Source organism: Equus asinus, chromosome 19, assembly GCF_041296235.1.
Source record: "Equus asinus isolate D_3611 breed Donkey chromosome 19, EquAss-T2T_v2, whole genome shotgun sequence".
Taxonomy (NCBI): domain Eukaryota; kingdom Metazoa; phylum Chordata; class Mammalia; order Perissodactyla; family Equidae; genus Equus; species Equus asinus.
The window spans coordinates 6,947,785-7,019,873 of NC_091808.1; the positions used below are offsets into that span (position 1 = coordinate 6,947,785).

The 72,089-nt window shown below is 45.3% G+C and overlaps 1 long non-coding RNA gene across 4 annotated transcripts; it reads left to right on the top strand.

Moving 5' to 3' along the window:
* The first annotated feature begins 7,871 nt into the window (after positions 1 to 7,871).
* LOC123278517 (uncharacterized) lies at positions 7,872 to 41,915 on the top strand. 4 transcript variants are annotated; one of them, XR_011495496.1, is made up of 3 exons: positions 7,872 to 8,183; positions 9,077 to 9,201; positions 41,438 to 41,915. It is a non-coding gene; the product is annotated as an uncharacterized lncRNA (long non-coding RNA). The 4 variants fall into 4 exon arrangements; XR_006515933.2 differs by lacking the exon at positions 41,438 to 41,915 and adding an exon at positions 26,145 to 26,885; XR_011495498.1 differs by lacking the exon at positions 41,438 to 41,915 and adding an exon at positions 10,179 to 11,231.
* Positions 41,916 to 72,089: the final 30,174 nt, after the last annotated feature.

The window sequence follows — 72,089 nt, forward strand, 5'->3', positions numbered from 1 at the left end:
GACATGAGACAGATGTTTGGCATATTCAGAATACGGTTGTTTTAATCCAAAGTTTAAGAAATACGGGAAGTACAGAGGAGACTGGACTGAGAAGTCGGGGAGTCAGAGTGTAGACCCACCTCTGCCACTGACTGGGTACCATTTCTGTCTCACAATTTTCATCTGCAAAATAAGGACATCGGACAAAATAACTTACAAGCTCCTTCTAGCTCTTACATAATTTGTAAAGGTTTTGGGGTGGGGGTAAGTTGGGGGGAGTTCAGAGGTCTGCATAGCTGGGAATCCATGAAGAGGTTCTGATGGGCTTAAGTTGCCAAGGAACAAGAGGGCTGGGCTTGTCCTTGTTCCCGACCCCAGGGTGGACGTGCTACCTCTCCCAGGCCTCCATCCTTGCCTCTTTCCTCTGAGACTCTTTTGAGGGTCACCTACTCTCTCCCTATTTTTTTTTTTACCTTCTGTCCCTGTGAAATGCACCTGCTCTTGTGGCTTCAGCGAAAACTTTCTCAATCCTGTCTTCTCTCTTTTCTTGCTCTGTATCTCTTGCTGGGCTGTTTCTGGTGGCTGTCCATTACATTGGCAGAGATCCGTGTAACCCCAGAGAGTTCCTCGCATTTCTGCAGAACGCCCTCCCTACTGCCACCACTATGCTTAGTGAGAATGTTAGTTGATCCAACCTCTTCATTTTCCAAGTCCTACTGCTTCGCTTGTCAATGTCTCCTACACAAGTTGCGTGCACTCAATAGTTTTTGACATAGGCCAGGTACTCTACTGGACAACGGGATAAAATAAAGAAGAAGGAAGGTAGACCCCTGAAGCTTGAGGTGGAAAAGAAGCCAGTAGATAGGATCATGATGGTTGATGCTATGTTTTAAGTGCTCTGGAAGAAAATGAGTAGGGAGATGAGGTAGTGAATGATGGGGTGGATGATTTGGGTCAGGTTACTCAGGGGGCCTCTCTGAGAAAGCTGAGGTCTGAGAGATGGGAAGGAGGCAGCTTTGTCAAGAGCCTGTGCGAGGGAGTTCCAGTAGCAAGTGAAGACCTGAGGAGGGAGAATCTGGTGTGTCGTGGGACCTATGAGTGCCCCATCCCCCGACTATGTGGCGGGGCCAGGAGGAGGCATGTGGGAGAGCGGCCAAGGGGAGTCCATGCCAGACAGCCCCTCTCCAACCCACTAAAGTCACCTCTACCTAGTCTCTAATCAGCATCTGTTCTAGAATCATCCAATGAATGTCTCTGACCTCAATTCTCCATTCGAGAATTGAGAAATTCTCAATTTCTCCATTTCAATTCATCTTCCACAGCTCTGCCAATTTATCTTCTTTAAAGACTACTTTTTAATGTTGCTTTCTCTTTTTTTATTGAGATATAATTGGCATAGAACATTATGTTAGTTTCAGGTGTACGACATAAAGATTCGGTATTTGTATATATCGTGAAATGATCACCACAATAAGTCTAATTTAACATCCATCACCACACATAGTTATAATTTTTTTTATTGTTCCATAGGTCTTAATTTTTCCTCTTCAATTTAAATTTTAAGGACACTTGGAGTAGGCCCCATATCTCAAACTTTCTCTGGACTCTTAACATCTATCCCAGTGCCAAAGAGTTTTATTCAAAGTATATTTTTTTCAAGAAAATGTGGTACATCCATACAATGGAATATTATTCAGCAATAAAAAAGAATGACACATACTACAACTTGGATGAACCTCAAAAACATTATGCTGAGTGAAAGAAGACACACCAAAAAACCACTGCAGATTCTATGATTCCATTCATGTGAAATGTCTGGAAAAGATAAATCTATAGGGACAGAGAGCAGATTAGTGGTTGCCTGGGGATGGGGTTGAAAATGAGAATTGACTGAAAGAGGGTAAAAGGAATCTTTTTGAGTGATGGAAATGTTCTAACATTGGGTTGTGATGATGGTTGCACAATTCTGTAAATTTACCCAATACCTTTAAATTGTTTTCTTGTATATATGTAAAATATCAAATGCTATGTAAATTATACATCAATAAAGCTATGTACACAAACACATTTGCTGACTTATGAACTGAAATAAGCGAGAGTTAACATTAAGTCTAAAGCAAAAGAAAAGTAATTGTCAGTCTTTGCAACCTACTTTGCCAAAGGGCAGGAACGTTCTGATTCAGGTGATGGAGCAGAGTAGACTGTAGGTGTAGGAAAGTCCCCCAAGGAGAATCAGAGCACTTGATCCATTATAGGGCATTAAAGTGCCTCTTAGGAATGTTAAGGACTGCAAGCCTGGATTCTATAATCACCCACAAGCTTCAATCTTAATTAAATGTTTGCGTGACAGCTAGCCGAGGGGCTAGTTCAGTTCTCATGCAAATTCCATCAACCACAACAGATAAATTCATCCTCATCCTCATACAAAGAATTTTCTTGTGAATTTGGGTTTGAAGAGCTAGTTTTCTTAAGGCCTATCTGTCCTTGTATGCTGGGTTTGAATTTTAAACCCTTTAATTAAATTTCCCAGTCTGTCCCTTTGGAACAGACACTTGTGTCCCCAGGCAACTTAAAAACAGAGCACATCACTTCACAGGCTGTTCTGTCCTTGGTTCCCACCCTTGCTCTGCTCCTGCCTCTGTTTACCTGGGAACAGAAAGAGAACTCAGCAAGAAGTAGTCAGACTTTTCTTCTGGGCTCCTGGTCTAAGATTTTGAGTCAGGTCCCAGCAAGGAACTCGACACCTGGGATGTCTAACCCAAACTCCTGCAAGGGGCTCAATTAAGTAAAAGGGAAACCAGACACAAGACAGGGACCCCATTCTCCAGGAGGTTACCAGAACACAGGCTATTTCATGAAAATAGCATGAACTTATTCAAAGATTTCAACCCCACCTTCCCTGTAAGCTCTAAGCAGGTTGGCCCACTACAGGGACAACCAGGGCTCCGCCATCTTGCTTTTGACTGCACCGTTGTCACCTCATAAGAACTAATTAGATTCAGCTTCCCCTGTGGTTGGTATTATCTATGGGAAGCGAACAGGCCATTGAGGCCAGTTCAGTTCAGCCCACCACAAGTTCCCTGGTTTGGCCATGAACATGGGTGGCTAAAATGACACAAAGGTGAAGAAACTAGTGTCGATGAAAATAATCTATAACCAATCCATAAATGAAAATTTAGGAGAGTTTACTCTGAGCTAAAATGTGAGGACCATGGCCCGGGAGAGTCCTTCCACAAAGGAACGGAGCACTCCAAAGAAGCGGGGGTATCCAGGGTGGTTATATACCCTCAAAGAGCGTGTTTCACATATGATTGAAATGTCCCTCCCACAATAGTCACGAGATTGCTCTGTCGGCACAGCGCTTGATGGACACAGCAGGTAGTGGGTCTGCTATCTCAGTGGGCATAGCAGGAGGCAAGTCTATTGTCTCGAGCTGGGTGGTCACAGGTGAGCCAGCAATCAGTTCCTAGCCTAAGGAAAGATGCTTAATCTTTAAGGAAATTCCAACGTTGGGAGGGGGAGGGAAGTTGCATCTTTATCTCAAGGGCCTTTGTTCTTGCCATAGGGAATGTCTAAAGCAGGTATACAATGCATGCTCAAGGTCATGGTCAGGCCCTTTTCGAAAGATAAGGTCAGGCCGAATTAGGTTTACACCAAATGGCTTCCTCATATACTCCAATATATCCTATTGCTTGCCATGTCTATTTGTCAGTAGAATCAGAAGGCTGAGGCCCCACGAGACTGTGTTCTGCTGGGTCACCCACAGGACGGCTACCTGGGGAGACTTGTTCAGGAAAGGAAAGCTGGATGTCAGGGGGCCATAAGGCGCCCAGGTCTTAGACAATGTGAAGAAACAAGCACATTTTGGCAGACAACAGTGCCACTGAAGTAGACCAGCCAGTCTGCCATATTGCAGTAAAGCTGGACATCATACAGGACACTTCAACCCGTACAGAGAGAAGACCCATGTCCTGCTTTATTTACATCCCAAAGAAGAATCTATGTAACTAAGAGACTGGGAATCTCTCTAGAGACCTTCTGTACCATCACGTTTGTGAGATGTTTTTGCTCCAAAACCAATTAACATAATAAATCAGATGAGAAGAAACAGTCTGTCCAAATGTCTTTATGTTTGTCAGAGAGAAGCATGGAGAGATCAGACACAATGTGGCCTTTTAGCTTCCAATTCTTTTCAGATCTTGGGGAAGTAAAAAGTCAACAAGAGAAATTTCTTAAACACACGTATACATGCATTAGAAAAAAAAAAGTGTAAATCCTGTGAAATACTTTTTATCCTCCTATTTCAATAATTACACTTATCAAATATAAAACCAAGTGTTTGTTTTTTATTTTTATTTTTAAAACACAAGCAAACATTAGGATATGAAGAAAGAACTTCCCCAGAACGCTTTTCCATTCCTCCACCCAAAAGTGTATCAGCTTTTCCCCAAGCCCATCCCCCTCTTGGCCCAGCACTGAAAAGAAGGGAATTAGGCCATTACATGGTCTCTGGGGATATTTGAAATGCCTGCCCAGCACCCTTCCTGTGGCTTATAAATCATTCATCCTCACCTGAGCTTGAGTGGGTACATCCATTTCAACCCACCCTTCTCAGCTGCCCTCCTGTGCGCCCTCCCTCCTTCTGCATTTAAGACTGAACCGACCACATCCTTCAAGGCCCTGTCATTCAAGCCCGCAGTGGTTCTGGGTAAAGGCTCATTCTGAGGCATGAAGATGTTTATCTCTACTTACACAGCCTGCTGGTTGTTGTTGAGGAAGAGGTCAAGCCAACAAAATGATCTTTATTGTAAAACTCCACATTTCCTCTTTGTTCTTTATTGTTAAAGAGCTTATTTCATGGATTTTAAGCTGCTTAAAAGGGAGAGTGTAGGATCCCAACTGGGATGCACAGGGAAGCAGATGGGACGATGCTGGAGTGTCTGTGCCTGCCGCTGGGCCCTCTAGGCACAGGTGCATGTTTGTGAGAAGAAAAGGCCATTGCAGTGCCCAGACATGAGTCCCCAACATACTCTTGCTATAACCCATCAATTAAATGGGGTTCTCACAGGTGGACTGTGGGTTCCAAGCTTTGCCCCATTTTTCTGTTGGGCACTCTGTCCTGTGCAGCTATTCAACTCCTTACACCCTTGCTCAGCTGGGTCTGCTGAGGAGTGATTCCCTGAGCTGTTCATTGGTATTAGGCCAACATTAAAAAAGGAGGAAGAGGGGCCAGCCCAGTGGTGTAGTGGTTGAGTTCGCACCCTCCACTTTAGTGGCCTGGGGTTCATGGGTTTGGATCCCAGAAGCAGACCTACACACCACTCATCAAGCCACGCTGTGGCAGCATCCCACATACAAAATAAAGGAAGATGGGCGCAGATGTTAGCTCAGCAACAATCTTCCTCAAGCAAAAAGAGGAAGATTGGCAACAGATGTTAGTTCACGGCCAATCTTCCTCACCCCAAAAAAAGCAAAAAGATAAAAGGAAGAGTGGGCAGGAGTCAGGCGGGCACACATTTCTGAAATGCCGTGTTAACTTCACTGCTAGACTTCAGGAGCCTTTTTTTTCCTCACCTCTTTTCAAAGCCAAGTTGAACTCTGCTGCAGTTTTTCCCCAGCGTGCTTGACCCCGACCCCTCTTGTTTCGTGTGGCGTCTCATGGGGATTTGCATTCGTTGCTGTCCTTTGGGAGACCAGCTTCTAAGGAGTCACAAGTCAGATAATCAAAAAAACCACAGACACAAATGCCTAGCACACCAGGTAGTATTCCGTTCGAAGATATTATTAATGAGATATTTTAATTTTGTTTGTACCAAGACTTTGAAACCCCGTCTCGACTTTATATTTAGAGAACACGTTGGTTCACAGCAGCCACTTTTCAGGGGCTCAGGGGCCACATGGTTCAGACCCTCGGGAGGGAGAGAGCACACAGGGCTTTGTGACCTTTTAATGCAGCAAAAAAAGGATTCCAGAGGCTTTCTTCCCCCAACCCCCTTCTCCACTAATCCTCTTCAATTACACTTATTTCCTCGGTGAGCTGAGGGTGAAAGTATTTACCACTCCTTGCCTCAAAGGGATTTTGAAAAGATTAAAAAAAAAATGTTTCAGCTCAGTCTTCTGAGCCCATTGGCCCATCCCGGTGGTCATGATTATAAATAAAAGCCATCGCTGTTATTTGCCTTCTTGAGTCCGTAATATGTCATCGATTTGAGCAGCTGCAGAGTTTGCTTTGGAGAATTAAGCTGAAAAAAACAAACACAGGAGTGAAAAGAAAAAGAATGTGGAACTTTGAGTCAGGCTTTTCTTCAGAACACACTCAATTGTCTGAGGGGTGAAGCTTCCTCTATTTTAACAAAGGAAAGTCAATTGTGAAGCATCTTGTGAAATGTGGAAACTAACATGATAAGCAGTGACGTTTTAATGGGTCAAAAACTGGCTTGCATAGACACTACAGGCCAAAAAGAAAAAAGAAAGAAAGAAAAGAAAAAACGAATGCTCCTTTCATCCATCTAAAGAGAAAAAAACCCACCTCATTATCAGCCCTCAATAGAGAATTAACAAGCTCTGAGCAGTTGAGCAGAGAAGCTTTTGGAAGGCTGGCATGCCAGGGAAGTTTATCAGGTTTTTGAAAGGAAGCATGTCAACCCCACTGAACTCCCACCCTCTCGTCTACACAATGGGGAGAGCTACACACACAGGTCTGACTGGCCAGTCTACGTTTGCAAAGAGATGAGTTAGAAAAGACCAGAGGTTGGGGCAGGCTGGACACGGGAGGGGGAGCTGACTAAAAGGCTTCTGTTAGTTGCAGGTACCTCCCCTCGTCCCGTCACTGTTCTTGCCCTTGCAGACAGCTGAAGGACATGTCTGAGATACAACTGGGGGCGGGGGCAGCTAGCTGCTCCCCTGAATGAGCAGGCCCACCACTGGTCCTCGTAGGGTTTTCTCTTTCTCTTCCACTCAGCAGATGGAGACCGGGACATTCTAACGTTGGCAAAGTTAAACATTCAAGCTACCACTTAAATTTTCTGCTGCAAAACAATTTTCAACCACCAAATGGTTGGAATTAAGGGAAAAAGATCACCACTCCCCTGTAATGCCCTTACGAAAACTGCTTGCTGTTTCTTATTTCAGGCTGGAAGATTCTTTAGGATGTCCAATTTGGGTAGATGATGCTGTCTTCAGCGTTGCGTTACGGATGCTCAGGAATGAGCGTCATTGCGGTGGACCCTTTCTGTGGCCGTGGGCCTTGGGAGACCAGGTAACGGAAGAAATCATCCAGTGTGCTGTGGGATGTCACCCAAGCGTCTGACTACTCTGTGTATTAACTTCTCAGGGCTGCCATGACAAATGACCACAAACGGGATGTCCTAAAACAACAGAAATTGTTCTCTCCTGGTTCCGGAGGCCTGAAGTCTGCAATCAAGGTGTCGGCAGGCTTGGTTCCTCCCGGAGCTCTGAGGGAGAATCTGTTCCAGGCGTCTCCCAGCTCCTGGGGGTTGCCCAATCATTGGCATGCCTTGGCCTGTAGACGCATCTCTCCAGCCTCCATCTCTGTCGTCACATGTCACTCTCCTCTCTGTGTATCTCTGTGTCTTCACACGGCCTCTTATAAGGCCACCAGTCATTGGATTGAGAGCCCACCCTCATGTTTACTGGTTACATCTGCAAAGACCCCGTTTCCACATAAGGTCACATTCTGAGGCCCCAGGTGGACAGGTATTTTGGGGGGAACACTATTCAGCCCAGTATGTTATGATTCTTCTACTCCAAGAGGGAATTTCCCCAAACTTCTAATTACTGTTTTTATCCCTGAAAACGTTGTCACCTTGACAACAAAAGGGCTCTGCTAAACTCCTCGCTGCATTTAAAAGGTATTTCAAAGCCTGTGGCTCAGAGATGAACCGAGGAGAGAGAGTGAAGCAACTGTTGTGCGACATGTCTGCAGTACAGTGTTGAGCACTGAGCAAGGGCCTCAGAGACCAGGAGGAGAGAGATAGTTGACCTCTGCTTATTCCCTGTGGGAGCAAGAGGAGGAGAAGGAAGGGGAAGAGTGGGAGGAGGAGAAAGAGAGAGCAAGCTGGAGCACTGAGGAACCAGGTGGACCTGGGCTCTGAGGTCCTTGGGGATGTGAGGACACAGAGATGACCAGAAGGCCTCTCAGAGATAGGACTGTGACGGAACCACCCAGGACCCACCCCAGGAGGGTAAGTTCTGCTATGCAGCGCTTTTGGTTTACTGAGGAGGTCCTAGTGGAGAGAGGGTGGACAGAGGAAGCCCTCAGGTGAGAGTGAACACTCCAAGCCACTAACTGTGCTCCACCACCATCCCCCAGTGGGACAAGTCTCGCCTCCTCATTCCTCCAGCTCAGTCTGAACAGTGTCAGATGTTAGCTGTTCTGGGCCACCCGTGTGTCTTGCTCTGGCTTTGCAGCTCCACAAAGCACACTGGAAGCCTCAGTCAATGGTAACTTCAATACAAGGAGGGAGGGAAGGAGGTGGGCAAGGAAGATGCGAGAACCCCTCCCCCAGCTCCACCCCCTGCAAGGGGTCATTTTAGCACAGAACTTAGAGCTCCCTTTTGGACAAGGCTTCATTACAGTAAGTTCCTGTCCTTGGCCACATTCTGGCATGTTCTGTGCCTCCTGCCCCCTGGCCTGGACCCCCAGCTTGCCGTGGAAAGCCCCTACTTGGAGGCTGTCACATCAGAAGCCACAAAGGAAGGAAGTCTGTCAGGCCCATCAGCACATGGTCGACTGAAGTCTTGCTTTTTTAAAATTTTCTTTCTAGTGCTCATTTCAAAATTCTCCCTCTCTCCTTTAGAGAGCAGCTTCTTTTTTTAACCCTCAGGCTAACGTGGAAAGAATTTGTTTAGTTTGCAGTGGTGCAGCGGGGCAAGCCATCGGTGGGGTGATTCATACACCCAGGGCTGCTGACTTGCACGGGGCGGGACGAGGAATGCCAGCTGGGGGAACTCGTTCGAAGTTCTAATTGTGATGAAAGAAGTTGCAGGCTGATACATCAGAAAATAAATGCTCGAGAGTAGCCTTTCATTTCGTAGTTTGCTTTTCTGTAAGAATGCTTTTTATGTTTGTTGACAGCGGGAGGAGATGGCAAAACTGGAATGCACATGCGGGTACGAGATGAACTATAGGTCAGGTACGGCCCCTAACCCCCTCAGGGATACTTGAGGGAGCCCTGACCCTGCAAAAAGGCAAAGGCCCAGGTAAGGTATTAAATGAATGACTCATGCGATACCAGAAGCTTCTAAGCTTTAGATTATCTTTCACGGTTCAGGAACATCTTAATAAGGAAAACTGAGCTTTAAGAAATTCCGTGAAATCTTGGCTCTCTGTTCTCTCTGTCTCTAAGCTCAGTGTTCAACAGATCTTCGTGCTTCTAAAAGGAGGCAGGTTGATGCAATGGAAAAAGATCTGATGTGGTAAAAATCAGAGTCCTAGCATTTCTTCAGCCACTAACTATGTTACCTTAGATGGCCAGCTTGGCCAGGCTGTCTTAGGTTTTTGGTGAGGATTGAAAGGTATGGAAAGGTCTTTGCCTAGTGCCTGGTCCACAGAACATGCTTGACAAGAACATATTGCTGGAGCTTTATCACTGCAGTGTAGACCCCCGCCAACACGTCAACGAGATCCGCTCGGATGCTTAGACTTGCCCTTCTTCATGTCCTTGATTCTTAGAGCTCTCCAATAGATCTCCTGTGAGTTGCTTTCTGAGTAGAGTTAACCATGTGGAATTTCCCTTGCTTGCAACCCTGCCCAAGACAGTCAGTGGTTGTATTTCTTTCCTGCGGCTGCTGTCACAAATTACCACTAATTTAGTGTCTTAAAACAACAGCAATTTATTCCTTCTTGGTTCTGGAGGCCAGAAGTCCAAAATCAGTTTCACTGGGGGCAAATCAAGGTGTGGCCAGGGCCACGCTCCCTCCTGAAGCTCGAGAGGAGAATCTGTGCCTTCGCTCCTCCAGCTTCTGGTGGCTGCCAGTGTCACTTGGCTTGTGACCACGTAGCTCCAATCTCTGTCTCTGTGGTCACATGGCCTTCTTCTCAGCTAGGTGAGTAAAATCTCCCTCTGTCTCTCTCTTATAAAGATCCTTGGGATTGCATTTAAGGCCCACCTGGATAATCCAGGATAATCTCCCCGTCTCAAGATCCTTAACTTAATCATATTTTTTTTGTTTTTGAGGAAGATTAGTGCTGAGCTAACATCTGCTGCCAATCATCTTCTTTCTGCTGAGGAAGACTGGCCCTGAGCTAACATCTGTGCCCATCTCCCTCTACTTTATATATGGGATGCCTACCACAGCATGGCTTGCCAAGTGGTGTCATGCCCACACCTGGGATCCGAACTGGCGAAGCCTGGGCCACCAAAGCAGAACGTGCAAACTTAATTGCTGCGCCACCAGGCTGGCCCCCACCTTTGGTGTTTTTTTGATGGTGAACCTTAAAGTGCTCATTGTATCAATTTATCGGGACCTGCGTATACCAATGACTACTATTTGTAGACAGGAAACAAACAACAACCAGAGATTGCCAGGATCCTGGAGTTATTGGCATCCACTTGCCTTTCCCTCGCCTTTTGCTGTTTTGGGGTTCCTGCCTCATGAGAGCTATAGCTGGAGGTCCAAGAAAGCAACTTGCACGCTTTGGGTGGGAAAAGCTTTCGGCCTTCACAAGGGGAAACGCCCCAGCGAACGTGAGGTTTTCCTCCATAGCTAAGTTGAGCACAACATGTTAAGAAATATTGCCCAAAACCTTTCCTATCAGAAGCATTTAAGTTATTCTTAAACAGTTTTGACAACAGCATATTTTACCTCGAAGCCATAACCATGCATTATTTAGATAACAGATTTCTGCTGAATTCCATCCCCTTTCTTGTCCTAAGTGTTGTAATGTATTGGGTATTTAAGAACACACGCAAGAACGTTAGCCACAGGACTATGTGTCCAACCTACTCTGTAAAATGCTCCTATTATCAAAATGTATGCTTCCGAGTTACAAAATAGTTTTTCCCTTTTAGATGGTATGCAGATTGCCAGGGAATAATGCCTTTTATTGTTAACCTTTGTTAAGTAATAGTAGCATTTGTTTCCGTTAAAACATGACTATTTCTGTGTAACATTTATTACATAAAAATAGAACAACGTTGACAATTTGCAGCCCCTCTTCTTGCCAGCTCTTCCCCTAGATGTCTGGAAGACAAACGTACTTTTTCAGTGGAATCTAGAATTTGTTTTTCAAAGAACAAAACAAAAAAAAATAAGAGTTGTTTATTGTTTTGTTTGAATTCGATTAATCCTCCAAAGCTATGGGCCCAACAGCAAATTTGAGGGGAAAGGGGGAAGATTCCACGCCAATAGCCAAACTCCTACTGGGAGCTCAGTGGAAACCGAAACATTGTAGGCACGTGATGGTGTGTGTTATCAGTGGAAACCAAATTGGAGCTAGAGATAAGGAGAATTTTTAATCACAAAGTGTAACATGTATACTCAGTAATCAGGCAGCCTTTTCCATCACAGCAGGGATGGTGGGCTAAGGACATCTGATGGATTCATTCATTCATTCATTTAACTGATATTTAATGAGCACCTAGCATATAGTAGGTGTTAAAGGTAAAATGGTGATCTATCATTCGGGTCCCTATCTTTGTTAGGAGACATCTTTGTGGAGGAAATAGACATTGAGAACTTTCAGCTTCTTCTAATTTTACCCTAAGGGCAGAGAGGACTCTTGGAAGGATCTTGAAAACAGTGAAGTAGAAACTGTCATTATCAGATTTGCATCTGAAATGATCACTTGGCTGGACACCAGTATGAGTGTGGGTGGACCTCAGCCTAGGGGAGACATGATGGTAACTGGGGCCTGGGGGGGTGGGGGGAGGCAGGGCGAGGGTCTTAGAGGAAGGGGATAGATTTGAAAGAGGTTTACAAGGTAAAGTCCACAGAACCAGGTGGTGGGTTGGCTGGGTTGGGTGGTCATAAGTCTCAATTTGCTGGGACAGTCATGATTTATGCCTGTTGGTTCAGCACGATCATGAATGGTCCCTCCTTTTACTCTCCTAAGGGACCTAGTTTGATCCATAAACTATGCCATCATCCTAGCTGTGAGGCATTAGGGAGAGGGTGGTGTCAAGAATGACTTCTGAGTCTCCGGCTTGTGCAGCTGAAAGGATGGCAGGGCCACAGCCTCAGATAGTGAGCGAGAGAAAATCACGATGGTTGCGACGTCGTGAGCAATTCCATCGGAAATTAAGTCGGACAAGTTTGCAGACTTAATGGCATTGGCATTTGTCTGGTCAGTCAACTGAGTAAACGCTAGCCACCGGTGTTGGCAAAGAAAGGTACCATCCACCACCTCGGGCTGGTCCTCCTGGCCCCACTGTGTCCCACGTTCACTGAGGCTCCCTGGTGACTGTGGCCACAGTTCCTGGGCCGATTAATCATGTGGGAAACACACACTGGTCTCATGTGGATCACACAGCCCCCGCTGCCACCATTTACCTTTTGGCTTACCTGGACCACCACACACATCCCTCCAGGGCCTGCTGATGGTGGAGAGTATGCTAATGAGGGTAGTCTCAGAGTGAGAAAGTGAGTGAGCCTGAGGTGGGCACAAAGCTGTGGAGGCCAAGGCTCCAAAAAGGTGAACAGAAGAAAGAGATAGTTATTGCTGTAGGCAAGGGACGAAGGACACAGAGTTCTGTTTCCTTATATTACACTCCAGAAGATGCATGTGCTTTCTCTTCAGCCACATTCTCCTAACAGACACCTGCTCCCTGGGTGACTTATTGCTGTAAATCTCTTTCTCATGCTCTAACTCCCAGCAGAGCAGGGAGCTCAGCCCATATCGCCTTTGCCCGTCTCTACCTGCTTCCAAGAGTCTTCTCATCCTTCGAGGCCCCCACTCCCACTGCCCCCCCTCTCCGCCATGTTACTAACAAGGGTCTGAAGTGTTTCTACGAGGTCCAGTCCTTCCTATGGACGGGATGCTTTTTCACCAATCATCATACTACGTGACGAGTCCGCTGTTTTCCCCTTGACCAGGATGCCAATGGATTATGTCTTTTTCTTATGGATTTTTGGAATTTCTTTGTACAATAGGCACATTCACTTTTTGTCTGATGTGTGTGCTAAAAATATTTTTCCAATCTATCATTTTTTTTTTTGGATTAGGTTTATGGTATCTTCATATCTATATTTATATATATGTAGTATTTATGGCCTTTCTCCACTCAGTGCTTATCTTACTAATGGATGGGCTATTGGCCTATGTTTTACCATGTATAATATATATATACCCTACTATATCTATATCATAATATATACCATTTTATATACGCCGTAATATATATACCACAATATCTATCCCATAATATATCTATATCATAATATATCTATACCATAATGTAGCTATCTCATAATAGATTTACCATAATATATATACCATAATGTATCTAAAGCATAATATATACCATAATATATAGACACTGTAATATATAGATACCATAATATATATTATGATACCTTTATATACATATATGTATAAGATTGCACATATACCTATTGCTAGCCAATGATTTCCTATCAAGAGTAATATGGTCACCTCCTGCACAGTGTCATATTTTCTTTAATTTTGTTATATTTTCTTTGCATTTAAATCTCAAATTATTCAAAACACAGTGCCATTTTTATAATTATTCCTAAAGACAATTTGTAAAACACTAACACAATCTGATATTTTTTAAACAAATCACTCCAAATCAGTATCTTCTGTGAAAATGTTGTGTTATAGGAAAATAAGATTCTGAACAGGCTTGAAATTTCCTGGTTTTTAAAGACCTATTGTTAGCAATGTTGTGCTTCCCTGCGCCTAGCGATTTCTATATAAACAGATGAGCTCACATTTCCTCCACTGGCCCTTGAGGGGGGCGCCGTCCCACAGCAGCCTCCAGCTTCCCCCATCCTGACCCCTTCCAGGCAGGAGCCGGCTTCTCTGGAGCACCCCCTCATTTCTTCCCCCCCAAGAGAAGTCAGTGTTTCTTCTATCCCTAAATCAGCCCTCGGTGGAAAGACTTGGTCAGATCTAAAGTGAGAGCTTCTTGTTTCTTATGGGTTACTTTAAAGGCATTACCTACTCATAGTAAAAAAAAAAAAAAAAAAAAAAAAAATTAATGTAAGAAGTAAAAGTGGTCCCCTGGTGAACTTGGGGGAAGGTCTCTCCACATCCAGTCCCTGTCCCCCCATCTTGACATCCACCTCTGTCCTCCCGCAGCCGGTGTCCAGGGAGCAGTTTGAGGCCTGGTGTGAGCTATGGAGACACAGGAGATAGTGGCCCTGGCTGCTGGATAGGAGTCCCAGCTTCCTTTCTGGTCCCTGAGGTCTCTGGAGGGGACATTTCTGCTCCAGGTGGTGTGGGGACAACTGGGGGCTCTGGACAGGCTGCAGCCACTGAGCTGCCACAAGAGGAGCCAGCTCAAGGCCGATGCAAGAACCGAGGAGGGGGGAGCCACGAGGATGCGTTTCAGCACATTGTCTCCATGCGTGGCCCGAGTATCTGATTGACTGATGGTGTTGTGCAGGAAGTCGGGGTGCAATTCCACACGTGCCCCGCTCCCAGCGGCCAAGGAAGCCAGCTGAGCGGGAGTGGGGCATCTTCATTGGGTCTGCCAGGCAGCTGGAGGATATGGGAGAGGATGCCTTGCATCTGATCCAATTCCCTTCTCCTTTGTCCAGAAATAGGCACACAGTGAGGAAACCGCCTGATTCCAGATGGCACTTGTCCCAGAAAAGCAGGTGCCCTGCATGGTGTGGACATGCACGCACATTAATAGAGCAATTTCCATTCAGGGGGTAGCAGTCTGACTGCATAAGGAGCCTCCGTTCACAAAGGGTGGAGGAAATCCAGGAATGGGAGACAATGGTCTTTGTTCTAAAGAGAGCCCCAGAGGGAGGAGTCATTTGGACACTTGGTTTGGATGGATGGAGCATAAAACGCAGGCCAATATGCTGTCAGTTAGGAAGAAGGACTGAGCGGAGAGAGGCCACTGCAGGAAAGCGATCGGAGGGTTTATTGGTGGGGCCAGGGTTTTGTTTTATCTCCTATCTACTTCAACCCAGGAAGAGCCACCACATATCCACTGAACACTCACCCGGGGCAGGGAGCAAGGACCTGGCCGGAGGAGAATGTCCTAAGGGATGGAGCAAACAGTGCACACCAGAGAGGCGCTGACCTCTCGCTGGGAGACAATGAGCCGAGCTGCTTAGTCTCCTAAGAGAGAAGGATCTGGAACAGAAAGAAGAGAAGAACCTGGACCTGTGGGTGGCCACGGGAGCACATTTTGGGGCTTTTCCCTAGCCTGTTAACGTGGACAAATGGGGAGAATTTACAAGGACAGAAATTGAGGAGACCTCGCTCTCCTCTCTCCTCCAGAAGCCCTAGGTTTCCTGTGGCTACTCACATTGGAAGCTCCTAACTTGCTTCTCTCTGCGGTCATGCTTCCGTAGCTAGAATGTTCTAGAATGTTCTTACTACAGCTGCTCAGAGGAGACCTTGATCAGGGGCACCATCCAGGGGAGCAGAGGGTAGAAACAAGGCTCACAACCGAGGTTGACATCCACGGAAGCCTGCAGCTGGATTCGGACAGCCTTAGCATTGATGGTCCCTGAGACCTTGAAGACACAGCAAACAAATCTGTGTTAGAATATCAGACATGATAAGTGCTAAGAAGAAAAAATAAGGCAGGCCAAGGGAGGGAGAGAGGGGGAGGGGCCTGTTATGGGGTGGCCTCCCTGCAGAGGGACATCAGAGCAATTGGTCCGTCCCATTTGGTGTCCCACTCAGCATCCATCTCCAGATCTTGGCCTGGGACAGCTAACTCCTCCTACCCTCCAGGACACTTAGGGGGACTCCAGGGCTCCCTGCTCACTGGACGTGCCTGAGGGGTCCTTGGGGGCAGCCCAAAGTGAGTGCCACAGCTTGGACCAACATCCCGGGCTCCCCTATGCAGAGGGAGGAGGAAGAGAGACAGGTTAATGACAGGGGATGTTTTGGCATGATGTTCCAGGAAAAGCCCACTCCCTCCAGGCCTCACCACTGACGGGGAGCCAATCCTGCAGACTTGCCACCCCTTGGTACTCCCACAGCCCCGGCAACATCTCCCAGGGGCTCAGCACTGAGCTGGGTCCCCATCCCAACCCCTCAGCATCCCCGATAACCAACTTCCTTCCTGGGCAAGTGCCTCTGGTTTCTCTGCCTCGGTTCCACCCGCACCCATCACCGGAGCCCAAACCTGGGCACACAGGTCCTCCAGCTCTGGCCTGCATCAGGAAAACACAGGACACAGGCGGCTCACCCAACGACCAGAGCGCAGTTTAAAAATAGTCTCTCAGCACTGCCCGATTTCCACCGAGCCCATTCCACTGGATCTCATCACGTTTTTATATTCTGGGGGCACTAGATACGGGTTTTCATGAAGCATAAAGCCATCCATGCGACATTTGACCAAAGACAGGCACACTTAGAGTGAACCAAAAAAGATTTTTTTTCTTTAAGCCTGGGGAGGCCCAGAAAGGGATAGTTAGGCACAGGAAGTGGATATTTGCAATCTGGGTGTGTATCAGAGGGGTGGGGAGCAGAGAGGGGAATGAGACAGGAAGCGGAAATGGGCCTGCTGGGAGCAGAGACGACAGCAGCTCAGAAATCTGGGAGAGGAATTCTCAACTGCCTCAGCCATTGAGATGCAGAGACCACAGCCCACCCCCCACAGCCCATCCTAGAAAAGTAGCCTGTAGACTCCCCTTAAAATTAACATGGGAGGTCCTTAGATCTCAGCCTTCTGCCTGGCCAGCCGCAGTGGCTCCACCCCAACTACCACCACCCATCTCTCTTAAGTCTTTGCTGGCAAATCTTTGGTTTGAATCCAATAGAAGAAAGAGAGAGAGACAGAGAGAAAGAAATAGAAAAATTTTATTCAACAAATATTTGTTGAGTGCATAGGCTCTGGCCCTGTTACAGACATCACAGCATAAATAAAAGGAATGAAAGGACAATGCCCTTCTCCCTTGGCGTTTACACCCACACCCGGGCTGGGGCAGACAGAAACAAAGTACCAAAGCTCTAAGCAGCCAGGTGCTGATGAGCACGGTGAGGAGCATAGGGCAGGGTGGGGAGCTGGGAAGGCGGGGAGATCCCGGATGGGGAATGGAAATCAGACAGGGGGGCCTGTGAAAGCAGGGGGGAATCACGACAGTGAGATTCTGGCTCCTCAAACACAAATGTCATTTCATTTCGTTGGGCAGCTTGGGAATTTCCAATAGAGGCCCGGCCTGATGCTCAAAAGCTGACCTTCACTTAATATCGTGCAAAGGAACGTTCAGGAGGAAATTACAGGTGGGGTCCATGGGCTCCTGAGTGGTATACAGAGTCACCATGTGGTTTCTGGCTGTGGTTGACATGCCTATTAGGTTCTAGGATGATTTTTCCCTTTTTTTTTTAACCCTATTATTTCTTTGATTATGTTGGTGAGATTCAAAGGCCGTGGGTAGAACTGAACACACAGGCCCAATTCACCACATTGAACTGGACGATGCCTTCACCCCAGTCCAGGCCACATTTCTTTAACACCTTTTTTGATCTGCTGGCTTCGTACCAGGGAGAGATGCAAAGACAAATGAGACACAGCAACACCCTCTTTGCCTGGAACCTGCGACCCCAGCACAACTCAAGAGACTTACCTGCAGGGCAGGGGCGAGGTGGGGGGGAATGTGGACCCCAGAGCATGCCAGTAACGCAGAGCCATTTTGTACTCTGTGTACCCCCAGTGCCATTTAGGGTCCCTAGTAAATCACACCACCATGCTAATAGCTTCCAGAATGGCTTGTGGTCTCCATTTCACATGGATCCACAACACTCTTCAGTCACCTTTTGTATATCTTTTTGGACTCCTTTCCCATCACCCACTTACTCTATTCCAAATTACATCCTCAAGACTTCTAGCCCTTCCACCTCCCCACCCCCATCTTTGCAGGTAACCTACATCTTAAAAAGAGAGAAAATTGAGTCATGGAGCATGCATTCCTTCAACTTCCTGCCCCTGACATGAAACGTCACCTCCACTCCTGTCTTTGTCTTCAGCCTGCGGAAGAAACACACTTCCTCTTGCAAGTGGCATGGAGAATACCTGCACGAGAACCTTCACCCCATTTCCCCCATCCTACACGATGTACCTCCATCACTGTTCCTCCTTCCCACCTATTTTTCAACCTTTTCTTACTCAACAGAGTCTTGCTCCCTCCTTGCAAACATGCTCACGTCTATCATCCTGAAAGCATGAGTGCTCTTGCACACACACACACACACTCACCCCCAGTCCACTCCAGCTGTGACTCCATTCCTTGTTCAATTGTCTTGAGTCCTTGTCTCCATTTTCTTCCAGTCTTAATGACTTTTTTATGCTTTTTTAAATGATGAAAGCAACATATACTTATTTTTGAAAAATTTGAAGGTAGAGAGAAATATAAAGGAAAAGGGAAAAAATGCTCACATTTCCACCATTGTTTCAGGGCCCAGCACACGTGGGCATGAGACTTTCATATGTGTCACAACATTTCCATGTCCCCATATGTTTGTTCATACTTGAAATCCCATCGATACACAGTTTTTTTGTTTTGCTTTTTAAAGATTGGCACCTGAGCTAACATCTGTTGCCAATCTTCTGTTTTCTTCTTCTTCTCCCCAAAGCCCCTGAGCATGTAGCTGTATATGCTAGTTGAAGGTCCTCTGGTTGTGCTGTGTGGGACACCATCACAGCGTGGCCTGATGAGTGGTGCTAGGTCCGCACCCAGGAGCCAAACCTGTGAACCTCTGGGCCTCCGAAGCAGAGCACACGAACTTAACCACTCAGCCACAGGGCCAGCCCAATACACAGTTTTATATCTTATTTTACTTAAAATTATATCATGAGCATTTTCACATTTTAGCAAAAATTCTTCGTACAAAAATTAAAACAGCTTTTGCAGAAATATTCCTTCTAGTGGCTATATCACATTTGACTTAAACATCCTCTTTGAAGGATCTTAGTTATGTTCTCATGTTTCTGCATTATAAGTGACGTGGAGATCAACACCTTAGATGCACAGCTCTCTGCTCTGGGTCCTTAGAATATGTTTCCAGAATGGAAGTTCTGGGTCAGAAGTATGAACTTGTCTAATGCTCTTGATACCAATTGTTAGATTCCCTTCCAGAAAAGCTGACCTGTTTCCAGTGGTATCAGCAGTTTCTGATTCTAAGAAGCCTGCCCTTTGCCTGTTGATTTAGCATCATTGCACTGCTCTTATCCACCCTATACTGATTTTTTATTAATTAGGGGCACTAACCTCTTTCATATTTGTTACCAATATTTCCTCTCTTTTGGTTTCCTAGAAAACAAAACTTTTTCTTGTCAATATATAATCAAATATATTGCTTTTTAAGTTTAAGCCAGAATTTTTTTTAGTTTCCTTGTTTTAAAACGCATTGAGGATTTAATTTTTTCTATGGTATGAGGTGAGGGTCTATTTTTTCCCCCAAATAGTGAATTTTCACATTCCGCTGATAGAATAATCTGTTACAGATCCATCAATTTCTGATGACTTTTTTTCTGATGATATAATAAGTTCTGACAGGTACTTGGCCTATTTCTGCTTGATGTCTTTAATTCTGTTGATCTGACTTTTCTTGTGTGAGCCACAATGATTTTCTGTCGTTTTTTGTTAAGTTTTAGAATGAGCAGCGTTTTTCTTTTTACTTTGTTCTGAAAAAAGCTATTTGTACTCTTTTTTTTCCAAGATAAACTCCAATGATTTTATCAAGATAAAAATATGGCTTTGAGATTTTACTGGGATTGTCTTAAATTCACAAATAAACTTGAGAAGAATTTATTTCTTTACGATATTCAGCATTGCATCAGGAATGGAATATGTTGATCCATTTATTCAAGTTTTATTCTTTATGTCCCAGTATAGTTTCTATATTTTTTACTTTTTCCAGTGTGTGTCTTATTAATTTTATTTTAATTAATAATATATATACATGTATGCAAGCACTGATTATTTTGCATCTTTAATTCCAATAGTTATTAATTATTGGTTTTTTTGGAGGGGTTTTAGTGTACTTGTACTGCTTATATTGACTATAGCTTCTAGGGCAATTTTTTTTTTTTTTTGAGGAAGATTAGCCCTGAGCTAACTTCTGCTGCCAATCCTTCTCTTTTTGCTGAGGAAGACTGGCCCTGAGCTAACATCCGTGCCCATCTTCGTCTACTTTATATGTGGGACGCCTGTCACAGCATGGCTTGCCAAGCGGTGCGTAGGTCCATGCCTGGATCTGAACTGGTGAACCCTGGGCCGCCAACATGGAGCATTCGAACTTAACCACTATGCCACCGGGCCGGCCCCCAGGACAATTGTAACTAATGATTGTGGGAGAGAAAAAGGGATGTGCTGAGTTTTATTCAATACTTTTTCCGGTATTCATACATACCAGTTTGGTTTTCATATTAAAGTTACTGTGCTACAATTATATATTTCCAAATTTTAAATTATTCTTGCTCTTCTGATATAAATTCACTTTGATTTTAATGTTATCTTTTTAAAAATGTATTTAATAAATTTGCCAGCAAGTTTTCCTTTAAGCCCTAGGTAAAAAAGTCCATAGTTTCCTTTGTTATTCTGGCTTTGTCAAGTTTAGGTCTTCTGTTAGCCAAGTTTCATTCGATAAATTAAAGCTAACTTGTGTACTTTTCTCTGCTCTGGGGGAGTTCACATGGCTGGAAAATTTCTTTGAAAGCTTAGGAAACTCACTGAGAGAACTCCTTAGGGTTCGAACTTTTGAGGGAAGTAATTCTTTTATAACCTTTCGCATTTCTTCCGTGACTGTGGTCTGTTTAGGTTTTCTATTTTTCCTTGAGCAATTTTGTTAACATATTTAGTAAAAAACCCTTTCATTTCATTAAAAGTCTAAAAGTTTCAACAGAGACTGGCCCGGTGGTGTAGCAGTTAAGTTCCTGCACTCTGCTTGGTGGTCCAGGGTTAATGGGTTTGGATCCCAGGCACAGACGCAGCACCGCTTGTCAAGCCATGCTGAGACAGCATCCCACAGACAAAATAGAGGAAGACTGGCATAGATGTTAGCTCAACAACAATCTTCCTCAAGCAAAAAGAGGAAGATTGGCAACAGACGTTAGCTCAGGGCCAATCATCCTCACCAAAAAAAAAAAAATATTCAACAGTACATCCTGAAATTGTTTTAATCTCTTCTTATTTATTTTTCTTTCTCTTTTGCATTTCTAATTTTGTTTTTCTTCTTTTTTTATTGGTTAGATTTGCCAAAGATTGATCTATGAATTGCATGTTTGTTTACAAAATCAACTTAAAAAATTTTTGATGCTGGCAATTATGGAGCCTTTTGTCAAAAGAAAGGCAGGGGCTGTAACTTTATAGATTAGAAGCAAAGGCGTTCTGAAAGCGTAGGTTGTTTCCAGTGAGCTGAATGCTTGATGCTTGCGGTGAATTGCAGCTGGATACCCGTTGCTGTTGTCAGGTTTTTCTTCACTTCTGCGTTGATTCATTTCAAAATTAAATAATATGAAAAATGAGTTTAAAGGTGGCACGTTAGTTACAGCACAAGAGAGGAATAATGCAGAATGAAGCAATTATTTTTCATCTCAAGAAACACTATTTATTAATATAGAGAACAAGGAGCTCTGTAATTCGGTAGCGAACTTTATTTTCAGATTCACTATTTCTTGGGCTCTTGACAGTAAAAAAGACCCGTGTTCTACTTATTATGTCTGCAAAACAAATAAGCCCCAAATTCAACGATGTCGGTGACAATTTATTGTGCTCATGAATTCTGTGGGTCAGCGATCGAGACAGATTAAGGCAGGGATGTTTGTCTCGACTCCAGGATTTGTTGGGTCTCAGCTAGAATACTCAAAGTCTGGAGGCTGGAATCTCCTGAATTCATTCACTCATGGTGGTTCAGGTTGGCTGTTGGCTGTCGGCCTCAGTTCCTGTCTACGTGGCTCTTCCCCATCTGGTCTCTCCCATGGGCCAGTGTGAGCTTCTTCACAGCTTGGTGGCTGGGTTCCAAGGAGGAGCATTCCGAGAGAGACAGGCAGAGCTGTACCTTTTCATCACCAGGGCTCGGAAGTCACAGAGCACCACTTCCATCATACTAACCATTGGTGGAAGCAGTCATAAGACCCCAGATTCAAGGGGAGGGGAAATAGATCCCACCTCTGGATGTGAGTGACAAGGTTTCGGAAGAGTTTGTGGGACCAGAAATGATGCTAAGGCCATTTTTGTACAGTACAATCTTCCACAACCAGGAAAGTTCTGGAACAATGGCAAAAGGTGTAACCCCTCTGGATGGGCATATACAGGTCAACCAAAATAAAACAAAATCAAAGAGCAGTTGAAAAATCAAGCTGAGGTAGGAAATAATCAGTGCAATAAAGATGGCGGATCTCTTAATATCCATCTCTACACTTGGATTTGTACCTTCCTAAATTTGCCCATTCATTTTTAGAATATTTGTCACATACTAATCACCACACAGACCTAAAAGATAGGCAATTTAGTGAGATTCACAACTGTGTAGCAGAAAATGATGGTGCCACAGATGTCTATGCATATAAAGGTGAGCCTCAAAGAGCCCTGACCACAACCCCAGTTCTCCTGAGTAGTTTCAGGTTATATAACTCTGTTGTCTGAGTTCTGTGGTTTGATCTAGAAAAAGGCAGTGACTCTAACTGTGGCTCTGCAGGTGAGAAAGATCAACTGCCCAGGGGAGACAGAACAATAGAGAAAGGTGTTGGGTGGGACCAGAGTATCGCCAGGTTGATCATGAAGACGCACCCTCAAGGCACTGGGGAGCCACCGGGGGCAATTCAGTGTGAGCAAAAGGACCAGAGTCGTGCTTTAGAGAAATCCCTCCAGGAGGAGGGCGGAGGGTGGGTTGGTGGAGCAAGTAAGAGAGTCTTCCTGTAACACCCTCAGGGGCCATTCAGAAGACCAAACGGAGCAGGGGGATGCCACAACTCAGTGCCCTGCCCACCCCTTCCATTGATTAAGGGGATGGAGAGTAGCCCACTTCTCTCTCATAGCTGGTGAGATAAAAGAGGGGGGATCAAGTGGAACCAGGAGAGAACCCAGGGCAGAGAGGCCAGGGAGCCTATTGCAAATAATAATAATTATATAAATAATATTCATATTACATGTTGAGTGCTTCCTGCAGCTCGTGCTAAGTCCTTTACAGACCACTGTAACAACCTGGGGGGGTGGGCATCCTCACCTCCAGCTTACAGAGGAGACACCTGAGGCTCACCCAAATCATGTCCCACAGGCATAAGTGGCAGAACCAGGACTGTGGGCAGCCTGCCCGGAACCAGAGCCCTGGCTCATCAGGCTAGGCAAAAGGCCTCCCAAAGGCGAGCCGAGGCTTTGCGTTTGCACCTGGACCAGCACAGCTCACCAGGGTCAAAGGCCAAGGAGGTCTTCTCCAGCGAGAAGTAACACCACTCGCCATCCACCAGCGCGTATGCCTGGGAGACCAAGGGAGCAGGCGGCAGCCAGCCCTGGTGAGCTTCTGGGGAACAGAGTGATGGAGGCTCTGTTCCTTAGAAGTCAAGAGCAATGTCAGCCTGTAACCGTTGACTCTAGAGGAGACAGCGAGAGGAGGGAGCAGGAATGCCTCGGAGGCTGCAGCTGACCAAATTGTTTAGTGAGAATTTTCCGTACAAAGGGCCTACAGATTGGAAGGTCCCACGGTGTCGAGGGCAGAAAGGGTTGCATTTCTGTTTTGATGAGCTGAGGTAGGGCAACCAGATGGATTTGCCCAGAGGTCACTTGGGCAAGTAGGGAGTCAGGATGCAGGAGTTTGACAAGGATGAACGATACTTCTTCCGGCCCTTTTTCTGTCCCCACTACCTGCAATGAGTTGGCCTCTGAGGGCACAGCTTCCTAAAAGTAATTTCTGAGCAGACCCTGGCCTACTCTTTCTCAGTCCTTGCCTTCAAGGGTGTGGGGGACCTTCTGTGTCCTGTAGCAAGAAGTGAACAGTGGCAGATGTTGTCATCTGTGGCTCCAGGAACCTGGCTGCATAGTGGAAGCCTCTTCGTTTCTGTACTGGCCATTTTGTAACAAAGATGGTTCCTCCCTCACATGCTTCTGAGATGTATGGCACAGCTTGAAGCGCGCTGATTAATATCTAACCCTTTTGACCTTCTCCCCTAGAGAAGGTCACACCGTCACAACCTTCAGAGACACCCTGGGGAGTAATTTACATTCTGTTTCCGTCCACTGGCTTTTCCTGAGTACCTGGCAAGTGGGGTGTGTGCTGCCAAATTTGCTGAATGGACGAGTGGGCGGACAGCTGATAACAGGAGACAGTGGCAGGGTCTTCATGGCCATCCTCAGGGTGACTTTTCAGATTTCTTTGATTCCCTGAAGTCCAATATTTGTTTTCTACGGCATCGCCTTAGCTGTTGCAGAAGAGGCTGCTATAAAATCGGTTAACACTTTCCAAGACGTGGAGAATATAGTCATGTATTCTAAGAGCACAGTGGTTAAGAAGACAGACCCAGGAGCTGGGCCGTTTGGGGAGATTCTGGCCTTGCCTCTGGGCGGATCTGTGACCGTGGGTGACTCACTTCGCTCTCGATGCTTCAGTCTCCTCCACAGCGGCGGGAATCAGAACGCTTAGCTCGTGTTGTAAAGTGGTGGGACGGTCTCTCTAAAAGATCTACAAATAGGATCTCAACACTCTACACAATATGGTTCTTGTCTCTAAGAGCTCAAAAAAACTTATCTGTTATTATCGTTGTAAAATGCACTCCTTCTAAATTCCCTGCCATGGTTCCAGTTGCCCATCGGTGTCTGTCGCTTTCCTGCTACCTAATAATGGCCTGGCCTCCTTCTACTTCCACACGTGAAGGATGGTTGGAAGGAAGAAATATAATCTGGGGTGTATCTGTGTGTGTGTGTTTGTGGGTCTTTTTGTCTTCAGAAAGCCCCACAGGACCACTTCAAAGTCAGAGTCTACAGTCCAACTGGAGAGAAATGATTAAATATGCATCAATAAATGCATGCAGTGGGAACAGCTATTAAAAATTGGGGGTTTTTTTTCAGGAATTTTTAATGACAGCTAAAAACTTATTAAGTAAAAATGCCAGGAAATAAAATGTGAACTGCAACACAATCTCAAGTACACAAAACACATATGCCAAGAAAAAAGGCTGGAATGTGATGTGATGGTGGTTCCACCTGAGGGATAAGGCTTTGGGGGGATGGGTGCTCTTTCCTTCGGGTTTGTCGTGGTGTGACATTGCTCAGGGCTGTGGTAAGAATTGCCAGTTCCTGGAGGAGCTGACGTGGTTGAAGTTTCCATCCTCCAGGAAAGTTCTGGAATAGCTGTCAATTGGATGATTCTCTATATTTCTCAAGCCCCTCCGAGGAGCCTGTTTCTTTCTCCTTCTCTTAAAGTATTGCTTAAATTATTTTGGACTAGAGTACTTAGCAGGCATTGGTTATCTTAATTAAAGCTTGTAAAGACAAAAAAGAGGCAACGTGAGTGAAGAGAAACTCCTAACGCTGTAGAAATAAGCAGCTAGACTAGAAAGTAGAGAGATGGAGGGGGTGGGGGTGAGGAGAAGGCAAGCTCTACCTCCAGCAAACATTTAAGAAAAATTTAGAAATGGGTATAGGGAGAGGTGTCGACTGCATACTGATTTGAGATAAAGGGGGTGGCCTTTGAAGGTAGCCCAGCCAGGCAGAGACCCTCAAGGGGACAGTGCTCTGAAACCTTGCTATTCATGGTGTGTCCCCACCATCGGTGCCCCCTGGAAGTGTTAGAAACGCAGGCCCCACCTTCTAGAGCATCAGAGCCTGAACTTAAGGAGGTTCTTGGGTGACTTATGCACATCAAAGTTCAAGAGGCAACACACTGAGAAAGGGACTTTCAGGTGGCTGTCTGCCTGGTGGGTGAGAGGAAATGGCAGCTCAGAGAATTCTAGAAAAGGGAGGGGAGGGTTTGCCTATGGTTGTTTGCAGCGGCTCCTGGCGCAAGCCAGCCAGCAAGACAAACATTGGGGTTGATTGTTGGCATCTGCTCCCAGGTGAACCAGCTCAGCCACATTTTAAACCGTCAAGTCTGAAATGATGGAAAGGCACCGCTTCATAATCGTTTTGGCTCCTGCGGTATCTGTTCAATATCGGTGCTCAGCGTAACCAAGAATCATTCCTGCTGTGCTGCCGAGGGAGAAGACCTTCACTTCTGGATTTATTTCAGCTGTTTAGGGAGAGACGTTCAATGATCTTGATTTCCCCGAGGGAGAGGGAAGCTGGCCTTGGAAACATTTTCTCTGCCTTCTCTTTCGAAATCCGCCTCAGGGGACCACATGGCCACCGCTTCCCACAGAGATGGAGGGAGAAATCCTGCCAGTTTGGAAGGTGAGAGATGCCGGCCTCTCTCCCATCTCTTGCTGCTTCCAGAAACTACTGGGGACTCCTGGGGACAAGTGGAGGAGCCTGTGTGCTGGGTGAAGAGCTGCTCCTGGCAAGGGGAGATGCTTACACTCCGCTGGCCTCAGGACCCCAAATGGCGGGTGATTTTCTGAGTCCAGATCCTTTCTTGGATTCTGCATCCCCATCTCTTAGGGAGCAGAAGAGAAACATCCATTTCCAAAGTGATATTCTGTCAAAGCAGCTGTGACAGCACAGATAACTCAGCAGTCCCACGGGCGGTGGGGCTCCGACCGTACAGAAAACGAACACGCTTCCTCGTTCTCAATTGACTGTGTGGCTTTTTAAAAATAAACAAGGAGGACCTCCTAGGGGGCAGAAAGATTTGGATTCGTTAATACTGTATCACTTTATCTTCGACATCAGTATCGTTTTCATTTTCTTCAGCAGCCTCAAGGCCACCTCAAAAGGCAGGTTTCTGACTGATTTAAAGAAACCTCAGAGGCAGTAGATGTGTTTCCCTCCGTGTCTGCCCCAACGTCCTTTCCAGCCCTCCCCTCTGCCCACACCACACCCGTCAGGGTACCAAGCCTCCCCCCACCCCCATCGCTTCCTAAGGAAGTGGGTTCTGCAGGTCGGTGGACCTTGACATCCCAGAAAGGTGAGAAGTTGGGTGGTACCCACACAAAGCGGGTGCAGAGCCTGGGGAGAAGGCCTCCCGTGTCCGCCCTGCTCTGGGCCTCTCAGCTCTGCCCTGTGTTTATTGCTCTGATCAGTGTCTTCCCTTTCACGCCACTCAGTGAGAGAGACAGGGACTGTGTGAGATGAACTTTCCTGCCTGCTGGGCATAGATCCAACAGAAGCTGGTGTGGTCTGACTCCTTCCCAGGCAGCAAGCAGGTCACCCCAAGCCTCGTCATACCTCAAGATGGAGATGGGAAAAGCCTGGGAAGATTCCAGAGGAAAAGCAGAGATCTGGAAACTCAACCCCGGGGAGTCATGGCCTGAGGGGGATGGGTCCTCGGGACTAACCCAGACCCGTGATCTCAAGGGAACCTTCAGTTCATGGAAGGCAGCAGATCCCTCTCCGCCACCGTTCCCCCGGGCTGTGCCCCAGGCGTAGCTCCCTATACTCCTCTCCCAGTTGTCACACTGTCCCGCCTCACTCCCATCGGGCAATGCTCAATGGCCCAGGGGAACTCCATAGGCTGTGCCTGGCTGTTTTTGTCCAAATCTCTGTGCTCTCCCCAGGAATCTCTTACAGCATTGCTGCCACTGCTCCCACCACCACCACGGTGAGCCTGCGCCCTTCCACCACCCACCCGCCTGTCATCCCAGTAGCCCGCTTTCCTGCAAGAGGGGATCCCTCCTTCCCGTTACAAAGGGCCTCTGACCCCAGCAGCCCAGGGCACCTGTGTACAGACTGAGGAGGGAGGAGTCAGCTCCCAGCTCCTCTAGGACCCGGGAGCCTGGAATTCATATAGAGTTAATTGGTTGGTAGTTTATCTTGCTCGTGTCTGCATTAAGAGTGGGCTCCATTTCCTAATTTTGAAGGGTCTCATTTTACATAGACTCAATACATATTTCTCCCAGGATAATACTTTCTTTTTCTTTGTTTAAATGGTTTAAGCAGAGGTGCGGTGCTAAACATCTGTCTGTGGTTTCCACTCTTATTTAAACTCCATTTTTATACTTCTTGGAACTTTTGAACTTTGAGCAAGTAAATAAGTGCTCAAATACACGTAAAACTCTTTAAATGAACAGACAGAAACGATTACAAGACAGAAATATTTTTATGCACTGTGGTAAATTCAAAATCAGTGACACGCTTAGAGTTCCATGTTACACAATTCCTAAGTTCAAAGTCAAAAAGATTTATAAGAGGGGGCGGGCCCGTGGCACAGTGGTTCATTTCGCGCACTCTGCTTTGGCGACCCGGGGTTTGCTGGTTTGGATCCTGGGTGTAGAAATGCGCCACTTATCAAGCCATGCTGTGGCAGGCATCCCACGTATAAAGTAGAGGAAGATGGGCACGGATGTTAGCTCAGGGCTAATCTTCCTCAAAAAAAAAAGGATTTATGAGAGCTCAAACACATGCCATTCACATACACAATCTCTACGTTCCCGCCAATATCAATATTCGTGAATAGGCATGGCCTTCGCAGGAGGACACTTGCTGGAATGATCAAATGGAAGCCATACCCTGCCGAACGAAGCTTGGGGAAGCATATCTAAAAGTCATGTGTGTAGATGACACAACTCTTTCCTTCCCAACATGACTGGCCCTTAAACTTTATGGGTAATATTCACATGAAAAGTACACCCAGCTGAAGCTTGGGGAAATATGTCGTTGTCTTACTCATTCATTCCACATATACCAGTGGAAGCCTTTGTCATGTTTTCATCCTAGTATCAAGGCCATGTGCTGCTGTGTTGGCCGGGCTCTATCTGATTTCTAGGAGTGGAGACAGTAAGGCATAGGTTGCCATAGTTAATAGTATTCAACTTGTTTATCTTCATGATGTCTACAGGTAGAAAAAAGGAAGCCAGTACAAATGCTTCCATAGCACCCTGTTGAAATCACTTGGGCCTCATACATATTGATGGACATAGAGGCTCACAATTGGCTCTCATAATCTAGTTATCATGAAACTCCACAGGTCCATGTCTCCTGCTCGCTGCTTGAATACAATTCCATTTTGATTACTCGGCACTCTCCTGTCTGCCCTTCTGCACATCCTGCTACCCATGAAATGCTGTCTCATTTGTCCACCTCCTGACTTCTGCTTACTGCTCTCCTCCTGTGGTCTCTCTGCTCTTGACCACTACTGGCTGAATAGGTCCAAATGACTGAAGTTTGAGTCTGTCCTGAAAGAAGAGCTGAGTGGTCCAACTGGACATGATCCAGGGTGTCGCATCCGTGCTGGGCAGGACTTCCTTGCCAGGATGTTGCATAAGCTACTGGACCAGGAGACTAGCTCTCCTGGAACCTTCTGGACCGCTCTACCTCTGGACTTCATTTTATGAGAGAAAAATAATGTCCTTAGTGCTTAAGCCATTTCAAGCTAGGGTTTGCCCTTATTTGCAATCAAGCTCATCCCGCTGGTATAATGTTTGTTTCATAGTTGAGCCTTCCTTCTTGGGGACCACCTGCGTATGAATATTCCTAGGGTGATCATGTAAAAAGTAGAGTGAAATCATGCTTGTGAAAGCCATCTGAAAGCTCGCATGTTCCCTATCGATGCAAGGCCGGGCGATTATCACTGCTCAGGCATCCCCAGAGGGAGAGCAGCTCCAGGGACCCTGCAGGAAATGATCAGGAAACACAGGTGGAATTGCCTCTGTAAGATCTCGTGCAGGACACAGGACGGCCCAGGGAACCTCCTAGCTTCACCCTGAGCCCTTCGTTTGCATGTCTCCCCTTCAGCTAAAGAGACTCTATTTTCTGAAGTTATATTTCCATCAACTCAGATTCTAACCTTTTCCCAGGGAAAAAAAAATGCTCTCTAAAAATTCTCTCCTTGCAACCTCTGCATTGCAATTAGGCTGAAGTTGTGTTTGATTTGCAGTTAACAAGGAACAGTTTAACGGGGGGCCACAGGCTTGGGGTTCCAGGTTGGCAGCAAGGCAGCTGTTGCTCCTGCTGAACCTTCCTGCCAGCCTGTGACCCCTGCCTTCTCCCTGGTTTGGGGCCAAACTTCTAGGGACCTATCCCGTCAGAGGTGATTGGGTCTTTCTATCTGTGAGGGTTAATTTTATCTGTCCACTTGGCTAGGCTATGGTGCCCGGATGTTTGGTCAAACACCAGTCTAGATGTTGCTATGAAGGTAGTTTTTCAGATGAGATTAATATTTAAATCAGCAGTCTTTGAGTAAGGCAGATGACACTCCCTAATGTGGGTGGGCCTCATCCAATCAGTTGAAGGCCCATAAGAAACAGACTGAGGTCCCCCAGGGAAGAAGGGATTTGAGCTGCAATATCAATTCTTCCCCAAGTCTACAGACTGCAGGCCTGCCCTGCAGATTTCAAACTAGCCAGCGCCCACAATCACATGAGCCAAGTCTTGAAAATAAATCTCTAACTATATACATATATGCACAGCCTACTGATGCTGTTTCTCTGCGGAATTCTAATACACTATCCAAGGACATTTTCAATCTTAAAATTACATTTAAGCCTAGTTATCCATGAGAAGAACGTCAGACAAACCTCAATGGAAGGTCATTCTATAAAATGCTTGACCAGTACTCCTCAAAACTATCAAGGTCATCAAAAATAAGGAAAGTTTGAGAAACCCTCACAGTCCAGAAAAGCTTAAGGAGACACGACTATGATCCTGGGACCAAAAAAAAAAAAGGGTTAAAACTAAGGAAATCTGAATAAGGTATGGCCTTTAGTTAATAATAATGTATCAATATTGGTTCATCAGTTGTGATAAATAAATCATAGTAATATAAGATGCTAACAATAGGGGAGACTGGGGGTGGAGTAAATGGGAATTCTCTGTGTTTCTTGGCAATTTTTCCATAAATCTAAAACTACTTTAAAATAAAAGTGCATTTAAAAATATATTTATTGGGCCGGCCCGGTGACACAGTTCGGCTTCGGTGGCCTGGGGTTCACCGGTTCAGATCCCGGGTGTGGACATGGCACCACTTGTCAAGCTGTGGCAGGTGTCCCACATATAAAGTAGAGGAAGATGGGCACGGATGTTAGCTCAGGGCCAGTCGTCCTCAGCAATAGAAGAGGAGGATTGGCGGCAGATGTTAGCTCAGGGCTAACCTTCCTCAAAATAAATAAATTAAAAAATATATATTTATTGCTTTACTTTTCATACATGTAATTCATTCAACAAATCTGTTTAGAACACTTGCTGTCCGCCAGACATGATGCCATGTACTGACTACAGGGATGAAAAAACGAACCAGGGGCCTGCCCATGGGGAACTAACAGTTGGCAAGAGACTTTAGACAAGGGAGCACACAGACAAATGTGTGATTATGACGTGCGAGGGGGGCTTGGAGACCACGGACAGGGGCTCTTTCAGATTAGGTGGTCCAGAGAGGTTCCTGGAAGGAGTTTAAGGATAAGAGGAAGCCAGTCAGCCAAACGTGTTGGAGGGAGGGGTGGAGGAAGGTGCAGAGACATTGGTCCACGCAGAGAGAACAGCACGTGCGTGGCCTCTGTGCATGACGGAGCTAGCCTCATTGGAGAAAGGAGACCGGTGGCTGGTGGGGAAAGGAGGGTGTTCAGAGACGAGAGGAAAGCAGGCAGGGGTGGCACTTACCCCGCGCTTTTCTGAGCTTGGAATGTGTTCTTCACCTGCAGCAGGAAGCCATCCCAAGGTGACGTAATCTGATTTACTCTATAAAATGTATTTTCATTATTGAAATTTTAGAAAATTCAGAAAAGGATGAAGAAGAGCATCATCGACAGTCCCTTTATTTTGAAATAACATTTGTTACCCTGTTGGTAAATTTCCTACTGTCTTTGTATTCAGCTGTCTTCTTGTTCTTTTTAAACAAAGTATGCATTATTATATATGGGTGTTTTCCCATAACTTAAGATAGTCTAAAAATCATCTGTCTGCATGATATTCCAACATAGAGCTATGCCATAATTTATTTAGCCATTTCCCTGTTTTTATTGTTTCCGCCATTGTAAACGACATTATGATAGGCCTTCTTGTATATAAAGCTGTTTTATCTGTATTAATTGTGTTGTGGTCACTGTCCACTCTGCTTGATGAATTTCTGGAAACGTGTTTTTTGATGTGTAATGAAATCTGCCATTCAACAGCCCTCGACAGCTGGACCGGCTTCTTGTTGAGGCCCCACATCTCATTTCTTGAAGCCATAGACACATGGCCCCAGCAATGTCCCTGTGAGCAGTCTATATATGGCCAGGAGCATAAGTACTTTGTGAAATGCTGCAACTGTTGCAAATATATTTTCTAATGCTCGCAGACAACATTAACATTTTCCACAGAAGAAAAATGCCCAAAGTTTGCTTATAATTGTCTTCATTCCTATTATCCTCACTCTTAATGATGCCATTTCACTCTTTTGCATTTTACTATTTCATTTATTGAGAAACAATTTTGTCATTTGGGTACATCCGATTTAAATAAATGAACTCAGACATTCAACCAACGTGATTCATTTTTATGCCGATGCTGTGGGGTGGGTGTTGGTGGAATACACAAGGCATGCAGAGACAAAGGTTAAAGGCTTTCTCAACCTTTGAGGGTTGTCGGTTGTGAGGGATGTCGGCTGTGTGAGCATTATTCTACACTTGACATTAATGTCACAAATGATGCTGTGCTTGATACGGAAACTTGAGAATTTCCCCACTGAGCTTACCGGTTGTCTAAAAGATAAAGCAGGTCAGAGGGGTAAGAAGAAAAGCTCCCGGCAAACTCATCAGCTTGGCAGGTGTGGCAGCCCTGTACTTGAGGCTTTTTGCTCAGCTCACATCGCAGAATAGCCAGTAGAGGCCACGTGGTCTGCCAGGCTCACTCCTGTGGCCAACCCAAGAGCAGCCGCCCCAGCCATTCACTGGCCATTTTACAACAGAGATGCTGTTCAGATGCGGGGGGATGCGGGAACACAGTCTCACGGGTCTACTCAGATTTTTTTATCACACCCTTTCCAAATCTGCCTGTAGATAAATCACACCATGTTGATTTTATCAAGATGTGAAATACTTTGTAAACATGTGAGTAATCATAGCATCTATTTAAAGACGTGTGTGGGTGTGTAAACTATGGGGGGATAAGAACTTGGTTTTTCTAATCTTTGAAGTGAACTTTTTTCTTAGTTGAGGTCACATTGGTTTATAAGATTGTGTAAATTTCAGGTGTGCATCATTATATTTCAGCTTCTGCATAGACTGCATCGTGTTCACCACCAAAAGTCTAGTTTCCATCCGTCACCATACATATGTGCCCCTTTACCCCTTTCATTCTCTCCCCATCCCCTTTTCCTCTGGTAACCACCAATCTGTTCTCTGTATCTACGTGTTTGTTTGTTTATCTTCCACATATGAGTAAAATCATACAGTAATTATCTTTCTAGATCTGCCATTTTGTTTAGCGTAATACCCTCAAGATCCATCCATGTTGTCACAAATGGCACCATTTCTTCTTTTTTATGGCCAAATAGTATTCCATTGTGTGTGTGTGTATATATATATATATATATATATATACATATACCACGTCTTCTTTATCTGTTCATCCATTGATGGGCACTTGGGTTGCTTCCAATTCTTGGTTATTATCAATAATGCTGCAATGAATGTGGGGTTGCATATATCTTTTCAAATTAATGTTTTTGTGTTTTTTTGGGAAAATACCCAGAAGTAACTCAACAACAAAAAACAAACACCCCAACCTAAAAATGGGCAGAGGATATGAACAGACATTTTTGTGAAGAATATATACAGATGGCCAACAGGCTCATGAAAAGACGTTCAATGTCACTAATTCTTAAAGAAATGCAAATCAAAACTATAATGAGATAACCCCTCATACCCATCAGAATGGTTAGGAAAGTGGACTTTTAAAGAAAGTATTTTTATTTCAATTTGGAGCACTTTTCCAGTTTTTTCAAATCCCCATGTGGCAGGTAAAATTAATAAAGGAAACAGGGATGTGTTCTTTCAAAGACTGAATGGATATCAACCTCATCTTATGATTAAATGACAAAATGTAGACTCCGCAGATTTTTATCTTCTTCAAATGAGTGATGATGTTGTAAATTTTCCTTCACCATCGGTTTGGCCTCTCAGCAGCAAATGACAGACAGGCCACTTCACGTCTCCAAAAGCTTCCTTGTCTTGGCTTCTTTCTCATTGTACTTTCCTGGTCTTGCTTTCCCCTCACTGGCTGTTGCTTCTTGGTTTCCACACAGGGTCCCATTTCCTCGACTCACCCTCAGAATGTTCACCTGATCTAGAATTCTGTCCTGGACTCATTTCTCTCTTCACCCTTATCCTTGGTGGCCTCGTCTTGTGTCAGGACTTTGAAATGTGTCGACAGCCCAATGACTTCCACATGTCCTGTCTCCAGCTCTGACATCTCCCCACAACTCCAGACCCACAAGTCTGACTGCATACTTGATGCGTCCCATGACTGTCCCATTGCAATCTCAAACTCAACACGGCCAAAACAGCTCCCGATTCCCACCCATCCAAATGCCCCCTTCCTCTGTATTTGGTCACCTCTCTTTCTCACTCCACATATTCAGTTCATCAGCCAGTCCTACTATCTTTGCCTTCCAAACATACGCAAACTCGCCTACTTCTATCTCCATGACTTCGATCCTGGTCGGAAGCACAGTCCTTTCCCATCTGGCATGCTGAAGTGGCTTGTACCTAGCCTCCTTCGTTCCGCTGCTGCCTCCCACGCCCACGAAAATGTGCTCTCCACATTTTAGTGAATTTTGAAGCATTGGAATTAGATTATGACAGTCCTCTGCTTAAACTTCTCTGATGGAGCTACATAACAGAAGCAAAATCCAAACTCCCGTCCAGCTTACCTGGCCTCTGCCTGCCTCTCGGAGTCACCCTCTATGCTGTGGTCTCTGTGGCCTTCCACGGCTCTTCCTCCAAGGCAAGCTTTCTCTCCAAGGGGCCTTTGCGTTAGCTCTTCTCTCTGCCTGGAATGCTCTTCTCTCCATCTTTCCTTGGCTGACACTTGTTCTTTAGAATTCAACTAAATGCCGTCTGCTCAGAATTTCTCCTTCACCACCCAGTTAGCACCACACCCTATCACACTGCCTCATGTTAGCTCTCTTTGTAGCCCCTCTCACTATCTGACATTTTTGTTGTTTGTTTGGTTGCTTGATTATTGGCTGTCTTATGGCAAACAATGCTTGTTCATATGGAGCAGGATCTTTCTAGAGCCCAAAGGTGATGTTCAAAAAGTAATGGGGAGGGCCAGCCCCATGGCCTAGTGGTTAAGCTCAGCACTCTCTGCTTCGGCTGCCTGGGCACAGACCTACACCACTCATCAGCCAAGCTGTGGTGTTGACCCAGATACAAAATAGAAGAAGACTGGCACAGATGTTAGCTCAGGGCTGATCTTCCTCAAGCAAAAACAGGAAGATTGGCAACAGATGTTAGCTCGGGGCTAATCTTCCTCAGCAAAAAAAAAAAAAAAAAAAGTAATGGTGAAACAAACAATTTGGTAACCATGGATATTGTTTCATTGCTTACAGAAATGTTCATAACGTGTGTTGCACTCCCCAGCCCTTGCCTCCTTCTTCATTACAGGATGTATCTCATGAGACAAAGAAGACAAGTATTCGTTGCTTCCTGTGGGCTCTGACATAGATAAGATGGGTGATGGTTGTGGGCAATATCAGCACAGCTTGCTAGCTACAGATCTAAATGTCAGACAGAGACCTTATCATAAAGGTAGGCATAGATTGACTCTCATTTAGAAAAGTTCTTAATTCTAACGCTTCTAATTTATAAAATGTCAGGACTCAGTGTTACCGGGCGTTGCCCATAAACCACCATTTGGTCTGTTCCTCTGGGTTTTAAGAGCCCTTTCTCCCTAGTTACTATACAGACTGGCTTTTCTTCGCCATTATAGTCTACAGTGAGATGGAAAATCTATGTGACTTGTTCAATTCTATCAGAAGGGAATAGACCTTTCAAAACCATTCTTGAACCCATACAATTCCACTTATCTAAGTCACGAAGAAAATAAGAATTTGACTGTTCTTTATGGAATATAAAAAGTTAAGCAACAGGTTTGCCACATTATTGTGATCTGGGGTTATAAACTTCTTTTAAAAATTGTTTTTGTCTTCTTTACTTGTTTTGGATTTTATTTTTTAATAATACAGAAAACCTATGCCAAAGACAACTTCTGTTTATTGTGTAATCGAAGTAAAACATTTACAGATATTTATTTGGTATCAACGCACATTGTCAGTCCTTTCAAACTACCTTTTCGTCAATCCTGAGTTCTTATTTTTGAGTCTTCTGTGATCATTTGTCTGTAAGTCCATAGCCAGAGGTTCATTATTTGAGTCCTTGCACACCTGGAACTATTCCACCAACAGAGGACAAACTTGGTTGCATGTACAATTTTTCAATCGGCTGTAAAACCTATACTGCAACTTTGAATTTATTGTTCTTGTAAAGCCCAGGGCTTTGTGATTCTTTAGGTTTCTTTTTCTCTTATTCTGATCCTAAATTAAACCATTCCAGGCATAAATGGACAGGGATAGGACAAGTTGGCCATCCACATCCACATTAGCATGCTTGGTGTACCGTGTAAACCATTTATCGAATTAGCTGCCCAATATTGTTGTGACATTTCGGCAGCCTTCCATTTGAATGGGGTCCAACGTACAGTACTAATTAATCCATAGATGCAGCCGATCAGCTCCCATCTGTCTCTTCTGCTGGTGCTGGTTCTCTGAGACAGAAGATGCTGCCAAAGGGTTAGGTTACATCACTCTCCGTCTCCTTGTCTTCATAGACTTTTTGACGTGCAGCTTTGGGTGTGCCCCGGGCAGCTTGTGGACAAACTGGGATAGCCCTCTATGGTTCATTGTCGCCCACTGTGCCACATCTCACGTTTCTTTCCCCGAACAGTTCATCTCTACGCGTGATGCTCTCAGACTGTCTAGGAGGTTATCCTTGGACTTGTCATAAGATCTGACTACTCCGCAGGAAGCCAGCAATTTAGACAAAATTCACACGCAATGACTTCTCTGGCTACTAACGAGGGTTTGGGGTATGCCTCCCTTTGGGGATAAGCTCTTCTCCCATTAGATTGTCAGAAACTGCTTCTCTTCCTACCGTTTCCTGGAAAGTGCCCCACCTCTACCCACTTCCTTCTCCCACCTTAGAGAACAGAAGCTTTTAGGCTTGTTCTTTTTATATGGTACTGTTTCCTCTTTGCCTTTCCTTCTTATTGTGAAAATACTAGGCGTTGGACCCCTCCACCCCACTCCTCCTCCCCTAAAAAGAGGTGACAATGGAAAAACCTCTCACCAGCTTTGCCCAGGGAGCATCACAATGCAAATGAGTCAGCAGAGGGCTGCGGGCATCTCCTCCTACAGACAGAGCCCATTCCGTCTGTCCACAGAGAGAAAGAATTGCATATTGTCTCTGTTTAACAGGTTTCCTCCTGGCTTTGTTTATGTCTATCCGCCCGTTTAGAATGCAAGTGGGTTCAGGATTCAGCGGTCAGATGGTCTGCTGTGGAATGACTGGCATCCTCACCCTCTGCCTCCCAAACTCCAGGAATGTGAGGAGCACCTGGGACGATGATGCAAACGCAGTTCCTGGGCCCTCCCCCCAGACAGAGATCCAAATTCAGTAGGTGGTTGTCAGCTCTAGAAATGTGTCTTTTTTGAAAGCTCCCTGGGAGTCCTGATCATCAGTCATCGGGGAACCTCAGAGGATTTTTGCATCTTCGATCTGCAAATGCCTTAGGGATTAGTTACGTCAAGCCTCTGAAGGAAAACAGAGACCCAAGACCACATAGCTGGGGGGGGGGCTTTGTTAAAACACACGGAGAGTAGTTCAGTTATGTCCAGCACGCTCATTTAAGAAAGACAGGAAGCTTTCCGTTACATCTTAGGAAAATTCGCATCACCATGGCTTAAATTTTCTAATAACTGCGCCTAAAGAGGCAAACCTCTCGTACCATGGAGATGCAACTCATCAAACGATGAGGTCCTGAGAACCCCGGAGAGGCCAGGTTTCCCTGAGAAGTGAGGGTGATGTTGAAATCAGTTACTTCACTGCCCCGATAAATTACAACATCATTATTTGCATTTGCATTTTGGTCCCAGAGCTTCAACTTGAAAACCTGATTCAGGAGTGGGCGGTAGACGGTGAAGTCTATTTGAAATACAACACAAAGGCTTAGAAAAAAATGACTTGCTAAATTGAAAATCCTAGTGAGAGCTTCAGTGCATATTGGACACTCGCTGAATGTTTTTAGGCTAAGAGACTGGAAAATCATTTAAATAAGAGGAGAAAGTATGATGTCTTCTTTTTTCTTATTCTCCTGGGTGATTGAATCATATACATTTATTGTGGGTGACAATCATTTTTAGAAGGCATTTTGATGTTTTGAGAAAATAATTTTAACCATTTATCGCAATGCCTGGATTTCTTGTGCTGTTTAAATTAGATTCTTAACTAACTGGAGTCAGCATGAGCGATACACAACACATATAGATATAAGAGTGGAATCAACTAGGAAAAAGATGATCAGTCTTAATTGGAAAGTAAAAAGTTAATGTCTAGAATCCATGAGAACGTGTGGGTTGAATCCTTCCATTTACCCATCAGCCATAGCAACAAAGTGATACAGAGTCAGATTTTAAAAAATCAAGTTTTGTTGGGCACTCTCACATATAATTGAGCGGTGACAATTATACTCCTGTCCGGAACAGGCGCTTCAGAGAAAGAATGCCAGCTATGCAGAGCAGCCGACAGGAATGTGTTCACCTCTTAGCCCCGACCTGGGGGTCAGAGGGAGACATCCCTGGATGAGGAGCTTTGAAAGTAGAAGATAAACATGATGGATAACAGCGAACTTAGAGAACAAGGGCCAGGTTCCAGGGGAGGCTGGGATCCTCGGGCTGAGCATCTGGCCGGCCCCGGGGGTGCATGGACTCAGGTTTCTCAGCCCCTTTTCTGAGCCCCCACGTTCCCAGGTGCTTCACAGGCGTTTGCTCAGATTTTCACAACAATGGACATTGACGCTTAGGAGGGGAAGTGCCCCCCCAAGGCGCCAAGCTGGTGACTCCGTGGCTGAGCAGGAGCCCCAGCCTGGTCTGTCTGACTTTCTCACTTTATTGCTAAAATGGCTTTGAAGAGCCTTTGACTTTTTATCTTGAAATCTAAAGATGATTGAGAAGCCCCTTTAGAAGCCCCATTTGTTCCAACCGTCTCCTGTGGGGGTAAATCAGAGACCGAGGTTGTCTTCTAAGGGGGGTAAATTGAAGCAGGAGAGATTGTGCTTGGGGCTGGGTGGATGGGAGCCAGCGGTGGTCATGACAGTGCCCACTTACACTGTTGGTAAAGGCCGCTCTAGGAAAGGCTCCAGCGCTGGCCCAGTCAGAGTCGCTGTCCCAGGCCAAGGGCAGAAGTGATCTTCGAGGACCCCATTTAAACCCATCTCCTCACACTGTCATTCAGGGCTCCTTATACTGTGGCTTCTGCTGCTTCTCTTAAAATTCCCTTATGTCTACTGCACCGCAGAGAACTAGACTCTGCTGGGCCCCGCACGGGTTCACGGCTCCTTTTCCTGCCTCTGGCATTTGGTCTGTCTGCCCAGGGCTCATGCCTCCCTCCCGACCCTCATGAGGAATTTCATTCCATCCTTTAGAGGCCAGCTCAAAGCCAGCCCCCTCGCCTTGACAAGACACGAGTCTCGATTCCCCAGGGCATGCTGTTGCTGTCTCTACTCTCTGCCTCCTGTGGTTGATCCACCCAATTAATGCCACATATGCTTATTACTGAAAAATTATTATGCAATACTCAAGACATCCTCCAGTGAGGATCAATTAGCTTTTGGGGGCATCGTTAGGAATACACCTTTGCTGAGTATTAATCTATTTAGTCATTATTTCTATCAAAGCCCAGATGGTTGCCTCTTAGGCAGACAGGAACCTCCTCAAGCTGGCTGAGTCCTTGAGTCTCCACTCTTGTCTTTCATAACTCCTGACTCTTTGGCATGACACGATGTTCCAGACTCATTTACCTGCCCCGTACACAGATGAGCCATTTCTCCAAGCAGCCACGCTTTCCTCTGTTATCAGACTTCTTAATTTTGTCGAACTGTGGAGTGTAAAATGATACCTCACTGTGGTTATAATTTGTATTTCTCTGACACTTAATAGTATTGCGCATGCTTTCATGTATTTATTTATCAGTTACACTTTCTTCTGCTGTCATGACTGGCCATGATTTTGTCCAATTTACATGTATTATAAGTGTGCATGTAGATATATGTATATTCCTGTATATGTATACACACACATATGTATGCCTATATGTTGCTAATGGATTTATAGTTCATTATTTATTCTGCACGGTAATCACTTAGTTATATGTTTTACAAATATCTTCCTCTACAGTTTATTACTTTATTATGGTTCCTGTTGTGGGACAGAACTTCTTAATTTTATCTGGACAGATTAAAAACGTTATTGTTAAGGGTCCGGCCTGGTGGTGCAGTGGTTAAATTTGCATGTTCCACTTTGGCAGCCCGGGGTTCACCGGTTCAGATCCCCGGTGCGGACATGGCACCGCTTGGCACGCCATGCTGTGGTAGGCGTCCCACATGTAAAATAGAGGAAGATGGGCATGGATGTTATTAGCTCAGGGCCAGTCTTCCTCAGCAAATAGAGGAGGCCTGGCAGCAGATGTTAGCTCAGGGCTAATCTTCCTCAAAACAAACAAACAAACAAAAAACGTTATTGTTAAACAAAACACGTTTAGAGGAAAAGACACAAAATGAAAATGTGCAGCTCAGTGAATCATCACAAAGTGAACACTCTTGCAACCACCAATGACATTAGGGAGAAGATCCCCACCAGACTCTTGACCAGACCAGTCAAGCTCTTAACTTTTCCTTGCCTCCGTTGCTGTTTAAACATTCAGTGTGAAAATCAGGAGAGGCTCCTCACCCCCATCAGAGCTAAGCCCTCACAGAAGCCCCTTAGACACAAAGAAATGCTGCAGACGGGCTTCCACGGGCTCCCCAGTCACTCACCACCTTCTGCCTCTCCCCAAAGGTAACTGCTGTTCCGACTTTTAAGGCAATGGCATCCTCACCTCTGTAGTTGTTTCTCTAAACTTGTGTCTCTGGCCTCTGTAATTTAATTCTGCCCATTTGGGGGGCCTTTATATAAAGGGAGCTGCACGGGATGATTCGTTTGCGTTCTTTCACTTGACTTTTTCAGAAACTGAAAAGGGGATTCTAAAATTTGTATGGAACTCAAAAGGCCAAGAATAACTAAGACAATCTTGAAGAAGATGAAGTCGGAGGCCTTAATGTTACTGGATAGCAAGACTTGTCACAAAGCATCAGCAACAAGACAGAGCTTGCCATATTCCATCCTATGAATATACCACAATTTATTCATCCACTGTATGGTCGATGGACGGTTGTATTGACTCCAGTTGACGGCTCTCATGAGTAAAGCTGATACAACACTCTTGTGTCCATCTCTTGTAACGCATGTGTAAGCATTTCCTTCGGGTACATGCCTAAAAGTGAGACGGAAGGTAAGTAGTTTTCAGCAGAGTGATGTGAATTCCCTTTTGGTCCAGATTATCCAAGTTTATGACTTGTATTATGTCCCAGCTTAATATGTTGTCTTATGTGAATATCCAGTTGTCCTGGAATAGTTTATCATAAAGATTACCTTTTTCCCACTGCTCTAGAGTGCCATCTTTGTCATAAGTTAAGTGTTCATATACGCTATTTCTCCTACTTGTCTCCATCCCAAAACTCCTAACTCATGTGCTGGGTTGAATCGTACCACCTTCTGGAAATGTTTACTCTGTCCTTTCTAGGTGTCCCCTTGAGAGTGGCACACCCCGCTGTCACTTATCACTTTGACTGGGGGTAAGGTCCTCAAGATGCCCCTAGGTCGTTCTCCCATGTGCCCCACCCCTCTCCAAATTCCCGCACGCAGTGAGTGCATAGTCAGCAGTCTTCATCATAGTCGCGCTGACATTTATCTAGCACGAAGTATTATTCATTCATATCTGACATATTCCTTACAAGCTCTGTACAAAGTAGGCACTTCTGGTATTCCACCCTGAGACTGAGGAACGGGGCCATTGTCCAGGGAACGGAGCTAAGAAGTGGTTAAGCCGTCAGTCGGGCTCCAACACCAACTGGTGCTGTGACGAAAGTCACACATCCATTCGTGAAGGTGTCATTGGTGGAGCCTGCACCCTGAAGCTCTCAGTTTAGATCTTCCAGGAGTCCCCGCCCTCCTTGCATTCAGCAGAGCACACAGGTTTGGACTGATCAAGCCTTCAAGTCATTCCATCGCCTGGTCGCTCTTAGAGGAGTGGCAGGTACCACTGTCCCCCTCAGCTGTCTGGATGCTGTGCAACTTCTCCAGCTGTTGGGGGCAAAAGCAGAGCCGTTTCTTTTCTGGGCTCTACCTCCACACAGTGTAGCTCCCTGCTTCCTCTCCGTGGAACTCCATTTCATTTCTTATTGTGTTCAAACTTCCTCCCTTTGTGTCGGGATTCCCCTGTGTCCGGTCAAGCTCTTAACTTTTCCTTGCCTCGGTTGCTGTTTAAACATTCAGCGTGAATATCAGAGAGGCTCCTCACCCCCACCAGAGCTAAGCCCTCACAGAAGCCCCTTAGAGTCAAAGAAATGCAGCAGACGGGCTTCCACAGGCTAAGAGCAGTGTCGCCATGTTGGTAACTGCTTCTGGAATCCACTGTAGTGTTAGAGGTGATCGCTGGTCATTTTCTTGTGAGAAATCACCTCAAACCAACCCAGTTGATTAAAAGGATTGACAGAACTTCAGAGAAGAAATTGAAATCGAATTCCTTACACGGGCGAGTTTTCAGAAGGGTCAGATTCCAAAGGTTCTTTTGCAAATTGATTTATCTGCAAATCAGGAGGCTCTTTTTCCTCAGAAACTGGGCTAATCATAGTATAATAATTGTTAGGTCTACAGAAGTTTGTCTTACCTCAAATGATAGACCATTTTCATGAAAGATGCAGTAAACAATGCAGTTTTATCACGAATAATTATGCAATTTAAAAAACATATCCTAATGAAAATAAATACAAAACAATTTCAGATGCAGAGGACAATGAAAATGGAACCAGACTTTTATGGAGATATTAAGAGGGAATTCTCAACATTTTTAAGAGTTTTATTAGAAATGAGATATCATATCTAGTTTCACCCAAAAAGCAAGGCTCTCCTTTTTCTTAAACAACTGAATTGATAGCACCACTTCACATACCAACTGTCAGAAGGACTGACATTTATCAGATTTAACATATCTTTTAATTTAAGAGGTAGTAAAGCCCTTGGTAGGTAGTCAAAAGTATGTGTTACTTCAGGGGCTGGCCCGATGGCACAGTGGTTAAGTTCGTGTGCTCTGCTTTGGCAGCCTGGGGTACACAGGTTCAGATCCCAGGCGTGGACCTACACACTGCTCATCAAGCCATGCTGTGGCTGTGTCCCACATACAAAGTAGAGGAAGATTGACACAAATGTTAGCTCAGGGACCATCTTCCTCAAGCAAAAAGAGGAAGGTTGTCAACAGATGTTAGCTCAGGGCCAATCTTCCCCACCAAAAGAAAAGAAAAGAAAAGAATAGAAAAGAAAAGAGTTACTTTATTCTACCAACAGAACTATGAGAGAAAGATTATTGTTCCCATTGTAGAATTGTGGAAAGTGAGGTTCAGAAAGGATTAAGTTACCCATTAGTAAGCTGCAGAGATTGGATGCAAGTTACATTCTTTCTAATATCCCAAGTTGCTTCAGAAAGAGAAGGAACTGAACAGAGGAGAAGAAAGAGAAATGCGTGTGCTAGTGTGAGGAAGGGAGAGAGGTATGTTCTCCTGCGCCCCTCACCGAGCTGTAGTAGTGGGTGTTTCCTGAGTGTTCATCATCTGACTGGTGCTTCTCATGTCTTATTCCTTTAAATCTTCACAATAACCCCATAAATTAGATGCTTCTATTATCTCTCCAATTTTGCACGTGAGCACACTGAGGCACAGAGAGGTTATGCTGCTTGTCCAAAGCCACATTGCAAGCAAGCAGGGGAGCTGGGCTGTGCACTCAGAGAGCTGCTCTGGAGCCAGGTGGCTCGGCCGTCTGTACACAGCCCCTGCAGGTGGCTTCAGAGAGTGAGCGGCGCTCAGAGACAAGAGAGAAGACAAGCAGACAGGGCAGTGGGGTGTCACTGGGGAGAGAGACTGCTTCAGCTGCAAGGTCTCTCCCAGGAGCTGACACGCAGTCAAGGCTGGAATGAAAAGAAGGACAGCGTGCGACATCCTGCGGGGAGGGCCTTCATGAAGACAGAGAGCCGGGGCCGACTGTGCTCGGGAATGGGCTGATCCAGCCGCCTAGAACGCCGTTCTCCCCCGCTTCCCTCATCACCACTCAGCCTTTGCCCTCTCCCCTCGGCCTCTCACACACGGGAGCCCAGGGAAAGGATGTGACTGCATTTGTACATTTGGGGACTTGCCAAGATCTTGAGCAGCATCTCAGCAAAGAGCCACAGTAATGGCAAATGCAGGGAGAGGCTCAGGTGGAAGGGACGCAAAGGCCCTGTATTAGTCAGGGCTCTCCAGAGAAACAGAAGCGATAGGAAATAGAGGATAGATGATATAGATAGGTAGATAGATGATTGATAGATAGATAGATAGATAGATAGATAGATAGATAGATTGATAGAGATGATAGACAGAGAGATGACAGATAGATAGATGGATAGATAGATAGATGGATAGATAGATAGATAGATAGATAGACAGGTAGATTGGTAGAGATGATAGACAGAGAGATGACAGATAGATAGATGGAGATGATAGATAGATGGATAGATAGATAGACGGATGGATGGATGGATGGATGGATGGATGGATAGATGGGTAGATGGATAGATGGATAGATGGATAGATAGATAGATAAGAACCAGGAAAGCTGGTGGTATAGTTCGAGTCTGAAGGCCTGAAAATCAGGAGTGCTATTGTCCAAGGGCAGGAGAAGACGGACAGCCCAGTTCCATCAGAGAGAGCAAATTCGCCCTTCCTCCCTGTTTTCATTCTCTTCTGACCGGCTGATTCCCACTCCCATTGCAGAAGGCTATCTTCTTTACTCAGTCTAAAAATTCAGTTGCTAATCTCTTCTGGAAACACCCTTACCCAGACACACCCAGAAATAATGCTTTACCAGCTATCTGGGCATCCCTTAGCTCAGTGGAACTGACACATAAAATTAACATCACAGGCTCCTAAGACTGGGAGAAGCTGGGCAAGTTGAGGGATCTGAAAGACCAGAGAGACTGTGGAGAGTGAACAAGATGGGCAAGAGAGAGAGAGACAGAGATAAATGGGGGCAGGGGGGGACAGGGGCCAGGTCAAGCAATTATTGCTCATTTCCATGGAGCATCACTGCGTGATTGATGCAGAGAAGTAACAGGATGTACCCTGAGTAGCATTTCAAAAATATTCCACTGGAAGAGAAGAAAAACCCCTTGGATTGCCTTTGTGGCCCCTGCACTGCCTGGCCTGGTGTTCTCTGTCCCCTGCCCTGCCCTTGTCATCCGCAGACACTTAGCTCATGAAGGGAGAGGTTAAGTCATTGGGGCGGGTCCTCCTGCTCTGAGTGAGTTTAACTTGATCAATGTCCACGCGGAAACTCTGGGATTGTTTCACTGCCTTCCCTCTATAGTCGCTCTTTCAAAAGAGCGTACTTGACCCTGTGCCATATTGTTAATGTGGAAAAACATCTCTTCCTACACTAGTTTCTCAACAAATAACTGGTGCATTCAACTGGATTTCGTTTCCAGAGGCGGGAGCTAAATTGTGAGTTCTGGGTGTATTTCAAATCTTCAAAGGAACCAATGAATGTGAAACACAAAATGAGAAGACAATGAACTATGGCAGGAAGAGGAGGCCATTCTCGATGTAGTCCCCATATGTTGTTTTGATTTTGACACTGCAAGTGTTCAATTCCATCATTAAGAAATCAGTCACTGAGGCGTATTTCAGAACAATAAAATGGCCCCGAACGTTTATCTTTGGTTGGAATGGTTTTGCGTGCAGAACACATGCCATGATATTAACATCCTTTCCAAATGGACATCCATGGATCAGAAATGAAGAAGGGAAGTCTCAAATCACAGAGCTCCCAACATTCTCATGAGAATCCCGCTGATGTTTCAACCTCTAATGCTCTCCTGGGCTTGTAGAATCTGTGGTTGAGTTACATTTAAACACTGGCATTCTTTTACTCAGCAATCGGATTGCCCACATTGATCTTAAATTCTAAGAATGTCAAAGGCCTGAGGACATGGGTCAACTCATGCTATAGATATTTGTTGTTTCCATTGAGAAGAGGTCCTGGATGAACTGCTTCTAAGAAATTACATCAACCCGTCTCTTGTACCCGGTTTCTCCTAACTCTACCTCCAGAAACAAAGGTACGATTCAAGACTACTTTCTAACATGCTAGGCACAGGCTGCCATCATCTCATTTAACGCTCATAGAAGCAAGTGATTTTATTTTTATTGCCACCTCGCCCGAAATTTTATAGAAAAGAATGAGGAAGAGGGTTAAAGCCAGCCTCAGGCCACCCAGCCATTAAGCCATTAAATAGAAGACTTGAGATTTGAACCAGGTCACGCTGACTTCACGGCCCGGGTCCCTAACTCTTCCTTTCCTCTGCCTCTCTGACTCTCTTCCGGCAGGAGAGTGGCTTTCTAAGGGAGAGATCCTGAGAAGGCCCAGGAGCCAGCTCTGACTAATCTGTTCTCTCTGGTGTTCCCTGCTGGGAACCCAAGAGCCCTAGTTACTCCCCGCTGTGGACAAGCCCCACCCACCTGGTGGATGAACAGGTTTCAACGGGCTCGCTATCCCCCTAGGCCGTGTAAACACAGGGGAAGGACTGAAACAGGCCCAGGTGCTCATCAGTGGGCAGTTCCCAGCCCCCAGACATAGCTTGGGAGAACTTGCCAGCCTTCTCCCTGCAGTTCTAGACTTTCGTGGCGTTCAGACACGCACATGGTCAGAAAGAAGGGCAAAGGATGTGTTTCCGGGATTTTTATTTGTTTGATTTGCATTTGTTTGGGGTCAATGAGAAATCAAGGATGGAGAATGTCTCCAGGTCCTTGGAGAAGCATGACAACTTTATGCCTGAGTCCTGGTGAGGGGCAGTGGGATCGCAAATGGCCAGGTGCCCAGAGAACCTGGGGGAAGGCGGTAAGACTGGGGCTGAGAGTGGGCTCCGGTCCCCGTCCACTCCTCACTCGCTCCCTGTCCTCTCAGTCTCAGTTTCCTCATCTGTAAAATGGGCATGATGGTAGACTGCTCTCGTGGGGCTGTTGTGAGAATTAAAAGCAAGAACTGATGTCCAGACAGGGACTCGATGTAAGTCAGGAAGTCATTTGTTTTTGCACAAGTGATGACACAAGAGGGAAAACGGCTGAAACACGCTCATTGTCATTTTTACGAGCTTGCCCTTCACTGACTAAGCAGTGTTTGCTTGTTCAGGAGTGGCTAAAATGCCCTGGGAGCTATAGAGAAAAGCTGCTTTGGTTAGGAGAACACTGCACTGCGGTTCCCCACCCCATTTCATTGACCAAAGGCTATTTAGTGTGACCTTGACCCAGTTACAGCTTCAGGTTCTTCATCTAAAAAACTAGGATAAGAAAGCTCTGCGGATCAAGTGGGATAACGTATGCAAATCTCTTGGTCCAACTTCTAGGAAACACTCAACAACTTGAGTTGATTCCTTTAATTTTCATTGCTATGTGGGAAGGTAGGTTTGGGGAGACATCTCAGAGGATGACTTGTTTTAACCATGAGATCGAGGGAAGGGGAGGGACCAGCTACCGTTACTCACATGGGGGCACCAGTGCATGGCAGGCCACACAAGTCCCTGAGGGATAACTTGAAGATTCTGACTCGTCTCCCTCTTCTTTCTGCCCTGACACTACCCGGGACCTTGGGACCAGCATCTCTGCACCATGTCAGTGTTGGGGAAATGTCAAGAACATGTATTCATTTTTCCATCTTTGCTTTGGATCTAGGAATGCGGACCAGACTGTGGTTCTCACATGTTACTGTAAATCAGAATGTCTCGGGAAGATTTTTAGGAACACGGATCTGTAGATCTCACTGCAGAGATGCCAACTGAGCCGGTCTAGGGTGGAGCCCCGAATCTGCATTTAACCAGCACACCAGCAATTCTGAGGCCACTTGGAAAACATGGGCCTTCAGGATTGGAACCACATGGCCTCCTTGGCCTGGCCATATGCAAACAGAAATTAGGATTCACATAAGCTCGAGTTCCCCAGCACTTCCTGGGTGCCAGCTCTGTGCTAAGTGGGGCTTTATACTCACTGTCTCATTTAATCCCCAGGATGAACCCGTGACAGAGACTATTCTGGTGATTCCCATTCTGGGTAAGATGAGAAGATGGAGCCCTCCTGGGCTGTCACCACGCTTCCCTGGGGTCCCACCTCTGGTGTACTGTGGGTTTTAAACCCACTGGGTCTGTGTCCAGAGCTGGCACTATTTGCCACTGCACCCCTGCCTCCCTCAGGCCCGGTGGCCTCTTAATATCTCCATGGTTTTCAAATTCAGCTTCCTCCCTCTCTTGTCCCCTGACTGTCCCGGTGGACATGCTCCCAGAATGACTCAACCAATGTGCCATTTTAATCAAGCCTCAGGTGTTTTGTGACAAACACCTCAAGGACCAAAATCTCATTTTCCCCGGGTGCTCCTCAGACTCAAGTTCATCCCAGCACTCGTGCCGTTATCTGGGATGCAGGCCCTTTGCAGGGGAAGTGGTGCCAGGGACAACGCTGGGCTGTAGGGCTCTGGTTGGTGCCTCTGGGCACAGCCTGGTGTGTGAACCACATGCCAGCGCCTTTGCAGCCCTGAGGCAGAGGAAATTACAGCCCTGGCCTGCTTATGGCTATGACCACGCAGAGCAGGGTTTCCACCCCTTTTCCAAGGAAAAGGGCCTGCTAATTATCCTCAAAGTTGAGACTTTGAAGGACGCAAGACGGGTCTCTCCAGACCTTTTGATCGTCAGGCCAAGATGTGATTAGAGAGCTGGGCTCCTGGCCACGCCGCCTGTGGGAAGGCAGGCTGACCCGTGCACTGCCAGCTGTTGACCCAGAGCATCTGGTGAGCAGTTTCTCCCTGGCTGGAGCCACCCAGCATCCTGAGAAGGGGAAAATTAGGGCCCCAGAGTGAAGGGACAGGGTGAGAGGTGAAATTCTGGGCAAATGCACTTTTGGGATAAGATGAGACAGATTTGGCCATGGATTCCAAAAAGGAGAACTGAAGACATAGCAGAAAAATCCAGAAATGAGTGGAAACCCAATGAGCCTCGTATTTCTTGGGAATGGCTGGATTTCAACTATCTGGATTTCTCTTCTTTTAAATCATTAAAATTTTCCAATACTGTGATTCTTCAGAATACAAACTCCATTTGTCAGATCCACCTTTAACATACAAAATAGCACCAAAGCCTTTGTCATTTATTTAGGAAAAACTAAGTTCAGTCTAACTTAATGGGGAGATACCCACATCTTGTAAGACATGGAATCTCTGGGAACCTGGAAAGTCGTCTCTGAGTTTTTGGGATGTCAACAGAAACTGTGCTTACATAATGTAGGGGAGGAAGACATTTCCTCTACCCACTCTAGGTCCTTCTGGCTGGGCTACCAATTAAATTCACATGAGACAGAAGAACAGGAGAAAATTAAACAAAACTTTATAACATGTATACATGGGAGAGACCCAGGAAAACTGAGCAACTCGCGAAAATGGCAGAGGTTCTCATCTTAAATACCATGTTCAGCTAAAGACAAAGGAGGACGTTGGGGGTGGGGGGAGTCAGTTCTGGGAAATTACCAGAAAAGCACAGTAAACAAGAGTAAGGTTATTATGCAGATTTAGGTCCTTGCTTTGTGCATTGATAAGAGTTTTTAGGGATAAGGTCATCCCCCTCTTCCTGGTACAGAGAGGGAGACGCCTTTACAGATGGAGATTTCCCTTACAAGGTAAATGTCTCCTATAAAGGGTAACTTCTACTTTTCAGAGTTTCTCTCATGTCTGCAGTTTTTAAAAGTAACCAGCTCAAAATAGTGTTCATGCCAAAGAGACATATCTTGGGGTGGCCAATTCCAGTCCCCTACAATAAGAGGATTCAGAGAAGGCCAATGAGAGTCCCAACTGCTGGGCTCTTCACTCATCAGACAAATCAACTCATCTAACACGTCCTGCAGGCTGACTGAACATGACACTGTGTCCACGGTGGACCAAGAGATGGGAAGACCTGGCCTCTGCCTCTAGCAGCCTTCAATATGGCCGAGCCTAGACAGTAAAAGAGGGCAGGAACCCTCGAAGATGGCTAAGCTCTGGCCCCGCCCTCCTTGTCCTTTCATCCACTTACTAAATCAGTCTGGTCAGGGACAACAAGGGCTTCATGTCCTACTGCTCACAGCAGCCTTTTATGAGACTGAGCGTTTATCACATGTTGCTCAGTGCAGGGTTTTCTTGCACAAGGGTTCAACCAATGGGGATTATTTTGGGGGGCACTAGGATGGCTCTTAACCTAAAATATCTTTCCTTCACCATGATATGCTGCTTAAATCCCACCATTGAAGAGCCATTCTCTTGAGTAAATTACTCTCCTAGCAACATCCTTCAAAAAATGAATAGGTGGAGAGAGTTGCAAGATAAATGTATGTATATTTACTTTATATATTTACATCTTTACGTATTTTCCTTATTCACTGTACTCCTAGGGAGTGCTAATAGACCAGCCTGATAGAGATTTAGTTATTTAAATCGGATCTCAGATAATAAAAAATAAATTTGTGCTGCCCAGTGAGTTATAATGAAGAAAATTAAATACGGTCATGCTCCATGTAACAATGTTTGGGTCAGTGATAGGCAGACTGCATATACAACGGTGGTCCACGTAAGATTAGCACCATACAGCCTGGTGTGTAGTAGCTACACCAGCTGGGTTTGTGTAAGTGCACTCTGATGTTCGCACAACGATGAAATCTCCTAATGACACATTTCTCAGAATGTGTCCCTGTTGTTAAGTGAAGCAGGACTGTACTGCAAGTCAGTCTATCCATCCCATTTCCAACCTAGTGTGTTGGCTGATCCTGGCTGTTGGAGAGGGTTTTGCTTTCTTTTTTTTGTTTTTTGAAGATTAGCCCTGAGCTAACATCCGCTGCCAATCCTCCTCTTTTTGCTGAGGAAGACTGGCCCTGAGCTCACATCCATGCCCATCTTCCTCTACTTTATATGTGGGACGCCTACCACAGCATGGCTTGCCAAGTAGTGCCATGTCTGCACCCGGGATCCAAACCAGCGAACCCCGGGCTGCCGAAGCGGAACTGGCGCACTTAACCGCTGCCCCACCAGGCCGGCCCCAGGGTTTTGCTTTCTTATTGCTGGTGTGACAAATTACCACAAACTTAGTGAGCTGAGGGATGGAGTTTAGCCGCGTAGTGAGCTCATGCTCGTGAGCAGAGTGAACGAGAACCCCGTGGGGCTGGCTCTAGTTGGTGGCACTCTGACCACCGGGAAACATACGTCAACAAAGCACACTAGTGATTAGCTATGTGTGTGTGTGTTTGAAGGTAAATGGCTCAGAGATAAGGAGCATTTTAGCAAGTGCTGTGTGAATTAGCTTTAAACGGTGTTTCCAGTTACTTCCGAACAACTCTCCTGTGTCATTTGGATTTTTCAATAAGGAGGTATTTTTTACGGAGCCATAGCTGCCGACACAGTAACTTTGTAAAGTTTACACACAGCCGGTATGTCTTGGAAGTTGGGCCTTAAACTCGAGTAGTCTGGCTCCAGAATTGTGGGTTTAATTGTGTCGCTGTTCTGAAGGGGTCAGTGTCTATCTTCCTACAGGGGGAGGATTGTCGGTGTGGGTGGGGTTGGGGGGGCAGGTATGGGGCAAGCACCCTGAGAGGAACCACTTTGGTGTTTCCAATGCCTAATCAGGCAAAGGGGTCCCTTCGCTGCACAGCTGTGGCCACTAAGATGTTCTGGAATGTCGTGCTCAGCCCTGCCCAATAGTTGTTGTCATCATAATCGGGTCAGAGAACAGCATGGGAGCCCTGCCACCTCCAGCCTGTGAGCTTCAGAGTGGTCTGGCAGCCACCACCCAGCCCTCGTGTGCTTGGGGAGGAGGCTGGGTACCACCTGCAGCCTTCTCCTGTCCTGGGATTTCAGATGGCCCCTTATGTCTAGGGTCGTGCTTCAGCCCTTTTGAAACTCTAACGGTAATTGGACACTCTGCTCTCACAGCTGGCTGGCATAGGCCTGGCCTTCCATGGTTCTCGTTAACTCATCCCTCTGCAATGAGGCTGCTCCGCTTACCCTGGCTGGGGGCCAGCTCAGCATCTCAAACGCGACGCGTGCCTGGCGTTGAGTCCAGCCACTTCCTGAACCTCCTGCAGCCTGATTAGATCTCCTTTGATGGTGCTGTGAGAGGTGGCAGGGTGACTTCTCTCTCCCCAGTGTGGCCATAAAAGCTACTTCCTTTGCCCTGGGACTGAGAGGGCCGCCTCCCCATCCTATGAGCCAGACTTGCCTTTCTCCAAATCCTAAACACAGGAAAAATGATTGTGTCCAATGGAGGAAGTGCCCCACCCCGATTCCAGGGAGCAGCCCCCCAAAGGCAGTAACTAGTCCATCCAGGGACTGTTCATTCTATGGAAAGTCAGCATCCATTTAAAACAAACCAGAGGATGGAGACTAACCCTTGGACCATCTATAATGGTTTGTGGAATGGCTTATAGGCTGCCTCTCTCAGGCAGCAGGCACAGCGGGTGGGCTCAGTTCTTCATTTTCAGGAGTTTCTCTGGAGAGCTTGTATGGGGGAAGTGGGGTAAACACGGTGGTTCCGGCTAGTGGATGCAAAATATCTTTTATCCAGCAGATGATTCCTTAACTGGAAAGGTTAAACCTTTCGTAGAGTGCTGGGAGGGGCAGCTGAAGGAGAAAAGAGAGAAAGAAGATTACTCCCACCCGCCCCCAACATCAACAGGAGGATATAAACGGCTCATGCAGTCAGTAGGAGACCCTGACGTAACTGCATCCTGCCTTGTCTCCTGTGCCATGCTTAAGCTGTGTGAGAAGGCTAGGGTATTGCTAACTTGCTTCCGTTCCTAATAAGCATTGGACATATTTATTCCATGAACGCAACTGTGCCCCCAAATCTTGTCTCTTACCACTTATTGGATGCTCAGTCCTGCCAAGTCCTGTCCGCTGCTGCCTACCTTTGTTCCTCCCCATCAGGCCTCCAAAAGAGCAAGAAATTTGAAATGAATCTTTTTATATGCAGACGCTGAGCCACCCCCGTACCTAGCAGCAAGATGCGTGGGTTCCAACATGGAGCCACCACAGAGATTCAACCTTCAGGCTCCGTGTTTTGGGAACTGCTTACTGCTGAGACGGAATTTAAGAGCCAGCTCACACTGAGTAATGCCCAAAACAGATTCCCTCCCATTTTCCATCTTGCTTTTACCAGGTGCCTCCAAAATCAAAGAAAAGCAAAAAAGAAACTTCCATTATATCACATTGCAATGGTTAAACACACCAGAAATTACAGAAATGTGGCAAAATAATTATTGGAGGTTTTAAATGTATAAATGTTACTGTTAATTTTATTAGGTAAGATAACAAAAATGTAGGAAAATGTCTGCATCTGCATTAAAATGCTGCAGCAAAAAGAAAAGATTTTTTAAAATGGCAAAATGTCAGCAATTGTTAGACCAAAATTTACAGGTGATAATTACACTATTTCTGTACTTTTCTGCAAATCTGAAAAATGTAAAAGGGAAGGTTTTTGCTTAAAAAAAGGCAATTCTGGGGGCTGGCCCTGTGGCTGAGCGGTTAAGTTCACGCGCTCCGCTGCAGGTGGCCCAGTGTTTCGTTGGTTTGAATCCTGGGCGTGGACATGGCACTGCTCATCAAACCACGCTGAGGCAGCATCCCACATGCCACAACTAGAAGGACCCACAACGAAGAATATACAACTATGCACTGGGGGGCTTTGGGGAGAAAAAGGAAAAAATAAAATCTTAAAAAAAAAAAAGGCAATTGGGGGGCCGGCCCCGTGGCTAAGTGGTTATATTCATGTGCTCCGCTTCCATGGCCCAGGGTTTCACCAGTTTGGATCCTGGGCATGGACATGGCACTGCTCATCAGGCCATGCTGAGGAGGCATCCCACATGTCACAACTAGAAGGACCCACAACTAAAATATACAATTATAGACTGGGGGGATTTGGGGAGAAAAAGCAATTAAAAAAAAAAAAGAAAAGATTGGCAACAGTTGTTAGCTCAGGTGCCAATCTTTAAAAAACAAAAAACGATTCTTATTTCTTTTAGGAAAATAATTTTCTTGTGGCAGGCAAGTGTTCGTCTTTTTTTTTCTTCTCTTGATTACAAGATTATCCAGTTTATTGTAGAAATTTTAGGTTATACTGAAAATCCACAGAGAAGAGGATTAAAGTCACTTATGACATCAACACCCAGAGACAATTCAGGAAAGACCACTGTTAATATTCAGATGCATTTCCTTCCATTGAGAATCACATTATATGAGCCAATATTTGACAATGTTTTTTTTTTCTGCTTTTTCTCCTCAAATCCCCCCAGTACATAGTTGTATATTTTAGCTGTAGGTCCTTCTAGTTGTGGCATGTGGGACACCACCTTAGCATGGCCTGACGAGTGGTGCCATGTCCGTGCCCAGGATCGCAACCAGTGAAACCCTGGGCCACTGCAGCAGAGAGCGCGAACTTAACCGCTCGGCCACGGGGACGGCCCCTCACAATGTTAACTGACAAAACAGAAAGTCATATCATTCAACTTAATACACACAAGAGCATCCATCCCACTAAAACTGAACTTAACATAATTTTAACGGCCACATCATTAAATGATGATTTAGTTAGAGATCATCGGGCATTTATTTTACTCCTAGTTTTCTGCTGCTGTAAATAATGATGTGACTTACATTTTGGTATATTACTGCATATTGTATTGTGTAATTTGGCCATTAATCTATGACAAAGGAGACAGGAATATACAATGGATAGAGAATAGTCTCTTCAATAAATGGTGTTGGGAAAATGGGACACTCACAGCCTAAGAATGAAACTAGACCCTTATCTTAGACTGTACACAAAAATCAACTCAAAATGGATTAAAGACTTGAATGTGAGACCTAAAACCATAAAACTCTTATAAGAAAACATAGTCAGTAAGCTCCTGGACATCAGTCTTGGCAATGATTTTTTGGATTTGACACCAAAAGCAGAGGCACGAAAAGCAAAAATATACAAGAGTGACTACATCAAACTAAAAAGCTTCTACACAGCAAAGGAAGCCATCAACAAAATGAAAATGCAACCAATGAATGGGAAAAACTATTTGTAAATCATATATCTGATGAAGAGTTAATATCCGACATATAAAGAACTCATACGACTCAATAGCAAAAAACCAAACAACTCGATTAAAAAATGGGCAGAGGAACCGAATAGACATTTTTCCAGAGAAGACATACAAATGGCCAACAAGCACAGGAAAAGGTGCTCAACATCACTAATCATCAGGGAAATGCAAGGGAAATCCACAACGAGATATCCCTTCACACCTGTTAGAATGGCTTTTATCAAAAAGACTGGAGAGAAGAAGTGTTGGTGAGGACATGGAGAAGAGGGCATCCCTGCGCACTGTTGGTGGCAATGGGAATTGGTGCAGCCACTGTGAGAAACAGTATGAAGCTTGCTCAAAAATTTAAATAAGACTCCCGTATGATCCAGCAGTCTCACATCTGGATATATTCCAAAAGAAATGAAATCAGGGTCTTCAAGAGGTAGCTGCATTCCCGTGTTCATTTCGGCATTATTCACAGGAGCCAAGATACAGAAAAAACCTAAGTGTTCAATTCATCAATGGATGAATGGATAAAGAAAATATAATATAATGGAATATTGAGAAAGAAGGAAATCCTGCATTGGTGACAACATGGACAAAGCCAGAGGACATTAAGCTAAGTGAAATAGCCCAGCAAAGAAAGGCAAATATTGTGTGATCTCACTTTTATGCAGAATCTAAAAAAAAACTCAAACTCATAGAAACAGAGGGTAGAACGGTGGTCACCAGGGACTCGGGGTGGGGAGGGAGGAATATTGGCCAAAGGGGACAAACTTTCAGTTATAAGAAAGTTCTGAGAATCTGACGTGCAGCATGGAGACTACAGTTAATAATACAGTATCATAGACTTGAAATTTGCTACAAGACTAGATCTTGTGTTCGTATCACAGTAAAGGAAATAAAGGTAACTATGTAGGGTGACGGATGTGTTAATTAACCTGACTGTGGTAATCATTTCACAAGGCTAGGTATATCAGCTCCTCACTCTGTACACTTTAAATACATGCCATTTTATTTGTCAATTACACCTCAATAAATCTGGGGGGGGGGGGTAGGGGCGCAAGAAACCAGAGTCTGGCTGTCCAGACTCCCCTCTTGACTTTTCTTGATGAATTTTTATATCATGTTCAAAGTGCCAAGAAAGAACCCCATCGAGAGTTTGAATATAGTCATAATAAAATTATAGCATTCGTCTTAGTTTTTGTGTCCCTCAGCAAAGTTTTACGTTCTTTGTATATGACCTGAGAATTTTTATTTCAGCTGTACCTTAGGTAGTTACGCTTTTTCTGCTCTGCCCTTTGAGACAGTGTTCTTTACATTATGTTTTAGATGATAGTTTTTTGCACATAGTTGTGTGCGTGTTACATGCCATCAAGTCGGCTCTGACTCCTGGTGACCCCATGAATGAGTGATGTTCACGATGTCCCGTGCTCAGCATTCCCACTCAGCTCCTGTAGACTCATGCCTGTGGCTTCCTCTATGGAGTCAATCATCTCATATTTGGTCTTCCTCTTTTCCCATTGCCTTCTGCTTTTCTCAGTACATAGGAAAACTGTATATATAAACTATATATATATATATATGTATATGCACACACATACACATATAAATATACACACATACATACACACATATACGTATATTTATAATCTTTGTGTACCAGTCCTTATTAGTTCTAACAGTTTCCACCTGTGTTACAACTATGACTAATAATAATTTTGGCTTCTTTCCGGTAATTATATCCTACTTATCAAATTGGCTGGGACTTTCAGAGGAGTGTTGAATAACAGAAATGCTGTTTATATAGCAAAAGAGAAAAAAGGGTAAAGAAGAAAAGAGAAAATGATTAATTCATCTCCATATTTCCATGTGTTAGGATTACAAGCAACCATTTAAGTGATGTTGAAAAATAATATTGAATGCAATGGGACTCTGGCCATAACATACTTTTAAATGAGAAAATTTTGTTCCGAAGTTTATAAAATGATTTCATTACTGCTTAAAAAGAACCCTCCCAAGACCGTTTATGCCAGTTGCATTCATTGTTATGATTATGTAATTTAAATAAATACTACACAAGTCCGTGAAATCTGAGTGCCCAAGGAAAGAGTTATTGTTTCAATGAAAACTAAAACGCATGCTCTGGAAAGACTGTAAGAACAAATCTCTTTTAAAAATGTTTTTTGAAAGAGTGTGGCAGAGAGAAGCACACAAAATTGGGAAGGTGGGTTGGACGTTGCTGAAACCCAGAATTCTACCCTCACATTTCTTCGTAAGCACTTTTCTCTTCTTGCTCCACTTTAAAGACATTATATCTGCAAACTTTACCTGATGCAAGAAGATGTGGTTTTACCAGAGAAATGACCCAGAGCTCCAATGAAGAGACTGCACACAAAAAACAGAACTTGGTTCTCACATCAGAGGCGTGGCCAACCAATTCTATTTATGTATCTATCGAGTTAAAGTAAAATATTCTACACCTGTGATTCCTTAACAAATTTTTTCTTTCCCCGTCACCAACTCCCTTGAGTGCGTCAGATAAGAGAACTTCTCCATATAACTTTTAAGATAAGAAACTGGTCTGCGGCTGACTGATTTTTGAATACACGTTCCTCCACCAAGACATGTGCTTTATTAGGTTCTTGGAGATCACAGCAGATGGGGCTCTGCTGTGTAAGATGAGAGGCGCCATATTTAGCAAAAAAGGCAGGTGCTCCAGAGCATGCCACTGGTAGGAGGCTGTCTGGCTTTTGGTCCTGCCAAGAAAATAAGGCTGACTTCTCATATTCTCACGTCCTAAGGAGCTGTTACTTAGGATTGCTGGCCTCACAGGTGGAATTAGAAGGGAACATTGTCAAATTCTAGTGTGGTGGGAGGGCGTGGATGGACAGTGCTAGAAAAGATACTGAAAAGTTGTGTCTGTTCATCTTGCCTTATCATATCTTACCCCAGAAGTTTCTCTTCTGCCCAGAGGAGAGAAGTTAAAAAAGCTGGTCCCAATTGTCACCCTGGCTGGTGGCCTGGGAGGGCTGCTTTTTCAGGCAGCCTCCCACCAGGGGTCCCTCTGGAGAGGCAGAAGAGCCTGAGCTCTGTGAATCATTCTTGACAATGCTGTTGAAATATCTGTGCTGTCGGGCACTTGTGGAGTTGACAGTGTTACAACTACCAAACACACAAATTCAAAGGCATGAAGTCACCGTCCTAAAATTCCAGATGACATTATTTTTGGACACACCACCCACCATCCCATCCCCTTGCCTGTGTCACTCTTATTTTTCTTCAGAGTGGAAAACCCCCCCAGCCCCCCACCTAAGACCCTCCATCCTCTCCAGAATTCACTATTGTTCAAGAGTTCACTGATAAAAGAGGAAAATCTCTCTTGATAATCCTAATGAGTTTTTCAGTTGCCAAGAGAAGTTTGAAAAAATTCAAAACAATTACGGAGCAAACTGCATTCTTCAAACAGATGTGAGTGGCAAAAACGTGCCCACAAAAAGTGTGAAAACGTATACAAACAAAATTATACTTAATTATGCATTTCTTTCCATACATTTCCTGAATATAAAAATGACATGAAATATAAAACTCAGCAATAATACATACGCGTGAATTCAATATGTTGTTATTTTCTTCATTGAAGCTGAGATGGTAGAAATACTGGATTGTCTAAAATGTCCGCTATCATGAATCTCATTGGGGGTAATAAATGGGACACGTCAAGTATCCGTTTTTATATAAGTAGTTTCGGGATGATTAATATTTCAACTTTCATCAACCACTAGGCTATTAGAATATGCCTGTCAATCAGGTCTCTTGGAAGGTGTGAGATGCGCAATTTGGAAAAGCAGAGAGAGAAGAGCATCATCTTTGCCTACAGGATGACTTTTCGCGTAGAGAGACCCTTTGACACAGTCCCTCCTTCCCATCCTTTCTTTCCTATTTTCTTCCTTTTTAAACTTTTATTTCTTGCCTCGTATTTATTTTTAACATCTCTTTCATTTTTCTTGTTCGCTTTCAAGTATGTCGCTCCCAAAGACAGAGGGCTGAGTCCACCTGTTATCCCAAGCGGTGGGTACACCCTGTCCCCTCTGGGCAGGGGCTGCCAAGCGGCTCTTGGTGTTTCACCACTGGAAATTTACTGGTACAATGGGACCCTCAGAAAATCTGGGGAAAACAGAAAATTAAGCTGGATACAAACGCAGAAGAATAAAGGGAAGAAAGAGGATGCTCAGGCAGAAGCCGGAGTCTCATCATATGAGCAATTTCAAAGGAAAGCTGACTCAATCCCCTTGCCGCCCTCTGCTAACACTCTGGCCACATCTTCCCTCTGCTGGAGGCTGCAGCCTTACCTAGCAAGGCTGGTGCCTGCCCGGGGTTCTCACCTACCCCTCAGAGAAACCAGGCAGGGCCTCGGCAAGCTTCCAGAACAGTGGGGAATGTTGTATTGTGTACATAGTGCCTCTCCTCTCCTGCCCTCCCCTCCTCCCCTCCCAGGGACTAAATGTTAATGTAGATTCTGTGTAAGCAGATCACAGATCCTTCGCAATTCTATGCCTTTTCTCTCACCACAAATGACAGTACTTGAAAGTTAGGAAATGGCAGAGGGGTCACCTTGTCCAACCTCCCTCTTTTTACACTCTACACTCCCCACACAAAGGAAGAGAATAAAAAATAACATGATGGACTATCTATTTTGGGCTGAATTGCGCTCCTCCTCTTGCCAGCCCCGCTTCCTCATCCCGCGCTGGTAGGCACAAGTAGCCGAACCAGTACTTTGGCTAATTGCAGAGACAATTAGCATTTGTTGCTGGTTTTAATGAGCCAAGTGGATAATTGTTTCTGGCCAGAGCTACTGGGGACACAACCAGTCGTCTGCATTCCTAATTTCTGGGTTGAACCTGTGCTAGTGGAACACTCCTATTTGAAGCAAGCCTGGGATGTTGCTCTGAGATTTGGTAAGATGTCCTTTCCCGCTGCCCAAATCATCCAGTCACACCAGACCTGAGAGCCACAGTAGGCAATGACAACGTACTTGCTTCTATAGGTCCCCGCAGGATGGAGCAGAAGGACGAGGATGCTCCCTCTTCCTAGTTCCCAGGGGAGGGGGAAAAGCCGCCTGTGCCCACAGCCATGCAGACGGCCCCCTGCCCTTCTCTCGGAGAGCATGGGCTCGCTGTGTGCACGCATCCTGACCTCCCGCCAGCCTCTTCCCCATCTCTCAGTGTCTGGAGGTGCCAGCGGCTCTCTCTGGAAACAGCCCATCTGTGCTGTCAGCCAGGCACTTCACCCCCACTCATCAGGCCTGTTCCCAAAGCAACACCTCACGAGGGCAAGAGGTCGGCGTCACCCTGGCTTTTCAGCATTTGAATTAGGACTTCTCTAATGGCAGTTTCTCCAAGCCTCAAGGGCAGTCCTGACACCCACAGTGTAGACTGGATTTCTGTTCGTGGTCTCTCTGTGGGGTTTGCCACAACGCGGATTTGAGGAGGCCATGAGCTCGGCTGGCAAGCCTAAGGGAGTTTGTCTTGCAAGCGTACCGATATCTCTGGGCAAAGTTTGGTAAAGGTGGTACATTTTGTGTTGCTTTGTTTTGAAAGGTTTGAAAGGGTTCAGAACCGCCCCCCTCAAATGCACCACATTGGCAGACGGATTATTCTGAACTAATGGAGAACCATTTCCTGAGGACAGCAGACTCCGGAAACGCTCTTTACCAGCCCTTAACCACCTGCAATAAGGTACCGATCTCCCCTTTTGTAGAGGAAATTTACATTTATAAAGGAAATTTCCATTCGTAAATATACCCGGAAGACAACAACTCCCAGAGACAACTTCTCTCACCTGAGAGACTTTTATCTGAAGAACGAGGCAACCCATTTTCACCCTCCTTTTCCTCCCCTCCTCCTTCCACCTGCAGGAGCCCCAAATTTTGCCCCTGTCCCTTTCCTTAGCCCTGGATGCTGTGTAAGGCTCACACCTGAGAATCGCCTCGAGTCCCATATTTTTGTAAACTCTTGGGTGTCCATACACAATTAAAATTGGGTTTTTTCTCCTGTTAATCTGCTTTATGTCCATTTCATTCTTAGACTAGCCGCAGAACCTAGACGGGTAGAGGGAAGCAATACCCTCTCCTCTGATTCGAGGAAGCCAAGATACCCGGTCCTTCTTTATTCAGGAGTTGGATTATTCAATTATGCCAAAAACAGAGAGAAGATTTGCTATGAATAATCTCAAACTACTGAACTGCTTTTTAAAAAGTTGGCTGGAAGGTGGATGAATGGGAGCAGGAGTGTGTGTGTGTGTGTGTGTGTGTGTGTGTGTGAAAGGGGTGTCGGGTGTGCAGAAAGCTCTCATCATGTGCCCGTGTATCTAAGCCTGCTCTTGTGACTCACTGTGCCCTCCTTCCCCTCTTATCTGTAGCCTGAAAGTGTGTGAATAGCCGTTCAATTCTATGAACTTTTTCCCAGCATCTTGTTACAGAGAAAACCACAAGCGCAGAATGGCATTGCTCGTGCTAAAGCCCATAAGACCAAACTAGATGTAAGACCCAACCTATTGCAGTTTCAGCTTCTCCCAGAAATGTCATCTTAATCAACCAGGCTGGAATTTCCTGGTCACACGGATGACGTACTCGTCACGCAGACCCTCTGCCTCTCCAGAGGAATAAGAGGCAAACTCCATGATATAACCCAGCCCGGCCCCTCCCTCCAAAAATGAAGACGTCCTGGTCTAAATACAATCCTTTCCTTTTTACTAATAACTCTCTTCCCCACCCTTGTTCCTATAAAAACCTTCCATTTTGTACAACTCCTCGGATCACCCTTCGAGTTGCTAGATAAGATGCTGCCCGATTCACAAATCACCTAATAAAGCCAGTTAGATCTTCAAATTTACTTGGTTGGAAATTTTATATTTTTAACAATATTTCTCTTCTAGAAATAGTGGAAATAAGAGAAACATAGCACAAGCTTTCGGAAACACCTACTACACACTGGGTGCCTCATCTCCATGTCTCATTTAACTCAAGGAGACCCTGGATACAGGTGTTAACATTTTCTCTTTAAAGATGTGGAATCTGAGGATCAGAGAGGTTAAGTTAGTTGTCTGAGACCACACAGCTAATAGGTAGCAGATACGGGATTTGAATCAAGGTAATTAGATGCCACACATACAGCACTGTTGACTCTAAAAGTGTAACCAAGATGTCAGAGGATCCTCTGGTCTTCCACCACTCCCAGAAGTTCCCAGGAGCTCCCCTCCTCATGATCTCTGCCGAGTGCCTGTTGATGCGGGGTCGGTGAGCCGAGGAGTCAAAAGAAAGATTTCTTAGACTCTCAAGATCTGGCAGTAGTGCTCTTTTATTTAGAGAATAGTGTGGAATAGCATGGGGACAGGACCCACGGGCAGTCAGAGCTCCTGCTGCTGCCCCCGCTGGCATGGGGACAGGACCCATGGGCAGGCAGAGCTGGTGCGTGGGGACAAGACCCACGGGCGGTCAGAGCTCCTGCTGCTGCCCCGAGTTGAGGGTTAGGGCTAATTTTATAAGGCATGGGTACGTGACTTATTTTTACTGGAGAAAAGAAAACATGATGTAAAAGGTCATTAAATGATTTCAGTGCAGATGGGGTCTGGTTATTGTGCGGTCATATAACTTTAGATACGAATCTGGCCATATAGATCGGCATGCAGGTGAGGATGCCCTGGGCTTCTCTCCCTGGGGCGGTCCTAATTCATACCATAAAAAAAGTCCACTGGGTCGTATAGTTTGGCATGTAGGCCAGGTCACCTTGGGCTTCTCTAGCTGGGGCAGCCTTATTCCACATCACCTGTGAGTCTGTGAGCTGCTTCTGTTCCATCCCTCAGACTCCGATGAAAGGCAGCCACTTCAGTTAGGCGAGACGCCTACTCACACTAGGCATTCTGTGGGTTTAGTAGCTTGACTAATAGTCAGGTGCAGAGGTCCTGAGCTTCCTCTCTCTTCCCCTTCCCCCTCTGTCCTTCCCCTGCACATCCGCTGGGCTCCTGTCCCAGGGATTCTTTTCCCACATTGGAGATGGGAACGCGCCGTGGAATAAAGATGAGCTGTGGGATGCAGGGCAGCCTTCCCTCTGTGGGCTCCCAGACAGCCACAGAAGACTGAAAATCCTCCCATCCTTAAAGGATTGCTTTATTTGGTGGAGAAAGTGGGATGCAATATTTGGGACATACTTATGATAAAAAAAAAAAATGGTTGTTTATCTGAAATTCAAATTTAACTGGACATCCTCTATTTTATCTGGCAATCCTAAAATGGAGGCATACGAAGGGTAGTTTGATTTCATGGAGCTATTTGTCGTGAAGGGCAGACTTTGGTCTGGTGGTTAAGATTTGGTGCTCCCACCAGCATGGCCTGGGTTCGTTTCCTGGTCAGGGAATTCTACCAGCCGTCCGTTGGTTGTCATTCTGTAACCACGGGCCCCCCCAGGACCAGTTCAACTGACCCCATCTTGTCAACAGAGCAATTCAGAGTGGTTTCTCAGGAACTGAGACCCCTTGTCCAGTTCAGGCCAGTTGAGACCACCAACCATCAACTGGGCCTGCGCAAATGTCCCGTAAGTGACACTTTTGATGTCAAGGGGCTGAAAACTCAACCTTCAGATCATGGTAACTTGCCATTTTGTGACCATGCATCCTAGAAGAGGCATGAAGCTTGACTACGCTTGCACAGATCATCAATTTCCTCACCTCTCCTCACCTCCCATCATCTATCTCCACCCTTCAGACCACCTGCCCTTCATCCCATAAATTGTTCCCCAAGGCCTGGATCGGGGAGACAGATCTGAGATCATATGGTCCTGTCTCCTTGCAGATCCATCTCAAAGAATAAATCTGATTTCTTTTCTCAAAAGCTGATGCCATAATAATTGGCTTTTTTATGTGCGATGGGCAAGAGAACTCCAATTTTGTGTGATAACAATACTGTGGTGGCTGCTTGTTGCTGTGATGCTGACAGCTATGCCACAGGGATTTCAAATACCAGCAGGGTCATCCGTGGTGGACAGGTTTCAGTGGAGCTTCCAGACTAAGACAGCACAGGAAGAAGGACCTGGTCACCCACTTCTGGAAACATTGGCCATGAAAACCCTAGCAATAGCAGCGGAGCATTGTCTGATAGAGCACCAGAAGGTGAGAAGATGGCACAAAAAAAGACCAGGTAGGGTTCTGCTCTGCTGTCACAGGGTCACTAAAAATCACCTTTGTAGGGGAGGAGGACATTTCCTCTTCCCAAATGGGGGTTCGTCTGGCCGGAGAACGAATTAAATTCACATGAGACTGTTGGGACCTGAAATAGGCCACCCCAAGATATGTCTCTTTGGCATCAGGATTATTTGAGGCTGATTGCTTTTGATAAACTGGGACAGGGAAGGAGGCTCTGAGGAGTGGAACTTGCCCTTCCTTAGGACACATTTACATTTGTAAGGTAAATCTCTATCTGTAAAAGCTGCCTCCCTCTCTGTACCAGGAAGAAGAAAGGAGATGACCTTCTCTCTAAAAACTCTTAATCAATACCAAAGGCAATGACTTAAAATCTGCATTTTATTGTGCTAGTCTGGTAACCTCCTGTAACTGACTTCCCTCCCCCTCCCAACGTTGGCATTCCTTAAGGATTAAGCATCTTTCCTTAGGCTGGGAACTGATTGCTGCGCTCACCTGTGACCGCCCAGCTCCAGACATAGACTTGCCTCCTGCTACGCCCACCGAGATAGCAGACCCACTATCTGCTGTGTCCATCAAGCGCTGTGCCGACAGGACAATCTTGTGACTATTGTGGGAGGGACATTTCAATCACATGTGAAACACCCCATTTGGGGGTATATAACCACTGTCTGCACCCCACTTCTTTGGTGCCCTTTCTTCCTTCGGGAAGAAAGGCCCCGGGCCATGGTTCCTCATAAAGCTTTGTTTAATTTTCTCTTGCTATTCTGTCTCATGTGAATTTAATTCGTTCTCCAGCTAGACGAACCCCCATTTGGGGAGAGGAAATGTCCTCCTCCCCTACAAGACAGAATAGCAAGAGAAAATTAAACAAAGCTTTATGAAGAACCATGGCCCGGGGCTTTTCTTCCCGAAGGAAGAAAGGGCACCGAAGAAGTGGGGTGCACAGAGTGGTTACATACCCCCAAACGGGGTGTTTCACATGTGAATGAAATGTCCCTCCCACAATAGTCACAAGATTGCCCTGTCGGCACAATGCTTGATGGACACAGCAGGTAGTGGACTGCTATCTCAGTGGGCGTAGCAGGAGGCAAGTCGATTGTCTGGAGCTGGGCGGTCACAGGTGAGCGCAGCAATCAGTTCCTTCCCTAAGGAAAGATGCTTCATCCTTAAAAAAATGCCAAAGTTGGAGGGGGAGGAAAGTTGGTTACAGGAGGTTACCAGACTAGCACAATAAAATGCAGATTTAAGTCCTTGCCTTTGGTATTGATTAAGAGTTTTTAGAGAGACGGTCATCTCCTTTCTTCTTCCTGGTACAGAGAGGGAGGCAGCTTTTACAGATAGAGATTTACCTTACAAATGTAAATGTGTCCTAAGGAAGGGCAAGTTCCACTCCTCAGAGCCTCCTTCCCTGTCCCAGTTTATCAAAAGTAATCAGCCTCAAATAATCCTGATGCCAAAGAGACATATCTTGGGGTGGATAACCTCAGGTCCCCACACCTTGATGGCACTAACACCAACAAAGACTTCAAAACTCAGAATGTGAGTGTATTTCAGTGCACAACAGTTGTGGGAGAAATAGTTCTTAAATCTTTTGAATTCATTTGCCGTGAATTAACCATTCTAAAAGGACTGACGATATCGGGTGAAAAGTGTTGCACTAATTGGAAACATTGCCATCACAATATGCAAGTATGTTTTTAATTAAGCCTGGGGAAATCACAGTTTCAAATGCTATTAGCCTTAATCAAAATGAGACAAGAACTCAGCACCCAGGAAGTGCCCTGCAAAGGCAGAAAGGAGAGAGAAGGAAATGAAAAAAACCCAACTGGGCAGGCTCTTCTGCCCGGAAGCTCTACAAGCTTTGGGCACCCCACAAAGCAGGCTTTCTCCCTTCCCACCTGAGAGAGCCTCACCTGAGGGACACAGAGCAGCCCCACCAGGTCATGAAGTGAAAAGAATGAAGACAAACCAGCCCTGGGAATACAGACTTTCTATAAATGTTTAATGTGGCTGCATTAACTACATAATGGAGTACTGACGCTATGTAGACAACATGGTTAAACTCTAATGCATGGCGGTGATCAGCAATTTAGAAAATCACGCAGGTGCTTGGCTTCTGTTTCCAATTTCCTGACGCCATTAAATGATGCTGGGCCGTGCGTGGCGCACAATCTTCACTTTTCTTTTCTTTTTGGTTTCCAAAGCTAATGGCTTTTCCCATTAGCTTTACAAAAGTAATGCATGCTCCTTATTGAAAATGTAGCATGTTCAAAAATAACTCCACAAAAGTGAGCTTGGAAAATATCACCTATAATCCCGCTACCCCAAGACACTCACTTTTAACCTCAGACACACTTCTTTCCAGTTTTTTTTTTTTTTTAATTTTTCCTTTTTCTCCCCAAAGTCCCCCGGTACAGAGTTGTATATTCTTCGTTCTGGGTCCTTCTAGTTGTGGCATGTGGGACGCTGCCTCAGCATGGTTTGATGAGCAGTGCCATGTCTGCGCCCAGGGTTCGAACCAATGAAACACTGGGCTGCCTGCGGCAGAGCGCGTGAACTTAACCACTCGGCCACGGGGCCAGCCCCTCTTTCCAGTTTTTTTAATGCTATTTTATATAAGTGTACATTACTGCGTTCTGCCTTTTTTTTTTTGCACATTAAGCACGCCTTCTAAACAGCATCTTAGCCAGCAACAGCATCCTGGAAACAAAGGTGAGATTAGCAGAGAAATGTACAACAAATTGTTAAGAACAAGACGACAGGCCCAAAGTGGAGTTGTTAATGCTACACCCCACAACACCGAAATGAGACTTAATTACAGGTTCGATTCTCCCAAAAGTGGAATCTTAACTCAGTCCATCAGGAATGGCCTGACCAGTACTAGTAGGGTCATCTGCCTGACAGACTCTGCCCATCCCCTTAAGGAAAGGAAACTTGCGATAACCAGTCTGCTTATTTGCCTAGTATAACTTCCTCGTTCCTGCTCCCTTCTGCCTGTAAGATTCTTCATTTTGTACAGCTCTTCCAGGCTCCTTTCTATCTACTTGATTGAACGCTGCTCAATTCATGAAACATTGAATATAGTCAATAGATCATTAAGATTTACTCAGTTGAATTTTATTTCTTAACAAGTGATCCTAATTACTCGATAGAGATGAGCCACAAATGTGTGAGCCCCGTAGGAGCTGAAGGCAAGAATTAGCACCACTGGTTCACAGGATTTATAATGTCCATTAAATACAATGTAACAAGCTTTTTGGAAAAGGGCCATATGGATGCCTGAGGGAGAATTTCCTCCATGAGTCGTTTTAGGGAGAATGTATTTATCCCACAAGTAAGCTTGCATACGAGAAATACGAAAGACACTTTCATCCAAGTTTTACTCTTATCACATCCCTATTGTAGGCTGTTAGGCATCACCATAATTGAAAGGGTGGCCTTTCCTACAGATTCCAAAACAAGCAAGAAAATTAGCATCATTTTTCTCAGGTTTCTTGTAAATACCAGTACCATTGTCTGTCCCTACTCCTGGGACTCTAGCTTCATTGCCCAAAAAAATGCGAGAGCCACAAGCTCCTATTTACGCAGAAACATGAATGCCTAAATATATTCATAATAGTGTTCCTTAAACTTGGAAAAATATAAAATAAAAATCACCTAACTGTTCAGCATTGATGGGGTTGGCTCAGTAAATTCCTGAATGTGCAGCCAGTCCTGGCAGTAATGCAAAATTATTCAGCCATCAAAAGCAACCACTTTGCAGAACATTTATTGACGTTAATTTTTAAAAACTGGATATCAAAGTTTATGCAAACTAGCATTTGGATTTTATATGCATATGAAAAGAAACTGGAACAAAATTTAAGAATAATAATAGCCAAAATGAGGAGGCCATGAGAGCTTTTCCTGTTATATTTTCTTAGATTTTCAGGAATCTAAATTGCCTTTCTCATTTTAAGTAACCCTGCTTTTGTTTGTTTGTTGCCATTTGGTTGTGGGGTCAAAGGGTTAAACTTCCAGGTCCCTTGACTGCCACCCCACACTTCTCACACTCACTCACATCTAGTATTCTACACTACCGACTCTGATGGGAGGGGCTGATTTTGCCAACTTCAAAATACTGTTTGTTCTTGGGCAAATTTTTAGCCCGGTTATCATTACTTAGAAAATTTGTTTGCATAGCCCTCACTGTTGCTGCTCCTAAAATTGACTCTTGCTAATATGACATGGAAAAAGAACAAGAACAAACAGGGCAGAATTGAGATGAGCTCTCCCCTCTCTGCCAGTCCACCAGGGGCAGAAGAGACGGCGCCTCCTCCAGACACGCCCCTTTCTGGGGGACTCTGGGGAGACACCCTTAGTGGCAGAGACCCACCCTCTGTTCTTTCCTATCTTTACCACTTGGCTGCAAAGTACATGGGCACCTCACAGTGGGAAGAATTGGAAGAAGCTGGAAAGAATGAGGATCATGGTGGGAGGGACTAAAATGGTTGTAGGTTCCCAGGAGGGATGAAAATCAACAACCCAAATGAATCTATCCTGAAAGAAAGTTGAACTTGAACTGGACTTGAGTCGGTGTTTTGACACTAGTGGGTTACTCTGGTCTTTGAGGCACAGTTGGGACGTCAGTTGTTGTAGAGGGAACCCTGGTGGCCCTGAGTGGCCCTTTATGACATGGAAGAGAATGGCAGCCAAAGGCTAGGAACACAAGCCACAGTTCTGGGATCCGAGCTCCAATCAATGAGCCAAGATCCCATGTAGGGTATCAAGAGGGAGTGCCGTGTAGTAGAGAGCGCTAGAGCAGTGGAACCCACGAGGTGGGGCTTCTAATTCCAGCCCTCAACCACTGGCCACGTGGTAGCCCGCATTATTGCTCCCTTTCCCTGTACGGAGCTTATATGGCAGCGCCTTAGCTTGTGGCTGGCTGCAGTACTCTGCTGGGTACTGTTTACCTCCCAGCCCACTTAGAGTAGGCTTGGGCGTGGGACTTGCTTTGGCCAATGAAACCTAAGCAAAATTGACACAGCATGCCAGTTTTCAGCTGAAACTGTAAGAGCCATTGTCACAAGGTGGCTCTTTCACCTTCACCATGAGAACAACTTGGTCCCCAGATCAGCTGCCCCCTCGGAATCTGGTTGCACACAACACCACAGCCAACCCTCTGCCAACGTGTCACTTGCTTGGAAGACAAAGCTTGGTGGTTACGAGGGACTCATCTGAGAATTATTTTGTTGCCAATGATTTACCTTAAAGATGCTGTCCCAGTCAGCCAGTTACTGAATCTCCGACAGAGCGTTTAATAGGGCTATTTGATGTGGCTCTTTTGAGAAATTAACAGGGGGATGGCAGGAAAGCATTTGGCACAAAGAAATGAAGGAGAAATAAAGGGGTGCGCTGTCTCCTGGACACTGGGTTTGGTGATTGAAAGAGGGCCAGCGATGAGAGTTTAAACTGCTTCTGTCTTGTTTTCCCCTAAATTGTCGTTTCTTTCCCTCCCTGGAAAATATTGATCTAGAAATGAAACTGGTAAAACACATGCCCCCCCCCCTTTTTTTTAATGTTTTGGAGAAATGCAATGTTCCTGAGGGAAAAGGCACTCATTGTGGTTGAAATTACCCCCTTTTTGCTAGCCTGAGTGTGACCTCTCTCGAATGAGAGATTGCACAATGCTTCCAGGCCTTCCAAGCTCAGATTTATTTTTCACAAATAGCTGAGCTAGAAAAACCTGCTTACATCCCACAGCGTTGCTTCTGCAAAGAACGGCCGCAGATCCCTTTGTGTATGTGGGGGAAGAGGCTGCCCCACAAAGATCTGACACTCCTGCCTGCACGGTGTTAGCTGCAATGGCCACCCTCTCTAGCCCCTTGCTTTATTGTCGTCTTAGCCTTCATTACCTCATGCCCGAACTTGGGAAATTGCTGTAGGACTCGTCTCTCCTAGGCCCATTTCTCCCACACACTGCTGCTAGACTCTTCTACCGAAACCCCACCCCTACCATAGTCTTCCTTGGGCAGAAATCTTTGCTCGCTCCATCTTGTCCATCAACGCCTCTGCCTCCTTCCCCGAGTGTCAACTTTAATGTGTTCCTGTCCATGTAGAAATGTTCCCCATCCTTTAGGAGCCAGACATTTTCCAGCATCACAATCTTCACTAAACATTTTCTAATCTCTAATCAGACGTACTTTCTCTCAACCATGAAAGTGATTTAGGACTTACATTTCATTTTAATAAATTATACAATAATTTCAGTCCAGTAGAAAATTTGGAAGTTAAAGGAAATTATGGCGAAAACAATAAAACAGAAACATAACCGGGCCTCAGGAAATAATCACTGTGAACATTTAGCGTATTCTGCCCCTGCCGTTGATAAAGACTCAGAAGAAGGATAATTCTGTAATCCTTCGGGCCCGCAGAGGAGGGAGACGCGCAAACTGTGGGAGTTGGGTGTGTACATGGGGACGGTGGGACATCAGAAGGCAACAGGGAAACCAAAAATTTAAAGCTATCGAAAGGGAAAGATGCCCATATTCTTTGGACCGGCAATTCTACTCCCCAGAATTTATCCTGTGGAGACAACAGCACAAATATGCAAAGGTATTGGCTCGAGAAACCTCACTGCATCATTGCTTTTAATTGGAAAAAAAAAAAAAAAAAACCATGGAAACAATCTGAAGGTCTGTCAATTGGGAATTAATTAAACCAATTATGAAACATCCGTTCAGTGAAATATTACAAAGTAGTGAACAAGAAGGCAGATGGTAGTTTAGAATATAGAGAGTGATCCAGTCTGTCGTCCTGTACTCTTTTCTTAATGTGTATTGTTTTTATTTACCGAAAGGCAATTCTAAAGTCCTTTCCTAGGTTATTTTCACCAACAGAAAAGATATCGTATGCATAGAAAACTTTTTTGGCACGAAGTATCTCAGTGATTAATGGTGGTTATCTCAGAAGGATGAAATCCAGAGACATTCCTTTTCTGATTTGTACGTTCCTATATTTTATAATAATAAATAAAACATTACGGCTTCTTGCTAGAATAACAATAACAGAAATTCGTGAGCGGAGCTGTCTGAGTGGGATAATTTATAGATTGTTTTAAGGGACTTAATGCAAAAATAAAAGTCTCTTAGGAAATGAAACTGCATATTTAAAATTGCACCTCGAAGTGAGGGTTAACGTGGTAAGTTAAAAACAATGCCATCCTA